This window comes from Neoarius graeffei, chromosome 15, assembly GCF_027579695.1.
Source record: "Neoarius graeffei isolate fNeoGra1 chromosome 15, fNeoGra1.pri, whole genome shotgun sequence".
Taxonomy (NCBI): Eukaryota; Metazoa; Chordata; class Actinopteri; order Siluriformes; family Ariidae; genus Neoarius; species Neoarius graeffei.
In genome coordinates, this window is record NC_083583.1 from 46058106 (window position 1) to 46115994 (window position 57889).

Sequence of the window (57889 nt, forward strand, 5' to 3'; positions counted from 1 at the left end):
TTTCTCGTTTGCGCTCCCTGACTTTTTGCTTGCAGTTTTGGCACAAACTTCACATGTGGGTGGGCTGTCCAGGAATTCATTCCCATTGGGTAACTTGTGTTTGACTGACAGCTACGCTCAGCGATTCCCCGGAGGCTGTTGCGGCCATTTCCTACTCGAATTTTGGCAGACTGTTTGACGAGTGACTGATCCATTGACGGTACACAAGGATCGAGTGGACTTCAGTGGCGACTATGATATTGAATTAATTCAACAAAGTGTAAGTACGGGACAAATGTGTTGTATGTGTTGCAGTAGTACACATGATGCAGGTGTTTCGTGGCAAGTCAAATGTTAGACTTAGCTCCACTACCCAATATAATAGCTGTCTTGCTAACGTTAAACACGCCTGCATAATGTGTACTACTGCAACACATACAACACATTTGTCCCGTACTTACACTTTGTTGAATTAATTCAATATCATAGTCGCCACTGAAGTCCACTCGATCCTTGTATACCGTCAATGGATCAGTCACTCGTCAAACAGTCTGCCAAAATCCGAGTAGGAAATGGCCGCAACAGCCTCCGGGGGAATCACTGAGCGTAGCTGTTTAGTTATGCAAAGTTATCACTTACTGGTTCGGTGAGCCCTGATGGCCTGGTCTCTCGTCCGAGTTCTCAGCTCCGCACCGTAGCCTTGGGAGTGTTCCGTCGTCCGAGGATCAGATGCATAGGGCCCACCCAGGGACACCAAATTGTAATGGAAATTTCTAATAAACACTTCAGAGCGCTTAACAGTTGTCTTTTCAGTCATTTATTATAGTAGATCATATAAAGATATATAAAATAGGAAAGGAAAGAGAAGAATAGAAGAAGACATCACTTCTGATGATGCCGAGAGTACGCGCACTCTGAGTTGTGTTTTAGGAATGTTATCTATTATACTCTGAAAGCATTCGCTCACTGCTTGTGTCTTCACGTGATTGGCTCAAGATTTTCTATGAAGCTTTGTTAAAGCGTGCACCTGGCGTGCTCTGGTATGTGCAGGCAGATGCGAGTTAGGGAGAGCTCAAGCTCCCTGCTTATCACCACCGAGGTCAGGAAAGGTGGTTACATCATGAGAAGATGCGTAGTTAGGACAAACTCAAGCACCCTGCTCATTACCACCAAGGCCACAGAAAAGCGATTACAACATAGGAAAAAATATCTTTCTCAGTATAGGTCACTTGAGCTCAACATACAGAAACACAGAGAATAATAATGTTCATTCATTAAAATTCCCTCACACCAATTACGAGGATAACCAAACAAAAATCTTCCCGTAAACCAATTACGAGGATAACCAAACAAAAATCTTCCCGTAAACCAATTACGAGGATAACCAAACAAAAATCTTCCCGTAAACCAATTACGAGGATAACCAAACAAAAATCTTCCCGTAAACCAATTACGAGGATAACCAAACAAAAATCTTCCCGTAAACCAATTACGAGGATAACCAGAAAATCTTCCCGTAAACCAATTACGAGGATAACCAAACAAAAATCTTCCCGTAAACAAATTACGAGGATAACCAGAAAATCTTCCCGTAAACCAATTACGAGGATAACCAAACAAAAATCTTCCCGTAAACCAATTACGAGGATAACCAGAAAATCTTCCCGTAAACCAATTATGAGGATAACCAAACAAAAATCTTCCCGTAAACCAATTACGAGGATAACCAAACAAAAATCTTCCCGTAAACCAATTACGAGGATAACCAGAAAATCTTCCCGTAAACCAATTACGAGGATAACCAGAAAATCTTCCCGTAAACCAATTACGAGGATAACCAAACAAAAATCTTCCCGTAAACCAATTACGAGGATAACCAAACAAAAATCTTCCCGTAAACCAATTACGAGGATAACCAGAAAATCTTCCCGTAAACCAATTACGAGGATAACCAAACAAAAATCTTCCCGTAAACCAATTATGAGGATAACCAGAAAATCTTCCCGTAAACCAATTATGAGGATAACCAAACAAAAAATCTTCCCGTAAGCCAATTACGAGGATAACCAAACAAAAATCTTCCCGTAAACCAATTACGAGGATAACCAAACAAAAATCTTCCCGTAAACCAATTACGAGGATAACCAAACAAAAATCTTCCCGTAAACCAATTACGAAGATAACCAAACAAAAATCTTCCCATAAACCAATAACGAGGATAACCAAACAAAAATCTTCCCGTAAACCAATTACGAGGATAACCAGAAAATCTTCCCGTAAACCAATTACGAGGATAACCAAACAAAAATCTTCCCGTAAACAAATTACGAGGATAACCAAACAAAAATCTTATAAATAGATAACTGGGTTTTTTTCTGATACTACCAACCAGGCGGAAGTCCCCCCCAACTAATCAATTAAAAGAGACCCTTTACCTGATTGGAAGTATCCCCGGACGAGCCCCCAAATTGAAAGGGTTCCCCCAGCTGGAACGGTCAACTTCTCGAGACCAATGCCCTCGTGCCACCTGCAGAATTCTGGGGCGAAAAAACACCGCAAAAAAACAGAGAACCAAAGATCGGTTTCACTGCTGTTTATTCACAGTTTTCTCGCCAAAGATGAAATATTACAAACAACCTTTTATAACAAATTATAATCTCTCTAAACGGCAGCTGTGTTTACGTATTGTCTATCGAATGTGTGTGTGTGTGTGTGTGTGTGTGTGTGTGTGTGTGTGTGTGTGTGAAAAGGGTGTGTGTAAAATGTGTGTTAATGAAACCTTCAATCATAAGCAAAATAATATTTCATATCAACGGATGTTTCAGCAATTTCAGCATTTATGCACGTCAAAGCGCGAAATGTTTTTACGACAATTCTACTATGTTTAGTCTTAGCAAAGAAGTGTGTGTCTTCTCCACTGGAGGAAGGTCAGGTTACACAGGGATAGTTTAAAATCACTGTTATAATAAAGGATCTTAAAAAGCTCTAAAATATTAAATCATAAAGTCTTAACAATCCTAAATCACGTGTAGCTATAAAACTAACTTAAATCATGGCTTTAAATCTAACAATCAATATATAAATTAAATGTTAAACATGAGTCAATCACTTGACCTTATTATGCACTTGGAGCAAGATATACTAAGTATTAGTACTTTGTGGCAGAAAAACGTAAAAAGTATACTAAAGTATAAGTTTTAGTATTAAAGTATAAGTGTAAGTCTTAGTATTAATGTACTTAGTCTTAGACTTTTGTTTATACTTTTCAGTATAAGCCAAGTATACTTCACTACACTATTCTTAAGTATATAAAATATAGTTTATAAAAAGTCAACTTCAAGTATACTTCCTCAGTTTTCATAAAAAATAAGTATACTCATAGTACACTTGAATAAACTTCTTTTTGCTAAGGGGTGGCTCGACAAAGTATTGATTTTGGGGGGTGAATACCTATGCACACTCCAGATTTCGTTTTTTTCATCTTAATTATTGTTTGTGTCACAATAAAACAACAATTTGCACCTTGAAAGTAGTAGGTATGTTGTGTAAATCAAATGGTGCCAACCTCCCAAAAATCCATTTTAATTCCAGCTTGTAATGCGACAAAACAGGATAAACACCAAGGAGGATGAATACTTTTGCAAGACACTGTGTATTTTCACATAGTCATGTGGTTCTGATCGCACATGGACACAACAAAGATGTAAGTAGCTGCAATAACTCTTTATTGTATTGCTCTGTTGTTGAAAAGTGGAATAAAATGACATAAGAGCAACTTTTGTAACATATTCTGTCATGTCTATCTCATCCTAAGACCTAATAAAGTCCCATATTTTACAGAATATTTTACTGTTGACAGAACTCAGCAACTGCCCTTGGGTTTCTATACCTTTCAAGTCAACAGATTTTTTTTTTGTTTGGTCACATATTCTGTGTCACCTGGAAACATTAAGACTTTCCTCCTCATGCACATTATTTCACTCCATATGCTTGTACATTCGTCCACACGCACCTTACTCTATCTTTCATTAAAAACTTGGCGAGCTCATACTGCAGCCGCAGGTGCAAACTGCCTCTATCATGCTTCTCTGTAGGCACTAGAATTCATCTTTTAGAGGTTTAATAGTGTTTCTATCCACTGAGGTAATCAGGGCACTTCAAAAATGCCACAGTGTGTGGTATAATTATATTTCCAGAGAGTTTAATTGGCTCAATATGCAGCCTAGAGTGTTCTGATGCACACAGGCTTTGCAAAACAAAATAGAAATTTCAGTCTGGTTCAAACCATGAGCTGAGTTATTATGACGACGATCTAGATTTGGTTTGGGCTATGCTCAGATTTTGGGTAAATTTTTTTCCTTTATATACTTTACTTATTGATGACCAAAGCATAACTCATGAACAAATATTATAACCATGAAAACCATCTCTACACATTATGGATTGCATCTGGTAGATCGCTCATCTGTAGATCACTCCAGGTCAACAGATGAGTTGGGACAGGCAGTTTAATAGCCTTCCCTCTAGTCTCCCAAAAAGCTTGAGCTGAAAGGATTTAGCTAGTGTGGAGAGTGAATGCTAGGCTTGGCACCTCAAACAGACAGATTTAATAGCTAAAATGGGCAGTTTTGGGGATTACAGGGATGAAACGAGTCTGTGTGACGTGGTCTTCTTGAGAATGAGCTCGTCCTCATGGATATTTAGAGGATGACTCAGAGGGCCTTCAGTCTCTTGGTAAGCACATTACACTCGCCATGGTTGAGAGGATTGAGGATGGTGTTGGTGGTGCTGCTATACTTACTTTCACTCATAGATCCCAGTGGGCTTTGTTGTCCTCTTACCATTTTCGGAGGATGAGACGGGTGCTAAAGGGGAACTATAATGGGGTTTGTTTATATGCAGACAGGGCTGAGAAATATGGAGTACAAAAGAAGACGGCAAACCATTTTATTCAACTTGACCTTCAGCTATCTATTCAACGTGACATAAACCATTTATCCAATGTGACTTAAGCTATTCAAAGTGATTTAGGTGATTTATTCCAATTGATTTAAGCTATTTATCCACAATAATTTAAGCTACATATTCAAAGTGATATACAGTAAGCCAATTCCTACCAAGTGTATAAATCCATACCAGAGCCATCATGTGACATCATCTTGCACCATGTTTTCATTTTTCATTCAATGGCTGATTTATCCTGGTCAGGGTCAAGGTGAATGTTGAGCCTATCCTAGCAACACTGCGTGCAAGGTGGGGCCACACCCTGAATGGGATGTCAGTCTATTACAGGGTAACATGCACATACAAATTAACACAGTCATTCACATCTCAGGGCAATTTAGTATAGTCAATCCACATACAGTGGATATAAAAAGTGTACACACCCCATTAAAATGATATGTTTTTCTGATGGAAAAATATGAGACCATGATAAATAATTTCAAAACTTTTCCCACCTTTAATGTGACCTATAACCTGTACAATTCAATTGAAAAACAAACAAATCTGTTTGGGGGAAAAACATAAAAAATAAAAAATGCACAATAAAGCTGGTTGCATAAGTGTGCTCACCCTTAAACTAAAACTTTGTTGAAGCACCTTTTGATTTAATTACAGCATTCAGCCTTTTTGGGTTCACACCCGCCATCAATTAAAATAACTCTGATTAACCCCAAATAAAGTTCAGACATTTACTCCGTTGCATCCTCCAGCAAAAGCCAGGGTTCACAGAGAGCTTACAAAGCATCACAGGGATCTCATTGTAGAAAGGTATCAGTCAGGAGAAGGGTACAAAAAAATTTCCACGCCATTAGATATACCATGGAACACAGTGAAGACAGTCATCAAGAAGTGGAGAAAATATGGGCCAACAGTGACATTACCAAGAACTGGACGTCCCTCCAAAATTGATGAAAAGACAAGACGAAAACTGGTCAGGGAGGCTGCCGAGAGGCCGACAGCAACACTGAAGGAGCTGCAGGAATTTCTGGCAAGTACTGGTTGTGTACTACATGTGACAACAATCTCCCGTATTCTCCATATGTCTGGACTATGGGGTAGGGTCAAAGAAAAACATCCAGGCCCGGCTACATTTTGCAAAAAAAATATACATCAACTCTCCCAAAAGCATGTGGGAAAATGTGTTATAGACTGATGAAACCAAGATTGAACTTTTTGGCCACAATTCCTATGTTTGGCGCAAAAACAACACTGCACATCACCAGAAGAACACCACACCCACGGTGAAGCGCGGTGGTGGCAGCATCATGTTTGGGGGTTGTTTTTCTTCAGCTGGAACAGGGGCTTTAGTCAAGGTGGAGGAATTATGAACAGTTCTAAATACCAGTCAATTTTGGCCCAAAACCTTCAGGTGTCTGCTAGAAAGCTGAAGATGAAGAAGAATTTCATCTTTCAGTACAACAATGACCCCAAAAAAGTTTTGGAACGGCCCAGCCAGAGCCCAGACCTAAATCCAATGGAAAATCTGTGGGGTGACCTGAAGAGGGCTGTGCACAAGAGACGCCCTCGCAATCTGACAGATTTGGAGCACTTTTGCAAGGAAGAGTGGGCAAATATTGCCAAGTCTAGATGTGGCAGGCTGATCGACTCCTACCCAAAAAGACCGAATGCTGTAATTAAATCAAAAGGTGCTTCAACAAGGTATTAGTTTAAGGGTGTGCACACTTATGCAACCAGCTTATTGTAGATTTTTTATTTTTTGTGTTTTTCTCCCTAACAGATTTGTTTGTTTTTCAATTGAATTGTACAGGTTTTAGGTCACATTAAAGGTGGGAAAATTTTTGAAATTATTTATCGTGGTCTCATTTTTTTTACATCAGAAAAACCTATCATTTTAACAGGGTGTGTACACTTTTTATATCCACTGTATGTGTACATGGACACAGGGAGAACATGCAGAGAAACTCCATACAGACAGTAATCCAAACTCAGGATTGAACTGGGAACTCTGGAGCTGTGAGGAGGCGATGGTATCTACTGTGTCCCCTTACTGCCTCCATTTTTCATACACTTTTTTTCATCAGTTTTTATGAAGTGCAAACTCTGTAGAGATCCACTGAATTTTAGGCTACAAGTAAGACAGAAGCCAGTGTAAACCTGGAGTTGAGGGTTAAGGATCTTGTTCAGAGGTTCAACTGTGGGTCTCTTACTGTCCTGGGATTTGAACTAACAACCATTGTTTCTCTTGTATGGAACCATAGTCACTAAGCTACAGTTGTCCCCAGTCATAAATAGGAATTATATATCATTCCCAATCCATGTTCTCACCTCATGGACATTTGAATGAAATTCTTATCATAGTCTTAAGACGCTATATTATATCATAACCAGGCTCTTCTCTCCTTGTGCAATAATGTAACTCTGCAATATGCTACTACAGTATCAGGGTTGCAAGCGCTGATTACTAAATGTTTGAAATGCATGAATAAAGTGTATAACTTTATTGTTTATTGTTGCATAACCAACAGCATACTTAAATCAGGCTTAGTATTATTAGTGCTAATAGTAGTATTTTTGAACACAATAAATAGAGCTAAACACAAGTTCACAAAACACAAGTGAACATGTGAATACACTTGGCTTGCTTGACTCATCGGTTGGGTACACATAGGCAAAATGGGCTTATAAATAATACACAGACACTCATGTATGATTATTTGCACAAGAGGAGCTGGATGATCCATTTCATTAAAATGTTCTGCTGTGACATTTCTGTTTACTCCAACTTGTGAGGTAGTGTAAATACAGAAAAGACTTACTTGAAAAAATCAACAAGAATATTACATAAAATGAAATAGCATTTAAAATTTGTATGTGTACCTTAGGGGTGGAAAAGTGAGATAAAGCAAAGTCTCTTGTAAGTCTCTTTGATTGTGCTGCAAAGCCCTTGATAATTTGTTTTGAACATGTAGGTTTGTATAGGATAAAGAGAAAGTCATTTCCATCAAGGGCCCCATAAGTAACGAAATATGAAGGTCAAATATAATAACAGAAAACTATAAAAATATACCATATATCTCACAACAGAACAGAATATAAAATGGCTAAATAAGTAGAATATAGGGCGGCACGGTGGTGTAGTGGTTAGCACTGTCGCCTCACAGCAAGAAGATTCTGGGTTCGAGCCCAGTGGCCGACGGGGACCTTTCTGTGTGGAGTTTGCATGTTCTCTCCGTGTCTGCGTGGGTTTCCTCCGGGTGCTCCGGTTTCCCCCACAGTCCAAAGACATGCAGGTTAGGCTAATTGGTGGTTCTAAATTGGCCGTAGGTGTGAATGGTTGTTTGTCTCTATGTGTTAGCCCGGCGATGATCTGGCGGCTTGTCCAGGGTGTACCCCGCCTCTCACCCATAGTCAGCTGGGATAGGCTCCAGCTTGCCCGTGACCCTGCACAGGATAAGTGGTTACGGATAATGGATGGATGGATGGAAGTAGAACATATATAGTGCCATGTGTGAGCTAAACTTTTCAGTTTTGCTGGAAGAACTGGCAAGATTTCGATTCTACATCTCATGTGGTAGAGGAGGAGCAAAATGGGAAAGGAATATTTCCTATAATAAAATGTATTCTTTCAAACCACAGTGGCCAACAATCCCAGTTTACATGAATTGGCCACTAACTAACTAATGAATTTACCACTAACTGGTTAGAGGTAAAGCAGCAACTGGTGACTCATACCAAAAAAAGTTTGGGTAAAAATGGGGGAAAACCTAAAAAATTTTTAGACAGAAAAGAAAGTGAGGATCCATCCATTGTCCGTAACTACTTATCCTGTGCAGGGCCGTGGGCAAGCTGGAGCCTATCCCAGCTGATTATGGGTGAGAGGCGGGGTACACCCTGGACAAGTCGCCAGGTCATTACAGGGCTGACACATAGACACAGACAACCATTTACACTCACATTCACACCTACGGTCAATTTAGAGTCACCAGTTAACCTAACCTGCATGTCTTTGGACTGTGGGGGAAACCGGAGCACCCGGAGGAAACCCACGCAGACACGGGGAGAACATGCAAACTCCGCACAGAAAGGCCCTGGCCGGCCGCTGGGCTCAAACCCAGAACCTTCTTGCTGTGAGGCGACATTGCTAACCACTACACCACCGTGCTGCCGAAGGTGGGGATTTTATGGGGAAAAAACATAATCTCCTATATGAATATGGCAATGCTCATCTCATGTCATTATCTCTAGCCGCTTTATCCTGTTCTACAGGGTCGCAGGCAAGCTGGAGCCTATCCCAGCTGACTACAGGTGAAAGGTGGGGTACACCCTGGACAAGTCGCCAGGTCATCACAGGAATATAGCGATACTGTACAGATAATATACACTGTGTTTAATGAAACGGATAATCCATATTTGTTACAATGAAGCAAAACAACTTATTTTTGCTTATTTCTCATTGCCAATCAATTAAGAAGCCTTTTTTTAGTTTCCCTTTTCCCTCATATATCATGCACCATGATAACAAATAGCCTATTAACCATAAAATATGGCTAATCATTGCAAACAGATGGCTTAGTTTGTGTGTAGGATGGATAATTACCATGCTGATATCAAATACTAAGTGAATTATAATTTGTATTGTAAATGACATAAATTAAGGGGGTGCAGTTGGTAGGATTTCCTCCTCACAGCGTGAGGGTCCCTGGCTCCATCCAGAGCTTGGGTTTCTGTCTGTGTGGAGTTGCTGTGCATGCTCTCTCCATTTCCCTGTGGGTTTCTTCCAGGTTCTCTTGTTTCCTCCCACCTACTAAAAATATGCTAATATGTGAACTATGCTAGGTGTTAAAGGAAATCCCCGTGTCTGCGTGGGTTTCCTCCGGGTGCTCCGGTTTCCACCACAGTTCAAAGACATGCGGTTAGGTTAATATGGGACGGCCTTGGGCTGAGGTGCCCTTGAGCGAGGCATCTAACTCCCAACTGCTCCCCGGGCGCTGTTAGCATGGCTGCCCACTGCTCTGGGTATGTGTGTGTGCTCATTGCTCACGACACGTGTGTGTGCATGTGTGTGTTCACTGCTTCAGATGGGTTAAATGCAGAGAGGAAATTCACAAGTGTGTGATGAATAAAGTTGTGCTTTCTTTCTTTCTAAAATACAAATTTATTTGTAATTAAGCACTTTGACATGTAATTCAAAGTAGCACTAAGTTGAGGTAGTAATTCTGAAAGGATGATTATTTTCACATTTAAAAGTGGCCAAGTTCGGGCATCGGTCAAAATACGTGTACGCCGCCATATTCATCTGCACTGCTATAAGGATACCGTGAAAAGTCAGAATAAGGCTGAGGGATCGATGACGTAGAAGTTGCTAAAACCGGATCCAGACATGGTCTACTGTGGTGATTTTGCTCGTGGTTTTTCTCCTATTTAGTGCAGTTATTTTCACTGCAAACCCATTTTTTTAGTTCCGTATTGTTGTATTATCTCTGTGAACTGTGTTCTGTGAAGATCATGCCGTATTGCACACACTTCAAAGTTATGCAGCAGGCATTTTACGGAAGAATGTTTTGTGAAAGACATGTATGAAGCACGGACGATTGCTCTAAGACAACGAGGGAGGCTCAGCCTCCTCTAAAAATGACGAACATCGTGTAGGATGAATTGCGCTAGGCTTATGTTATAGCCGACCTTATAACATTGCTATTTCAGATCCAGAATCATAGAAATATATGTGCTCAACCCAACTACAGTGCGAAATCATTCCGTTATAACTTTCCCCAGTTCGCCTAATGTGTGCGTGAGTTTTTCCCCCTCGTGACAGCGCGATGCAGCCCAGCCTCAGTGGACTTCAATGGCATTTGGGAGCTATGCGCTTTCAATATCAAAATGCAAGACGATTATTAGACAAATACTGCGAAAATGCCCGCCCACGGAGTCCCAGCCTCACAGTGGGAGGGACATGGCAAAGCTTTCCTCGAGGAGACTGGTGATTGGTGAAAGCGGCCGGATATTTTCTTTGATTGACAGCTCGTTTCAAATATAGACAGGCAGCGGTGAATCTCAGTTCAGTCCCATGCGGATTCGCAAGTGGTGTGGTGTATTGTAAGAGATCAGCTTACATTTCGTTTTCATTCATTACATACGGTTTCTACCAGTTTTTTTAGTTTGTATATATTCTCATCTCATCTCATTATCTCTAGCCGCTTTATCCTGTTCTACAGGGTCGCAGGCAAGCTGGAGCCTATCCCAGCTGACTACGGGCGAAAGGCGGGGTACACCCTGGACAAGTCGCCAGGTCATCACAGGGCTGACACATAGACACAGACAACCATTCACACTCACATTCACACCTACGGTCAATTTAGAGTCACCAGTTAACCTAACCTGCATGTCTTTGGACTGTGGGGGAAACCGGAGCACCCGGAGGAAACCCACGTGGACACGGGGAGAACATGCAAACTCCACACAGAAAGGCCCTCGCCAGCCACGGGGCTCGAACCCGGACCTTCTTGCTGTGAGGCGACAGCGCTAACCACTACACCACCGTGCCGCCCCTTGTATATATTTTCATTGTAAATAAAGTGTACAGTGGTGCTTGAAAGTTTGTGAACCCTTTAGAATTTTCTATATTTCTGCATAAATATGACCTAAAACATCAGATTTTCACACAAGTCCTAAAAGTAGATAAAGAGAACCCAGTTAAACAAATGAGACAAAAATATTATACTTGGTCATTTATTTATTGAGGAAAATGATCCAATATTACATATCTGTGAGTGGCAAAAGTATGTGAACCTCTAGGATTAGCAGTTAATTTGAAGGTGAAATTAGAGTCAGGTGTTTTCAATCAATGGGATGACAATCAGGTGTGAGTGGGCACCCTGTTTTATTTAAAGAACAGGGATCTATCAAAGTCTGATCTTCACAACACATGTTTGTGGAAGTGTATCATGGAATGAACAAAGGAGATTTCTGAGGACCTCAGAAAAAGCGTTGTTGATGCTCATCAGGCTGGAAAAGGTTACAAAACCATCTCTAAAGAGTTTGGACTCCACCAATCCACAGTCAGACAGATTGTGTACAAATGGAGGAAATTCAAGACCATCGTTACCCTCCTCAGGAGTGGTCGACCAACAAAGATCACTCCAAGAGCAAGGCGTGTAATAGTTGGTGAGGTCACAAAGGACCCCAGGGTAACTTCTAAGCAACTGAAGGCCTCTCTCACATTGGCTAATGTTAATGTTCATGAGTCCACCATCAGGAGAACACTGAACAACAATGGTGTGCATAGCAGGGTTGCAAGGAGAAAGCCACTACTCACCAAAAAGAACATTGCTGATCATCTGCAGTTTGCTAAAGATCACGTGGACAAATCAGAAGGCTATTGGAAAAATGTTTTGTGGACGGATGAGACCAAAATAGAACTTTTTGGTTTAAATGAGAAGCATTATGTTTGGAGAAAGGAAAACACTGCATTCCAGCATAAGAACCTTATCCCATCTGTGAAACATGGTGGTGGTAGTATCATGGTTTGGGCCTGTTTTGCTGCATCTGGGCCAGGACGGCTCGCCATCATTGATGGAACAATTAATTCTGAATTATACCAGTGAATCCTAAAGGAAAATGTCAGGACATCTGTCCATGAACTGAATCTCAAGAGAAGGTGGGTCATGCAGCAAGACAACGACCCTAAGCACACAAGTCGTTCTACCAAAGAATGGTTAAAGAAGAATAAAGTTAATGTTTTGGAATGGCCAAGTCAAAGTCCTGACCTTAATCCAATGGAAATGTTGTGGAAGGACCTGAAGCGAGCAGTTCATGTGAGGAAACCCACCAACATCCCAGAGTTGAAGCTGTTCTGTACGGAGGAATGGGCTAAAATCCCTCCAAGCCGGTGTGCAGGACTGATCAACAGTTACCAGAAACGTTTAGTTGCAGTTATTGCTGCACAAGGGGGTCACACTAGATACTGAAAGCAAAGGTTCACATACTTTTGCCACTCACAGATATGTAATATTGGATCATTTTCCTCAATAAATAAATGACCAAGTATAATATTTTTGTCTCATTTATTTAACTGGGTTCTCTTTATCTACTTTTAGGACTTGTGTGAAAATCTGGTAATGTTTTAGGTCATATTTCTGTAGAAATATAGAAAATTCTAAAGGGTTCACAAACTTTCAAGCACCACTGTAAATATAGTGTTGTCAAGTTTGCTATCTTAGTTCCAGAAATTTCGTTTATTTGAGTGACTGAACTTGAACTTGAGGGGGCTAGTCAGCTAGCAAGAAAGCTGCGCACGGATGCCAAGCATTGCTGATTTAATTTTGGCGAAGCCATTTGCCAGTCTTCCTTTCGAGGAAAAAATTAAAATTAAAGAGCAGGGTAGACCAACGCCTCAAATTGACTTGGTGAAAAAGGTAGGGAATAATACTCGTTCCTTTCAGCTCTCCTGGTATGAGAAAGTGAATTGGCTAACAGCAAGTGACCCACATCAACAACAGTAAATAGGCTACTTTAGTAATATGTCATGGATGGACCAAAAATATAGAATCTATTTAAAATGTTTATGCTGAGTATATTATATTGGAATATATATTTCTCTGGATAGGAATTAAACACAGCTACAATTTGGAAAACATTTTTAAACGAAAACACAGCCGAGAACATTTCACACTACAGACCTGGATTAAAAGTGAAGGGTTATCAAAATTGTCAGTAAAACATTTCTCAGTCAAAATAAGTAAAATATAGGGAAAGTGTGTTTGAATGAAATGTGTGGCACCCAGCTCTATGTTTGGCTCCCCAAGGTCAGTGCTTGTGCCTATTCCAGAACACTCTGCTGTTACTGCTGAGGTTCCTGACAAAGAGCTGCTTTCAATAATGATCAATTTTTAAACAACATGCCACAATTTTAAAATATAAAATGTTAAAATATACCCCCCCAACACCACCATCATGTATATTGGACAGCAGGCTAATGGGCCAAAAGAACCTGTTATTTCACAGTTTGTGACCCTGCCAACAATCAGCCAGATCAGAGGCAAGAGTATGGGCAAAATTGATGTGTTTTTTCTTTTAAAATCTGGAAATATTGTAACCGACCAGCCTCCCCTGTTTGAAAGACTACCAGCCGCCACTGGTATGAAGAAATAACTGGGGAAGCGAAGGGAACCAGGGAAAGGAGAACACTTGTTGAGGATACATGCATGCTCCCACAGGAAGCAACTCTGATGTCATGATAGCTGCGCCGGTTGAACAAAAGAGTTCCTTATAAATGATGCATTTTCTCTATGTTTATTCCATTTTAGACACATAAAAACATTACGAAACACTGCCCTAGAACTGATATGGTGACTAGAATTTGGTTAGTTTTCAGTGGTAATTTCCTTTAATTAGTGTGCATATAGTGACCTGTGATGATGTCTCATTCAGGATGTATTCCTGCCAGGAAGAATATAGTAACTCAAATAATTACTCTTTACAACCATAGTAAACAGAAAAGCATCTCAGCATGCATGAAACAATGACCTTCTGTTGTTGTAGCCCATCCACTTCAAGGTTTGGTGTGTTGTGCATTCTGACATGCTTTTCTGCTCGCCACGGTTTTAAAGTGTGATTATAGACTTCCTGTCAGCTCAGGCCAGTCTGATCATCCTCCTCTGACCTCTCCCTCATCAGCAAGGTGTTTCAGCCTGAAAACCCTCCGCTCATAGGATTTTTTGTTTGTATGTTTGTTTGTTTGTTTTTTGCACCATTCTGTGTAAGCTCTAGAGGCTGCCGTGTATGAAATTTGCAGATCAGCAGTTTCTGAAATACTCAAACCAGCCTATCTGGCACCAACAACCATGCCACAGTTACAATCACAGAAATCACCTTTTTTTTTTTCCCACATTCTGATGTTTGACATGAACATTACCTGAAGCTTCTGAACTGTATCTGCATGATTTCATGCATTGTGTTACTGCCACATGATTGGCTGATTAGATATGCATAAGTGTGCAGGCATTTCTAATAAAGTGAACAGTGAGTATGTTCACTGAGCAGCCAAGAAACTATTTCATTCCTTTATAACATAGAAAACCAGTTAAACATGTATTCCCAGTGTACTGGACAAATCATTCATAGGTTCAAAGTTGAGCACAGATAACACATCAGGTTGTCCTTCATTTCTTTGAGATATTTTATCTTCAGTTGCTTAAAAATACTATTTCAGCTCACCCTACATGTTACACATGATTATAAGTGCCTACATTTATAACATTTGCTGGGCACAATACTAAGACCATATGATAAATATAAATTATACAGAGAGCAACTATACTGTCAGTAAAAAGAGTATACTGAGCAAAAAAACAAAACAAATACAGAATGAAAAAAGCACGAAAATGATAAAAAGAAGTGTCCCTCTAGATAAGGACATAAGATCTAGTCCCAGAGGAAGAAGTGAAGCCTTTACAGTCTGCAGTCTCTTTTATTTGACTGTAAAGATGCTGAAGTCAAACAGTGTGTTCCGATATAACTGCGACACCAACAAACCATGTAACCCCAGAAATAAAGCTGATCAAATATACAGCATCATTTTCAGAGAGTGATGTGGATCACTCTGTGTGTACAGTGAAATGTAGTCCCTCCAGCAGACACTGCAGCATTCGAAATCAAAGTGCAGGGTATTTTCATTTTCACCAAAGAATTATTGTCTTGCATACAAGCAGGAAGAGAACCCCCCCCACAAATATCTGTCCTCATCGTTGCATGGCTGAAAGACCAAAATGATTTCTTCAGCCAAGCTTTGGCCCATTCCATTATTGCAATGTCTGGAGATGTCTGTACCATGTCCACCACCCAAAACAATCAGGCAAATAAACTGTCTGACAAATGACGCTGGAAAAACGTGAATGGGGAGGTGGGTTTATCCACAATTTTCAGCAGCAGTCATGACATGGCCTGGTCACAGCACACCATATTCCTGCAGAGACTTGATGAGCACTGTGTCTTTCACATCGTTGAACACCTTGCGGATGTTGCTGGTGTCGGTGGCACAGGTGAAGTGCGGGTAAATGGTCTTGTTTTCCTTCTTCTCAGGGTTCTGTGCCTGCTGCTTGTACATCTCACGGATGAACTCCATGGCTGCATCAGGATCCCGTTTCTTGCCTGAAAATGGAACCCAATGAAAGAGGGTCAGTGCCATGGAAGTTAAGAGTTAGTTTCATAAAAACAACAAATAGAGTAGGAGTTGTGTTAATGGAAATGTGAACACGATATTCACTTTGCTTATGTGCTAATGGAGTATACGTAATCACTGGTTTAAGAGATTATAAATAATAAATATATAAGATTTCAAGAAACATAAAATAATTTCAAAGAAATTGAAATCATAGTAGAAAACTATCCATCCATCCATTATCTCTAGCCGCTTTATCCTGTTCTACAGGGTCGCAGGCAAGCTGGAGCCTATCCCAGCTGACTATGGGCGAGAGGCGGGGTACACCCTGGACAAGTCGCCAGGTTATCGCAGGGCTATAGAAAACTATGATTTAGAAATTTTGGCATGCATGGATCTGGCTACTTTTAATGTCAGTTTACTTTTTTTCTGGCCCAGAACCTCCACCTCCAGCCAAAACAGAACTGCTCAGAAAGCCCCGTTTGCATTAAAAGCTACCTCACACAGCATGTGTAGTTTCAACAGAGGGAGTGGGGTCGAGTGGTGTGAAGGGGAAAGCTCGTCAATGTTTGTACTGCAATTGTAATTCATACCACACGCAGCAGAGGGCTCTAAAAATGACAGACTGCTCTTTTAAAGGGGAACTGAAGGCAAATTTTTTATCATCAAAATTCTATTTATCTCATTTTATAAAATATAGGAATGCATTTCTGACAGCTATTTTGTCACTGCTATAGCAAGTTATGAGTGTTTGGAATATGCTATGTAATATATCAGTCCATATGTCAAAGCGATGGCCGTAAACGAGATTCGCTGAGACCTGTGCGAGACATCGTAGGACGGAAGTAAAACGTACAGCGGAAATCAAAGTGACCAACATCTGCCAACGTCGTCAAAAGACGCATGCGCCCTCCTTTGATTGCTGACGTAATCAAGCCGGAAGTTTTCCCTGTGTCCGAAATCGCTCCCTACTCACTATATAGGGCACTATATAGTGGGGACACCATTTTGTAGTGCTGTCCGAAACCTTAGTGAGGATTACGAGGGAAATGCGCTCAGTATCATATGCATTTATCACAAAAATACATGCACGTATTTTTTATTTTGAAAACCCAGCAGCCGCCTGATCTGGCACCTTTTAATTGTGCGACAGTAATGACGTAAATACCAGCGCGACGGACTCGTCCTTATCCTGTCGTCTTTCCAACTCTTCTCTACTCCACGTTGGTTCAGAGTTGTATGGAATAATCTCCATCACTGATGAAGCTGGCAAATCTCGAAATTAATCTAAATTGGAATGATATGGCGATCTGGGGCGGCACGGTGGTGTAGTGGTTAGCGCTGTCGCCTCACAGCAAGAAGGTCCTGGGTTCGAGCCCCGGGGCCGGCGAGGGCCTTTCTGTGTGGAGTTTGCATGTTCTCCCCGTGTCCGCGTGGGTTTCCTCCGGGTGCTCCGGTTTCCCCCACAGTCCAAAGACATGCAGGTTAGGTCAACCGGTGACTCTAAATTGACCGTAGGTGTGAATGTGAGTGTGAATGGTTGTCTGTGTCTATGTGTCAGCCCTGCGATGACCTGGCGACTTGTCCAGGGTGTACCCCGCCTTTCGCCCGTAGTCAGCTGGGATAGGCTCCAGCTTGCCTGCGACCCTGTAGAAGGATAAAGCGGCTAGAGATAATGAGATGAGATGAGATGGCGATCTGGCCGCTGTGTAAACAGTTTTCAAAATGGCGGCGCTGACACTTCATGTTTGAAGTCTCGCACAAGTCTCGTGAAGATCGCGCGGATAAGCGACGCCTGCCGTGGACCAAACGAACTACAGTCAACATGGCTAAAAACCGAAAAGGCCGATAAGTGTAATATAATATGCCAATACGAGTCACGATATAAGGTTAATAAAACCGAAAACGTAATTGAATAACACGTTAATTAAGAAATAAAGCAAGTTTAAAAATGACTTCAGTTCCCCTTTAATGCAAGGCTCAGTGTCAGGTAATAGCTACTGTTCTGTCCTGAATTGAAAATGTGCCCTACAAATCCCATCATGCAAACAGCTGTCGTAGGTGAGAGCTGGAAATTCTACCCAGTTCCATTATAAAAACCAGGCTTCTGTTAGTCTTGTCTGCTTGCTGATGTTGGGCATTTCATGGTTGCCATGAGTAACAGTTAGGAATGGGAAAGCGAAGGTTTGGAGATACAGAGATATAAGGTGACTCGGAACACTTCCACAAACACAAGTCAACACACTCTTTGCCAGGGCATGCCTTATCAGATAAAATAGGATGAACTGTAGGTGTGTGTAATTTTAGCTCATTATACCTTGGAACCCGTGGAAGTAGTTCTGCAGGTCGGACATTTTGATCTTCTCAGCTAGGATGTCCATTTTATTGAGAAAGAGGATGATAGAGGAATTGGCGAACCAGGGTGAGTGGATGGTAGTGTAGAAAAGTGTCAGACTCTCTTGCATACGGTTCTGTAATGCAGGAAGAATAAATAGTGGAATATTAACTCAGTACTATCAGAGGAAGTGGAAAAAACATAAAAATAAAAAAGAAGCGTGAGAACAAGAAATAAAGTGGTGGGAAGAGGCATCTCTAAGATCAGTATGGATACAATGATACCAGGGCGGCACGGTGGTGTAGTGGTTAGCGCTGTCGCCTCACAGCAAGAAGGTCCGGGTTCGAGCCCCGTGGCCGGCGAGGACCTTTCTGTGTGGAGTTTGCATGTTCTCCCCGTGTCCGCGTGGGTTTCCTCCGGGTGCTCCGGTTTTCCCCACAGTCCAAAGACATGCAGGTTAGGTTAACTGGTGACTCTAAATTGACCGTAGGTGTGAATGTGAGTTGTGAATGGTAGTAAATGAATTATACCTTTAATGGACATAAAAATGCCTTAAGACAGCTCTCATTATCTCATCTCATCTCATTATCTCTAGCCGCTTTATCCTTCTACAGGGTCGCAGGCAAGCTGGAGCCTATCCCAGCAGACTACGGGCGAAAGGCGGGGTACACCCTGGACAAGTCGCCAGGTCATCACAGGGCTGACACATAGACACAGACAACCATTCACACTCACATTCACACCTACGGTCAATTTAGAGTCACCAGTTAACCTAACCTGCATGTCTTTGGACTGTGGGGGAAACCGGAGCACCCGGAGGAAACCCACGCGGACACGGGGAGAACATGTAAACTCCGCACAGAAAGGCCCTCGCCGGCCACGGGGCTCGAACCCAGACCTTCTTGCTGTGAGGCGACAGCGCTAACCACTACATCACCGTGCCGCCCTGGTATCATTGTATCCATACTGATCTTAGAGATGCCTCTTCCCACCACTTTATTTCTTGTTCTCACACTTCTTTTTTATTTTTATGTTTTTTATATTATATTGTATATTATAATATATATTTTACACTTTTGGCACAAGTAGTGTATGTGTTTTGTTTTTTTTTCCCTATGTCCATCCATCCATCCATTATCCGTAATCGCTTATCCTGCACACGGTCGCAGGCAGGCTGGGGCCTATCCCTGCTGACTATGGGCGAGAAGTCATAGTCGCCAGGTCATCGCAGGGCTGACACAGAGACAAACAACCATTCACACTCACACCTACGGTCAATTTAGAGCCAACAATTAGCCTAACCTGCATGTCTTTGGACTGTGAGGGAAACCGGAGCACCCGGAGGAAACCCACGCAGACACGGAGAACATGCAAACTCCGCACAGAAAGGCCCTCGCCAGCCGCTGGGCTCGAACCCGGACCTTCTTGCTGTGAGGCAACAGCGCTAACCACTGCACCACCATGCCGCCCTTTTTTTTTACCCACGTGATTTTGTAATTTATTTTTAATGTAGGGCATGTGGTTGCATTTTTTCCAATCTGATTTTCTCACACAAATTATTCTTTTTCACATGAACATGTATTGTTCACATGATGTCCCATGTATTTACTCGAGTTCTTGCAAACTCAACTTTGCAGTTCTGATCAGATTTTCCTGGTCGGAAATGCACAAAGGTTTCCCTTTGAGACTTTCACCCCAGTGACAAGCACTTTTTTTTAAACGGAGTGACAATGCAAAACATAATACCAATTTTTAGACAACCGAGAAAAGTTTTTACTTTTGAATATGTACAAAAATGAATTCTTTTACAGTACTTCTTTATACAAATGCTGAAGCTACTCATGATACTCTCAGAAAAGTGTATTACCCACTTCAACCTAACCTCTGTTGCATTATTTTCACTTTAATAATCATAAAAGTTGTTGAAAACGTTACAGAGAGGAGGACATCATATTTGCTGTTATTTTATTTCAAGGAAGAATCTAATTAACACAGGAAGTAATGTTCCTGACTTTAGATAAAAAGAAGAGATCTGTTAGTCAGATAATCTCACAACAGTTCGGACTGGATAAGACAGCAAAGAGAGGTCCGTGAAGCACAGTCAAGGGGTCTGGGTTTTTATTTGTGTTTTGTTTTGTTATAGTGGAACTTATAATCCACTTTACAATATCAGATTGGTGCATCACTATTTACCAGTAATGGAAAGAAAGAGGAAATAAGAGGGAGAACATAAGGACTATGCTGCAAAAACTCGTCCACTGCTAGTCCAATCTCTTTCCATTCATTATCATTCAAAGTAATAAATAATAATTTTAGCTATCTTGGTGGGTCTGTTCCTAAATCACAATCTGTGAAAGGCTAATTTTCATAACATACCAAAGAGGATATTATAATAATAATCTTATATTTATTTCAGTGCATTCCATACTTTGTCATGAAAGCATTCTTTAAAAGGCGTATTAGTTTTATTTCATCATTTATTGGAACAGTAAAACACCTAGGATCTGGATTTTTTTTTTCAAAGGCCTAAGATGCATGGTGAGACGGTTCTACCAAATTTTCAAATCTATTACTGACCTGCAAATATTAAAAGCCTATAACACTGGCTATGGGATACATCCACCCTGGACGTTCCTGCCTGGTTACAAATTGAATCAAGGTCTTGCAGTTGGATTTCACTTTCTGGTTGTTGAGTTCATCGAGCCCTTTGAACATACACCCCAAACCTGCTAGAACCCTGTGGTGTTACATTCCTTCAAATTTTGTTCCCAATTTAGTAAACATGGATTAGTCTCCATGTCTATTTTAACCCCCATTGCAGTCAATCACCTGTTCTCAGCCTGCCTCTTAGATAATACATTTGATCAGTGGTTCACAAAAGGAGTTCTGAATATTAAGATACTGTATAAAGAAAATGTTTCATGTCATTTGACCAAGTTAAGGATGAGCTTGCTCTACCAGCACATCTTTTTTTTATATTTACAAATCAGACATTTGATATGGAATCAGTTTACTCAATTCCCTTCCCCACCACCAAAACATTTTTTTGATTTAATCCTCGAAATCAAACCTGAGGTTAAGGGAATAATAACAAGGCTTTATACAGCTAGATTTGATACGGAAGCCTCTTCACGCTTAATAATAAAGGAAAACTGGGAGAGGGATTTGGGGATGGACATAGCCAAAGCACAATGGACAAAAAGGATTCACTCTGGATCTACAGTGGTGCTTGAAAGTTTGTGAACCCTTTAGAATTTTCTATATTTCTGCATAAATAGGACCTAAAACATCATCAGATTTTCACACAAGTCCTAAAAGTAGATAAAGAGAACCCAGTTCAACAAATGAGACAAAAATATTATCCTTGGTCATTTATTTATTGAGGAAAATGATCCAATATTACATATTTGTGAGTGGCAAAAGTATGTGAACCTTTGCTTTCAGTATCTGGTGTGACCCCCTTGTGCAGCAATAACTGCAACTAAACGTTTCCGGTAACTGTTGATCAGTCCTGCACACCGGCTTGGAGGAATTTTAGCCCATTCCTCCGTACAGAACAGCTTCAGCTCTGGGATGTTGGTGGGTTTCCTCACATGAACTGCTCGCTTCAGGTCCTTCCACAACATTTCCATTGGATTAAGGTCAGGACTTTGACTTGGTCATTACAAAACATTAACTTTATTCTTCTTTAACCATTCTTTGGTAGAACGACTTGTGTGCTTAGGGTCGTTGTCTTGCTGCATGACCCACCTTCTCTTGAGATTCAGTTCATGGACAGATGTCCTGACATTTTCCTTTAGAATTCGCTGGTATAATTCAGAATTCATTGTTCCATCAATGATGGCAAGCCGTCCTGGCCCAGATGCAGCAAAACAGGCCCAAACCATGATACTACCACCACCATGTTTCACAGATGGGATAAGGTTCTTATGCTGGAATGCAGTGTTTTCCTTTCTCCAAACATAACGCTTCTCATTTAAACCAAAAAGTTCTATTTTGATCTCATCCGTCCACAAAACATTTTTCCAATAGCCTTCTGGCTTGTTCACGTGATTTTTTTAGCAAACTACAGACGAGAAGCAATGTTCTTTTGGGATTGCAGTGGCTTTCTCCTTGCAACCCTGCCGTGCACACCATTGTTGTTCAGTGTTCTCCTGATGGTAGACTCATGAACATTAACATTAGCCAATATGGGAGAGGCCTTCAGTTGCTTAGAAGTTACCCTAGGGTCCTTTGTGACCTTTCCAATGATTACACGCCTTGCTCTTGGAGTGATCTTTGTTGGTCGAGCACTCCTGGGGAGGGTAACAATGGTCTTGAATTTCCTCCATTTGTACACAATCTGTATGACTGTGAATTGGTGGAGTCCAAACTCTTTAGAGATGGTTTTGTAACCTTTTCCAGCCTGATGAGCATCAACAATGCTTTTTCAGAGGTCCTCAGAAATCTCCTTTGTTCGTGCCATGATACACTTCCACAAACGTGTTGTGAAGCTCAGACTTTGATAGATCCCTGTTCTTTAAATAAAACAGGGTGCCCACTCTCACCTGATTATCATCCCATTGATTGAAAACACCTGACTCTAATTTCACCTTCAGATTAACTGCTAATCCAAGAGGTTCACATACTTTTGCCACTCACAGATATGTAATATTGGATCATTTTCCTCAATGAATAAATGACCAAGTATAATATTTTTGTCTCATTTGTTTAACTGGGTTCTCTTAATCTACTTTTAGGACTTGTGTGAAAATCTGATATTGTTTTAGGTCATATTTATGCAGAAATATAGAAAATTCTAAAGGGTTCACAAACTTTCAAGCAACACTGTATTTGTGCGAGACATGGTCTTATTCAATTCAAGATTGTACATTAGCTCTATATGTTAAAGGTCAAGCTTTCCAAAATTTTTCTGGGGTTAGTCCTACCTGTGACAGATGCAACCAAGCTCCAGCCAGTCTTTAGCACACGTTAGCCAATTTGCCCAATTTTAACGGCATTATTACACTATATTTGGAGTTTATTCGGAAATTACAAGTCTAACAATTGAACCCTGTCCTTTTCTGACTTTTTGGTGTACCATCAGAGGATCTTGCCCTACAAAAAGCACAATCAAATAGCATAGCCTACTCTTCTCTCTTGGCAAGGCATCTCAATCTTTTAAACTGGAAGAACGATACCCCCAACCCCTAACTGTGGATTGGTGATGTCATGTTTTTCTGAAGATTGGAAAGAGAAGAGACCCACTGAAACAATTCACAGGGAAATTTGAAGTGGTATGGAAGCTTTTTATTTTGTATGTACAACAGTTGACAATGCCTCTTACCTCTGGATAAGAGATACTGCATGGTAATTATTTAATTAACTCCTCTCTGGACTGTTTCCTTGTTGTTGTTTTTTGTGCTTTTTTTTAATTTGATGGTTTTATTAAATGTCTGCGCCATTCCCCTGCTGTATTTGTGCATCATGTATGTTCTAAAAGCATTAAAATATATTGACAAGGAAAAAAAACCCCTCATCCACTCACATCTCTGTTGTTCTCCTCCAGGACCTGATCGTATTCACTAAGTGAAGCCAAGAAGATGAGCGACGTCACATTCTCGAAGCAGTGGATCCATTTCCTCCTCTCTGATTTCTGTCCCCCAACATCTACAATCCTGTTTCAGTGTGCATGTGTGTTACAGATGTAAATAGTGAAACAGACAGAATCAGAAGCATTTTTTACCACATACCACAGTCTTTCCACATATAGTTTGGCCATATTCCATATTACAAGCTGAACCCGAAACAGCTGCTCTCATCCTACACAAACAGTTAATCACACTGCTAATCATGGAGTTTTTCCTTGCCACTGTTGCCACAGACTTGCTCATTAGGGATAAATAAATTTATTAGGCATAAATGTATTAGTTCATATGTTTAAAACCTTTATTTTTCTGGAAAGCTGCTTTGCAACAATGTCTACTGTTAAAAGCATGGCACAAATAAATCGACGACTTACAGTTAGGTCCATAAATATTTGGACAGAGACAACATTTTTCTAATTTTGGTTCTGTACATTACCACAATGAATTTTGAACAAAACAATTCAGATGCAGTTGAAGTTCAGACTTTCAGCTTTAATTCAGTGGGTTGAACAAAATGATTGCATAAAAATGTGAGGAACTAAAGCATTTTTTAAACACAATCCTTTCATTTCAGGGGTTCAAAAGTAATTGGACAAATTAAATAATTGTAAATAAAATGTTCATTTCGGGGGCGGCACGGTGGTGTAGTGGTTAGCGCTGTCGCCTCACAGCAAGAAGGTCCGGGTTCGAGCCCCGTGGCCAGCGAGGGCCTTTCTGTGTGGAGTTTGCATGTTCTCCCCGTGTCCGTGTGGGTTTCCTCCGGGTGCTCCGGTTTCCCCCACAGCCCAAAGACATGCAGGTTAGGTTAACTGGTGACTCTAAATTGACCGTAGGTGTGAATGCGAGTGTAAATAGTTGTCTGTGTCTATGTGTCAGCCCTGTGATGACCTGGCGACTTGTCCAGGGTGAACCCCGCCTTTCGCCCGTAGTCAGCTGGGATAGGCTCCAGCTTGCCTGCGACCCTGTAGAACAGGATAAAGCGGCTAGAGATAATGAGATGAGATGTTCATTTTGAATACTTGGTTGAAAACCCTTTGCTGACAATGACTGCCTGAAGTCTTGAACTCATGGACATCACCAGACGCTGTGTTTCCTCCTTTTTAATGCTCTGCCAGGCCTTTACTGCACCGGTTTTCAGTTACTGTTTGTTTGTGGGCCTTTCTGTCTGAAGTTTAGTCTTTAACAAGTGAAATGCATGCTCAATTGGATTGAGATCAGGTGACTAACTTGGCCATTCAAGAATATTCCACTTCTTTGCTTTAATAAACTCCTGGGTTGCTTTGGCTTTGTTTTGGGTCATTGTCCATCTGTATTATGAAACGCCGACCAATCAGTTTGGCTGCATCTGGCTGGATTTGAGCACACAGTATGTCTCTGAATACCTCAGAATTCATCCGGCTGCTTCTGTCCTGTGTCACATCATCAATAAACACTAGTGACCCAGTGCCACTGGCAGCCATGCATGCCCAAGCCATCACACTGCCTCCGCTGTGTTTTACAGATGATGTGGTATGCTTTGGATCATGAGCTGTACCACGCCTTTGCCATACTTTTTTCTTTCCATCATTCTGGTGGAGGTTGATCTTGGTTTCATCTGTCCAAAGAATGTTCTTCCAGAACTGTGCTGGCTAGATGTTTTTTAGCAAAGTCCAATCTAGCCTTTTTATTCTTGAGGCTTATGAGTGGCTTGCACCATGCAGTGAACCCTCTGTATTTACTTTCATGCAGTCTTCTCTTTAGGGTAGATTTGGATATTGATACGCCTACCTCCTGGAAAGTGTTGTTCACTTGGTTGGCTGTTGTGAAGGGGTTTCTCTTCACCATGGAAATTATTCTGCGATCATCCACCACTGTTGTGTTCTGTGGGCGTCCAGGTCTTTTTGCATTGATGAGTTCACCAGTGCTTTCTTTCTTTCTTTCTTTCTTTCTTTCTTTCTTTCTTTCTTTCTTTCTTTCTTTCTTTCTTTCTCAGGATGTACCAAACTGTAGATTTTGCCACTCCTAATATTGTAGCAATTTCTCGGATGGGTTTTTTCTGTTTTCGCAGCTTAAGGATGGCTTGTTTCACCTGCATGGAGAGCTCCTTTGACCGCATGTTTTCTTCATAGCAAAATCTTCCAAATGCAAGCACCACACCTCAAATCAACTCCAGGCCTTTTATCTGCTTAATTAAGAATGACATAACGAAGGAATTTCCCACACCTGCCCATGAAATAGCCTTTGAGTCAATTGTCCAATTACTTTTGGTCCCTTTAAAAACAGGGTGGCACATGTTAAGGAGCTGAAACTCCTAAACCCTTCATCCAATTTTAATGTGGATACCCTCAAATGAAAGCTGAAAGTCTGGACTTTATGTCCATGTCCATTATATAACTACAACTTGAATATGTTTCAGTAAACAGGTAAAAAAAAAAACAAAATTTTTGTCAGTGTCCAAATATATATGGACCTAACTGTAATAATGATAATGCTTTAGTGCAAAACAGCTGACAATTTTACATCAAGTAAAGTCTTTTTTTCCCCTGCTGGCAAACAGTTTAGATCATAAATTCAGCTAATATCTTGCTACTGAGCTAAGGTAGCAAGCAGATGCCTTTTTGTCTCATCTCATCTCATTATCTCTAGCCGCTTTATCCTTCTACAGGGTCGCAGGCAAGCTGGAGCCTATCCCAGCTGACTACGGGCAAAAGGCGGGGTACACCCTGGACAAGTCGCCAGGTCATCACAGGGCTGACACATAGACACAGACAACCATTCACACTCACATTCACACCTACGCTCAATTTAGAGTCACCAGTTAACCTAACCTGCATGTCTTTGGACTGTGGGGGAAACCAGAGCACCCAGAGGAAACCCACGCGGACACGGGGAGAACATGCAAACTCCACACAGAAAGGCCCTCGCCGGCCCCGGGGCTCGAACCCAGGACCTTCTTGCTGTGAGGCGACAGCGCTAACCACTACACCACCATGCCGCCACTTTCTATGATCAGTTGCAGCTAAACAGCTATTACTACAGACTATCGCTAAGATGTGGATTGCTAGTGCATTTTTTCCAAACTGTAAATTTAGCTAGAGTAGCGGCTACAATTATCAACAGTCCATAATTATTGACACCGTTTCAGATTTACCAATAAAAAAAACAATTTTACAAAAGTGAGTTTCAGTTACAACAGTTATTATCGGTTAATTAATCAACCGGAAGACCCGCCTCGCCCTTTGATCTTGTCGTCTGATGACACAGCTCGTTACCTGAGATGGAATTTTTTTAGCACAATCAGCAATTTGAGGAAAACCTGAATGTTATCATCACAGGTAAGCATGGTGGAAAGATCATGGACACGTTTTACTTATCAAATTCACCGATATTTCATGATCTCCTTGTCGAAACCTACTTTGTTTCTTACTCTTTCATTTGACAGTCGCCATTTTGTATCTAAATGGGTGTTTGAGAAGTCACATGAGGTGTCGATAATAGTGATCATTAGTCCATCATTATCGACACCCTGTGGAATTAAGTGACATTTACAGCTGTTATGGATCGATCTTTGTGTAACATTGTTGAAGTAGATGAAGTACTTGAAAAAAAATAAAAGTGCTGTGATTTATAACAACTTTTTTCTGATTCATAACAGAATGGAATGCTTATAGAGTATTTGGAATTCTATTGCAATAAATAGAATTAGACCAGAATTAAATTCCTAGCATATAAAAAATTACATGCTTGAAATATTCAGATTTTTCTATTCCATTCAGAAAAAAAAAATATATATATATATATATATATATATATATATATGGGCGGAACGGTGGTGTAGTGGTTAGCGCTGTCGCCTCACAGCAAGAAGGTCCAGGTTCGAGCCCCGTGGCCGGCGAGGGCCTTTCTGTGTGGACTTGCATGTTCTCCCCGTGTCCGCGTGGGTTTCCTCTGGGTGCTCCGGTTTCCCCCACAGTCCAAAGACATGCAGGTTAGGTTAACTGGTGACTCTAAATTGACTGTAGGTGTGAATGTGAGTGTGAATGGTTGTCTGTGTCTATGTGTCAGCCCTGTGATGACCTGGCGACTTGTCCAGGGTGTACCCCGCCTTTCACCCGTAGTCAGCTGGGATAGGCTCCAGCTTGCCTGCGACCCTGTAGAACAGGATAAAGCGGCTAGAGATAATGAGATGAGATGAGATATTACAATATCAGGAAACATTTTATTTTTTGGTTGGAGGAATGACATGCGACCTTTGACCTGGATTTTCATGTGGTTATAATGTCAATTGCCTGTTGACATTTATTGGCAAACTACAAAACTAGAAATTAATACAAACAACAACGAACGATTGACAAAATGTGATCTACGAAAATACGGTACTTAGAAAGTGGGTAGAAAGTGGAACAAAAAGATTTTCTGACACAGACTAAACATTAACAGTTAATTTGTTTATAAGCATTAGAATTACTTCCTCATTTACGTCAACACCGACATCCATATATTGAAATAAAAGATATTTTGTACTAAATATAAGTCTACGTAAAACAAATTTTACAACCCCGATTCCAAAAAAGTTGGGACAAAGTACAAATTCTAAATAAAAATGGAATGCAATAATTTACAAATCTCAAAAACTGATATTGTATTCACAATAGAACATAGACAAGAATGGGTTAACATTCCTATCCCTAAACTTGAGCAACTTGTCTCCTCAGTCCCCAGACGTTTACAGACTGTTGTAAAGAGAAAAGGGGATGTCTCACAGTGGGAAACATGGCCTTGTCCCAACTTTTTTGAGATGTGTTGTTGTCATGAAATTTAAAATCACCTAATTTTTCTCTTTAAATGATACATTTTCTCAGTTTAAACATTTGATATGCCATCTATGTTCTATTCTGAATAAAATATGGAATTTTGAAACTTCCACATCATTGCATTCCGTTTTTATTTACAATTTGGACTTTGTCCCAACTTTTTTGGAATCGGGGTTGTAAATAAAAACTGTGTTTTGTTAACTTAATACCACAAAGCAATTTTTAAAAAATAAATAATCATCTGGGTGTCGATAATTGTGGAACGGTGTCGGTAACTGTAGACAAAGGTGTCAATAATTGTGGAACAGTGTCACGTGATCTGATAAGCTAAGTAATCAGGAATCAACTCTTTTTTTTCCCCCCCAGTGGAAATTTGAGTAATTATTCATGCATAATTTACAGTACATATTGAAAGTCTTTTCTATTTTTGCAATGGCCAAAAGATCGTTAAAGTGTTGATAATTGTAGCCGCCGCTCTAGTATGTTGCTAGTTAGCCAGTGCTGCTTTACTAAGCTAGTGAACAGCTACCTTGCTCATATACAAACAGTTATATAGATGACGAATTAAGTGCTTTAGTGACGGGGGGGGGGAGCAAAAGCTGACAGGTCCCCATCAAACCAAACTCTTTTTCCCCTGCTACAAACAGGAAATTCAGAAATACAGAAATTGTGCAAATACAGAAATTCACACTGTGAACTGAGCTAATACGTTGCTAATCAGATAATACTACTTTCACTGCTAGCTAGCTAAACTAAACAGCTGCCTTTTGTAATTCAGAAAACGTGTGATCAATTGCAGCTCTTAGTACCATCTATTACTTCGATGTTTATTACTAAAGCAGTCCATTTTCTTCACAATGTAAATTTATCCACTATATTGCTAATCAGCTATCGTCTCTTTCACTAAGCTGGTGAACATGAAACAAGTTACTCAGTCTGCTAATGAAATGTTTTAGTGCAAAAAAGCTGAGAGGTCACCATCAAACCAAATTCTTTTTCCCTCTGCTGGCTCTATTTATGAGATATAAATACAGCACAGACAAATACGATGAGCACCACATTAGGCATCTAATATTAACAATTATAATGGTTGTTGTACCTCAGTCAAAACAGTTTTTTTTTTTTTTGTTCGCCACAGTTTTTTGCAAAGTAATGGCTCGGTTTGATCATGTCATCCATTTAAATGGAGGAAATGGGCTAGACAGAGAACATTAATGTTCTTGGACACGATGCCGTGTCCGAGAAATTCTAATGCCATCGCAATTAATTTGAATAAATCAAGTGTGACAGGTAAACAGTCAGCAGAGTAGAGACTCCGATTCTACTGAGCATCATTAGCTTCCACAGTACTGCAGATCACACAAATAACTGTGCCCCTAGTGAAACTGGTGTTACTGTGTGTGCTTAATATTATTACCTGAGTGTGATCTTCTCAACTACAAAGGAGTAGTCATTGATGCCAGTGGTTGGAAAACGCACCCGCAACACATCCTGAGCAGTGGGGATGTAGTCATGGGCCGCGATACGCTCCAGGTTCGTCATGAAGCTACAAAGGGATGGTTGTTATAATGCATGAGTGATTCTCAGTCTCTATGGACTAACCCTGTCCTATTTTCATTTCATCAAGCCTGAACTGGTGTGTTGGGAACAGTGAAAATCAGGACCAGCTCCTATGTTAGATGGGAGCACTATGATCTAATATCTATCAATAATTTCCTCCAAATATCAAACATGATAAACAGAAAAGCTGTAACTCTTTTTTTCAAACAATAAAAGACACTAAATGCACAGTTCTCATCTGTCCTTTTGTGTAAACCATATTTTGATTGGACAATATGTGCTTAGTTTATCTGCTTTTAGTTTCTCTTCTAAATTCATTTTAGGGAAAATAATTATATAGTAAATAGTCCACATAACAAAACACCCACAACTGTATATCATGTGCACCTTCTCAGTCATTGCTGATGCTTTGTTACAGATTTGTCAACAACATGGCCTTAAAAATTCATCCATCCATCATCTGTAGCCGCTTATCCTGTGCAGGGTCGCAGGCAAGCTGGAGCCTATCCCAGCTGACTATGGGTGTGAGGCGGGGTACACCCTGGACAAGTCGCCAGATCATCGCAGGGCTGACACACAGAGACAAACAACCATTCACACTCACATTCACACCTACGGTCAATTTAGAGTCACCAGTTAACCTAACCTGCATGTCTTTGGACTGTGGGGGAAACCGGAGCACCCGGAGGAAACCCACGCAGACACGGGGAGAACATGCAAACTCCACATAAGCCTAGGTCACAACCGGACGTACGATTTTTTGGCTGTGCGATTTTTGGCGTTTCCCAAATCGCTGCGTTTTTTTTTTTGTTCGTGGAGAAAGACGCACGTTGGCTGTAAGTTTGTCTTGCAACCTGAAAAAACATAAGCACCCGTAGAGTTTGTTTGACATGACAAAGAACCTCTGCGGCCGGTCTGCAGCTCGCAAATCAGCACATCACATGCGCGCCCTCCGTGCGTTTCTTGCACGTAGACCAGCCGTAGGAGCACGTACGGCCGGTTGTGACCGAGGCTATAGAAAGGCCCTCATCGGCCGCTGGGCTCGAACCCAGAACCTTCTTGCTGTGAGGCGACAGTGCTAACCACTACACCACCGTGCCGCCCCGGCCTTAAAAATATTACCCTAAATATTAGCCCATTACCCTCACTCTGTATAATCACCAACACAATGCTCCCTGATAGGGTGCATGAGTCTACAGTCTGGGCAAAAAGGAAATCAGCCCCAGCTTTGCTTCTTCTAATTTTCTTACAATCACCGGTGGTGCTGTTGCGCTCAGTTCCACAAAAGTCCAAAATAATCAACTTTAAGACAACGACAACAACAATGACAAAGAAACATTTAACTCGTGTATTTTTATCTTTGAAAGATGGAGACACTTAGCCCTGTAGCTAAAATATATCAGCTGCCCCCGGTAAAACCATATAAAATATAAAATGTGCAGGAAACTGGTACTCAACGATCAGGACTGAGAAACAATCTTATGAAGAAATACTGTCATAATCACAAAGTCACATTTCACATGAACATTAAGTCTCATATATACATATAACACAGTTAATTAGCCAGACAACACATGGACGCTGTTTCCTTTAAAGATGTGTATATTGTGTTATAATTGTTGGTATTGCCAGTTTAGGCTGCGTGTCTTAATTAAATGCTGTCCAGGATTTGTTTGTGTTTCTTATCATGAAAGTGTTCTGAGAACTGAGTAATCGAAAGACAGGAGAGAGACAGAATGAGGAAATAGAAGAGGACAGACAGAAAGCAAGAGAGGCAGGAAGCAAGTCAGTGATGCTGAAAGACCTAGCACTAAAATCTAACAGCAAAATCCCACGCTTTGTCCATTACAGGAAATTAGATGATAATCAGTAATGTAGAGTGTAATTAATTGATAAACAATTCTATTTGCAAGCTCGTGTATTGGTTTAATGATAAGTAATTGTGTGCTGGTGTGGGTGTGTTTTCTTTTTCAAAATTAAAACATGCAAAAGGAAAAGCATTAACCTAATTAAGGGGAAATCCTAAAAACTCATGACTTCCTGTTAAGATTTTTTTTTTGGTGATAAAAATATTTTAGGTGCTGTTTTTATTAGCATTATTAGAGCTATAATAATCCTATCATTCACTGCATATCATGTTCTATAAAGCGCCGCTACCTCTTTCTAAAAACAAAGTCAAGATGCATTTAGTTATACTGTACGTGTGAAGAAGTCAGGACACAATATCAAGTACACTGTAAAAAAAGAATAGTTGAGAATACTTGAAATTTCAAGGCAACAGTGCATTAAGAATTTTATGTTTTGCCAATGATGTGCCCATGATAATCCAAACTATGATAAAACTGTTATCTTTATTAAGAATTCTTAATTAAGTCAATTTTCAATTCCTCATTCTGCCAACATAGATTTCTCTTTTTGCTGAACAGTGGCATTCACAGTAGTACAAAAAGGCAATTGAGGTTATCAGACTTTTTTGGGGGGCTTTTTTCACCTTTATTTGGATAGGACAGTGTAGAGACAGGAAATGACCTCGGGTCGGAATCGAACCCAGGTCCCCGGATTTATGGTATGGCGCCTTATCCACCGGAGCCACAATGCCATACCCATGACGTGGGTTTAAAGTTTTGTAATTGTGTAGAACAATGAAAAAAGGCATGTATAGTTTAATGATAAATTGTGATAACCTCGGGGGCGTGGTGGATAAGGTGCCATACCATAAATCCGGGGACCTGGGTTCAGTTCCGACCCGAGGTCATTTCCCGATCCCTCCCCGTCTCTCTCTCCCGCTCATTTCCTGTCTCTACGCTGTCCTATCCAAATAGAGGTGAAAAAAAGCCCCAAAAAAATCTAAAAAAAAAAAATTTGTGATAACCTCAATTGCCTTTTTGCACTACTGTGAATGCCACTGTTCAGCAAAAAGAGAAATCTATGTTGGCAGAATGAGGAATTGAAAATTGACTTAATTAAGAATTCTTAATAAAGATAACAGTTTTATCATAGTTTGGATTATCATGGGCACATCGTTGGCAAAACATAAAATTCTTAATGCAGACGGTTGCCTTGAAATTTAAAGTATTCTCAACTATTTTTTTTTACAGTGTACTGGAAGTTAAGAACGTATTTAAGTTTCTCGGTGTTCAACATAAGCCCATAATTAAAGACATGCACTGAATTGTAACCTATAGATGTCTGTATTCATTATGCACATAAAGCAGGTTATACCACAAAGGACACAGTAACAATTATTTATCTTTAAAAAATAATAATAATAAAGGCTGTGTTATGCACCAAAAAGCTTCAAACATTGTGCTACTTTTTTTTTGACAGGTAAGCAGTGATAGTGCTATAACTAAAGATACACAGAGAATGTGCTGTTTTTTGTTTTGTAAAAGTAATTGACAAAAATTTCTGCCTGATCAGTTGCACCTAAACAGCCATTACTTAGAACTTAACTGCGAGTACAATCCACTTTGTACACATTGTAAATTTAGCTAATACGTCGCTAGTTAGCTCATGTGTTGTTCACTTTGTTAGCTAGCTAAACTAAGCGTTAGCTTAGTTAATGAGCTTGTCATAAGCTGTTTTGTCTTTATGATATATTTTTTTCTGTCGCTTACTTCTGAGTGATTCCTGAAAGGCCTGTTACAGACAAGGGAGCTACGATTTGTTGTTTTACTGCAAAGCTCGAAGTTGTGACATTATTCTACACTACACAATTTTGCCATTACATAAACAAATTTGCTGATCATAGCATGTAGCTGATAGGTCTAATTTTGTGCCAGCATTATTGCTGTTCATTATGCATTGATCAAAATATGATATGGTTCTCAGGTGGCGCAAACTGTGACTAAAATAACAAGAGTGCTCTGAGAGCACAATATCCCCCGCTGGCAACTATATCTATGCTATAAGTGCTTAATACACCCTCATGAAACTGCCAAAGTACAAGTTTGGTAATCAAGGGCATAACTCTGGTAAAATTTGCCCAAATTAAACAAAATGTCAATATGCGTATAACTGTCATATAACAAAGGCTTTTGCCAAGTTTGGTGAAATTCCTCCACAGATTGTGAGAGGAGTTGATTTCAGAAGAACGTACACCCTCCTGAAATTGTCAAAGTACAAGTTATTTAATCAAGGGTCAAAACTCTGGTAAAATTTTCACAAACGAAATTAAATCGCAATATGCGTATTACCATCATATACTGTAACAAGGCCTTTTGCCAAGCTTTGAGAAATTCGTCCAAAAATTGTGAGAGGAGTTGATGTCAGAAGGCGAGCACACCTTCATGAAATTGTGAACGTACAAGGTTGTTAATCAAGGGCCACAACTCTAGTAAAATGCGACCAAATTGAACAAAATAACAATATGCGTACTACCGACATATAACAATGCCTTTTGCCAGGTTTCGTGAAATTCCTCCACAAATTGTGAGAGGAGTTGATTTCAGAAGGAAAACACACTCTCATAAAATTGTCAAATTATAATTTTGTTAATCAACGGCTGTAACTCTGGTAAAATGTGACTGAATTTAAGGAAATTACAATGTGCATATTACCGACATATAACAATGCCTGTTGTCAAGTTTCATAAAATTCCTCCAAAAATTGTGAGAGGAGTTGATTTCAGAAGGTGAACACCCTTCCCGGGATGGACAGACGGACGGACATCGCCATGACATAATCCCCCTTCGGGCCTTTCAGCCAGCGGGGATAAAAACTCTGGTTACACATAAATCCTAGCTGCTTAAGGGTGCACAACTGAACAGCCATCCATCCATTATCTGTAGCCGCTTATCCTGTCCTACAGGGTCGCAGGCAAGCTGGAGCCTATCTCGGCTGACTATGGGCGAAAGGCGGGGTACACCCTGGACAAGTCGCCAGGTCATCACAGGTCTGACACATAGACACAGACAACCATTCACACTCACATTCACACCTACGGTCAATTTAGAGCCACCAGTTAACCTAACCTGCATGTCTTTGGACTGTGGGGGAAACCGGAGCACCCGGAGGAAACCCACGCGGACAACATGCAAACTCCACACAGAAAGGCCCTCGCCGGCCACGGGGCTCAAACCCAGGACCTTCTTGCTCTGAGGCGACAGCACTAACCACCGTGCCGCCGACAACTGAACATTTGAAATTCAAAATGAAATACATGTATGATCCACTTCTACACTGCATTTATAATGCATACAAATTTGTTATGGTGTCTCCATAGTGCAATGAAGATGACAAACTGCTCTTGTGATACTCAGAGGAGTAATCTCATGGGTGGGCCTTCATTTCACAACCAGCTATGTAGCACCATCTAGTGGAAATATTTGGTTCTGTATATTTTGCATCTCAGAGTAAGCCAAAGAAAAATCTGTTGAATAGAATTATATTTTATGTTCCTTTAGTGCTTCTGGTGCTTCCAAAGGAAACTGTCGGAGATCACAGACACTGACGGTGATTATTGTCATTTCTTTCTTCTATTAAATGACAATCAATCAAGTGCATGGACAAGGAACTGCATTACCCAATCTGTCTCAGCCTACATGAGCCTACATGAGCTGGCTAATATCTACTGAGCTGTATCTCTCAGGCTACTACACATGAATGACACTGTTCAGTTTGACTGTTATCCTACAATGAAATTAACAGAACTTACTATTCAGTGGAATCCAGTAGTTGGTACTCTCGCCTGCGACTGTAGCAGATTTTAAGTCCAGTGTCTGCCCACAGGCACTGAATAGCATCCACATAGCCTTGCTCTAGTTGGCTCACCTGATGGATATCTACAGCTTGAATCAGTTGGGCGTATACCTATAGATATTGCGAAAGGAAAATTTACAAAAAAAATAAAAGAAGAAGATGCACAATCAGCATACAGTGGTGCTTGAAAGTTTGTGAACCCTTTAGAATTTTCTATATTTCTGCATAAATAGGACCTAAAACATCAACAGATTTTCACACAAGTCCTTAAAATAGATAAAGAGAACCCAGTTAAACAAATAAGACAAAAATATTATACTTGGTCATTTATTTATTGAGGAAAATGATCCAATATTACATATTTGTGAGTGGCAAAAGTATGTGAACCTTTGCTTTCAGTATCTGGTGTGACCCCCTTGTGCAGCAATAACTGCAACTAAACGTTTCCGGTAACTGTTGATCAGTCCTGCACACCGGCTTGGAGGAATTTTAGCCCATTCCTCCGTACAGAACAGCTTCAACTCTGGGATATTGGTGGGTTTCCTCACATGAACTGCTCGCTTCAGGTCCTTCCACAACATTTCCATTGGATTAAGGTCAGGACTTTGACTTGGCCATTCCAAAACATTAACTTTATTCTTCTTTAACCATTCTTTGGTAGAACGACTTGTGTGCTTAGGGTCGTTGTCGTGCTGCATGACCCACCTTCTCTTGAGATTCAGTTCATGGACAGATGTCCTGACATTTTCCTTTAGAATTTGCTGGTATAATTCAGAATTCATTGTTCCATCAATGATGGCAAGCCGTCCTGGCCCAGATGCAGCAAAACAGGCCCAAATCATGATACTACCACCATCATGTTTCACAGATGGGATAAGGTTCTTATTCTGGAATGCAGTGTTTTCCTTTCTCCAAACATAACGCTTCTCATTGAAACCAAAAAGTTCTATTTTGGTTTCATCCGTCCACAAAACATTTTTCCAATAGCCTTCTGGCTTGTCCACGTGATCTTAGCAAAATGCAGATGAGCAGCAATGTTCTTTTTGGAGAGCAGTGGCTTTCTCCTTGCAACCCTGCCATGCACACCATTGTTGTTCTCCTGATGGTGGACTCATGAACATTAACATTAGCCAATGTGAGAGAGGCCTTCAGTTGCTTAGAAGTTACCTTGGGGTCCTTTGTGACCTCGCTGACTATTACACGCCTTGCTCTTGGAGTGATCTTTTTTGGTCGACCACTCCTGGGGAGGGTAACAATGGTCTTGAATTTCCTCCATTTGTACACAATCTGTCTGACTGTGGATTGGTGGAGTCCAAACTCTTTACAGATGGTTTTATAACCTTTTCCAGCCTGATGAGCATCAACAACGCTTTTTCCGAGGTCCTCAGAAATCTCCTTTGTTCGTGCCTTGATACACTTCCACAAACACGTGTTGTGAAGATCAGACTTTGATAGATCCCTGTTCTTTCAATAAAACAGGGTGCCCACTCACACCTGATTGTCATCCCATTGATTGAAAACGCCTGACTCTAATTTCACCTTCAAATTAACTGCTAATCCTAGAGGTTCACATACTTTTGCCACTCACAGATATGTAATATTGGATCGTTTTCGTTAATAAATAAATGACCAAGTATAATATTTTTGTCTCATTTGTTTAACTGGGTTCTCTTTATCTACTTTTAGGACTTGTGTGAAAATCTGATGATGTTTTAGGTCCTATTTATGCAGAAATATAGAAAATTCTAAAGGGTTCACAAACTTTCAAGCACCACTGTATATATTCCCTCTATATACTTTATCTGTATCCATAATGTGAAATTCATTCATTCATCTTCAGTAATTGCTTCATCTTGGTCAGGGTCACTCTGGATCCGAAGCTTATCCTGTGAGCATTAGGTGTGAGGTGGGACGCCACTGGCAGATACACAAGCCTGATGTATTTAAAGCAGCCCTAAACTTTCCAAAGTATTTTATAATTGAATAATTTTGAGAAAATTAATCTGTGTGAAACTATATCACTGCAGCAGTTTTACTGTATTCCTTTACGAAACAGGGAGCTGGAGTCTCTTGAGTGGTGCAACAAAAAAGCGTTTGCTCTCTGGGTGGGAGGGGATGCAATTTTCTCTCTCGCCCTCTCATCAGTCAGAGAGACACTAACATTGTAAGCATCTGTAAGCTCATATACATGTGTGGAAGATGCAGATAGTGCTTTCCTCCGAGTGTTTTGTGCTGCCTTGTGATACACTTGGAGCATGAGCAAGAGTTCGACAAGATGTCGAACTATTGCTGCCTTCAAGTGTCTCAGAGGAAAAATGTGCTTGCCTTCACCCAACCTGTTTGGCAGATGTCATATGACAGGAGAAAGCTGGCTGGTGGTTGGGAATTGGCATGTGGCAAATTGCAGAGAAAATGGGAAAATCTCACTGAAAGTTTCACTCAAAAAAAAAATTTGTTTAAAAGTTAGTTTTGAACATATGTATGATGTTCCAATTTGCACATACAGGCCATGCAAATTCATCTTACAAGGGGAAGGAGGTGGGCATATGTATATAAGGATGCTTCTAAATTGTGTATTCATGTACCGTATAGAGCTCTTGAAAGTAAAAGTATAGATGTTCTGTGCATTTTTTTTTTATTTGAACTGGGAATTCCAGCAATTTATTTATCGTTTGAGTAAATTCAAAAATACATTTTGGTTTATTAAACAATCTGCATAAAACTTGAAGCTGACCCAGACTTGTTTGTTAATTTGCATATTGTAGACTGTGAGTTAGATTATTTATTATTATTATTATTATTATTATTATTATTAACAACCTGTACTCCATGTTTCATTATTGTGTTATGATGTCGTAACAACATTCATGATTACCTAGCAAGTCAGACCAAACTGACCACTAAATCTTATTCAAATTATTTTTATCTACAATGGGCAGGAATTCAGGCTTAGGTTGAAAGGCCTGATCTTCTAACCTCATTCTGTTGGTTGGTGTAGGGAATCCTGAGAGCTGACATGGCCACTGTCATCGCCTTAATTGCTGTGAAGATGTTCTGAAAAACCAGTTTGGTGAAGGCGCGTCTGTCATCCTCAGAGAATCCCTTCCCATGGATGATCCTCATCTGCTTGATAAACGTAGTTTTCCCACTCTCTCCCGTGCCTACCAATGAACAGCAGTAAAATGAGCAAGAATAAATGTAGATACCAAGAAGCCGTGTATAGAAAACACAGGTGTCAGGTGTGAAAGGTATCCATGAATTAAAAAAAGAGAAAAAGAGTGACGCTTATTTCCCTTAGCTGACTGCAAGCTATAGAGTCAAAGGAGTGTCATAAAGAAGAATCTATATGTAAAAGGATAAGAAAATAAAGAAAAATAAAAAATAAATGCAGAAATAAAAGTAAAATAATAAGAAAACAAATGCTTTTTTTTAATGCTTTCGCTATTCTCTACTGTTTTTCTTTGAACCTTTTCCTTGAAGTGTCACAAAAATGACTGCTTCGCATAGTGGATAGTGTCACAGCCTTGGAGCCTCTTTTTTATTCTCTATCAAGTCATGCTGGCTGTATGAAAAAAACTGTGCAAACGCAACTCAATTCATTCATGTATAAACCAGTGACATTTTTTTCAGTGTAATTTCATAACGGAGACTCATTTGAGGATTTACTGATTGTAGGGAAGACACTGTGGCTCCAAACGAGCATCCTGAATCAATCTTTGGCGTGTGTATATGGGCGGCACGGTGGTGTAGTGGTTAGCACTGTCGCCTCACAGCAAGAAGGTCCGGGTTCGAGCCCCGTGGCCGGCGAGGGCCTTTCTGTGCGGAGTTTGCATGTTCTCCCCGTGTCCGCGTGGGTTTCCTCCGGGTGCTCCGGTTTCCCCCACAGTCCAAAGACATGCAGGTTAGGTTAACTGGTGACTCTAAATTGACCGTAGGTGTGAATGGTTGTCTGTGTCTATGTGTCAGCCCTGTGATGACCTGGCGACTTGTCCAGGGTGTACCCCGCCTTTCGCCCATAGTCAGCTGGGATAGGCTCCAGCTTGCCTGCGACCCTGTAGAACAGGATAAAGCGGCTACAGACGATGAGATGAGATATATATATATATATATATATATATATATATACAGAAGTGACTGTCTGTTCAGGAGCACTATAGTATCCATGACGGTATACAAAGGAAAAAAAATAGGAAATAGCGAAAGCGATAAAGAAAAGCATTTATTTTCTTATTCTTTTATTTGTATTTACTTTCTTATTCTTCTTTATGGCACTCATGTGACTTCATAGCAGGCCCACACACTGCACACAGTGGAATGTTAACGATCCTGTTAAGAATGAGGCAGCTGAACAGTTGAAGTGTCTTAATCACAAGCAGACAAACTGAAAAAGCCTGTCACAGGGTGTGTTACATGTAGGGCAGACTTACACCAAGAATTCAGGGTGCTGAAAAATCAAATGCACCCCCCTTCCCTAGATACATAAGCATTTGTTTATATCTCACTACATTTTATGTTAATAATCTACTGCTCTTGTAATAATCCTTAGTGATACGCACAAACACATGGCTCGTGTATGTTTTGAGGAATCGCATCTGCCAAGGCTGCCCTCATTTTAATCACTGTTTTTCAATGAGCAAATATTTGCTAATGACCTGAGTGAGCAACTTCTATCATATCAAATAAGGCAAAGCGTCATGGCATAATGATGACACCATCAGCCTACTTACAAAAACAGAGGACTGGCTTCTTATTTTCATCTACTCGTTCATGCTATGCACTGATCTTATCAGTTTATGAGAACTGGATGTTTATCATGCTAAGGATACTCTCTGCGTTGCCTCATACTTACAAATTCTGTGATAACTACACTTCCGGTTTCTTGTGAACTTACATTGAGTGATTGCGACTGAAATCATTTTATTACTCGTCTAAATGTTAAAAGCAGAATAATAATTATTTGCCGCGTGAGTGAGTCAGTCACCTCCAGTGAATGAAGAAAACTGCTATGTGAATGAGATATTTTGCTTCAGAATGTCACAATTTCAGACACTAACTCTACATTATGAGTGGCAAATTTAGTATCAAAAGACCTAACTTTCATACCAGTTCCTCAGCTCCAGCTGTCATCTGTCAGCGACATGTGAAATGAATAATTAGCAGTGGACTTCTCCTTACCCAATAGGAGCACTTTTATTTCTCTGCGCTCTCTCTTCTTCTGTTCAGCGAGAATTCTCCGGATTTCCTTGTCTATAGCAATCGATTTCCGTTCCTCCTCACTCAGACAACAGGTGCAGGTTTGGTAGCACCATCTCCAGCAGCCCCCCATCTTCCCTAAAACACATACATCAGTTGCAATGTAAAATTTGCCGCCACATTTCATTGCATGTCTCCAGTTTTGAGCTAGGACTGAAAACCTACAATGTTGAATGAACTCCTTGAACTCCGAGTGTCTGACACTGGGTCCAGACTTACATTCTTGCACCTATAACTACATATCTTTCCTAACATTTTCACTATCGTTATTGGATCATTCGTAATAGCTGCAGAATAGCAAATTTTAGATGGATTAACTGGAAAAATATCAACTCAAGATTTTAAAGGTTTTCATTACTTGATTGTGTCCAGATACATTTCAGAATCCATCCATCCATCCATGATCTGGAATCCTGTTCTACAGGGTCACAGGCAAGCTGGAGCCTATCCCAGCTGACTATGGGCGAGAGGCGGGGTACACCCTGGACAAGCTGCCAGGTTATCGCAGGACTGACACATAACCATTCACACTCACATTCACACCTACGGTCAATTTAGAGTCACCAGTTAGCCTAACCTGCATGTCTTTGGACTGTGGGGGAAACCAAAGCACTTGAAGGAAACCCATGTGGACACGGAGAGAACATGCAAACTCCACACAGAAAAGCCCTGGCCGGCTGCTGGGCTCGAACCCAGGACCTTCTTGCTGTGAGGCGACAGCGCTAACGACTACACCACCGTGCCGCCCATTTCATAATCTTTTTAAAGTAATCATTGTGTAAAATGAGCTGATTTTGTTAAACAGGCCTGTTTCCAGAGGTTTGGCTATTTGTATTGTCCATCCATCCATCATCTGTAGCTGCTTATCCTGTTCTACAGGGTCGCAGGCAAGCTGGAGCCTATCCCAGCTGACTATGGGCGAGAGGTGGGGTACACCCTGGACAAGTCGCCAGGTCATCACAGGGCTGACACATAGACACAGACAACCATTCACACTCACATTCACACCTACGGTCAATTTAGAGCCACCAGTTAACCTAACCTGCATGTCTTTGGACTGTGGGGGAAACCGGAGCACCCGGAGGAAACCCACGCGGACACGGGGAGAACATGTAAACTCCACACAGAAAGGCCCTCGAACCCGGACCTTCTTGCTGTGAGGCGACAGCGCTAACCACTACACCACCGTGCTGGCCCTATTCGTATTGTATATATGCTTAATTGTGACTGCTGTTTCCAAAAGCCGATCACACTGTGTGCTGCTGATCAAATATTTTCAGTTTCTCTTCACGATCTTGATGGGTAATATGATCATATTTAGTTGACTAATCATCGGCGAATCGTTGTGTTATTCTCATTTATGCAGCTTTTTTTTTTTCAAAAAGTTGATCAAGAGGCTGCCTCAGAGCATTTTTTAAGGATTTTCCACTAGGAGACCAACTGGTCTGGGCAATACAATCACAGGCCCCAGAGTCCATGCGGCTGCACTGCTGCGGCATATTCTGTGATGCAAAATGGTTCACCAATCACCATACAGACAAACACACTACAGTGACTACACAGCTATCAAGAGCACAAATGTTACGTCAAAGACACTCAAAGTTACACAGTAATGACATCGGATTCTGACATCAGCCATCTCAGTAACCAAATTTTAGTTTTGTTTTTCTTAACCAACATGATCTTGTGTGTATATCTTATAACACAGATCTTCGTTTTCCTTGTTAAATGTATACTTACATGGTACTTGGTTAATTAATTGCAACTGATTGAACCAAATGATAAGACATAACTTGGTTTAAAATTTGGTCTCCCAGTGAAGCTGGTTTGGCATTGACTAGGAGACCAAATCTTGCCACTGGGAGACCATTTGGTCTCCCAGTAACTCATCTCATTATCTGTAGCCGCTTTATCCTGTTCTACAGGGTCGCAGGCAAGCTGGAGCCTATCCCAGCTGACTACGGGCGAGAGGCGGGGTACACCCTGGACAAGTCGCCAGGTCATCACAGGGCTGACACATAGACACAGACAACCATTCACACTCACATTCACACCTACGGTCAATTTAGAGTCACCAGTTAACCTAACCTGCATGTCTTTGGACTGTGGGGGAAACCGGAGCACCCGGAGGAAACCCACGCGGACACGGGGAGAACATGCAAACTCCACACAGAAAGGCCCTCGCCGGCCACGGGGCTCGAACCCAGGACCTTCTTGCTGTGAGGCGACAGCGCTAACCACTACACCACCGTGCCGCCCCTCTCAGTATCTATGTTAAAAAATGCTCTGGGCTGCCTGATTATTGAAAGCACCTGCATGTTCAGAGTGTTTATTGATCAGTTTTCTCGTTGTAGTAAACTCTCTTCACTTTCCACTTGAACACTAGGTGTTATCTGAGGATTGGAGGTGTTTATTCAACACTAGAGAATTTTGCTCGAGGCCAAACTCGAGTAGATATGGCATGTGTGGGAAGTGGACAGTGATTTTTTTCCAGGTTCGATTTGCATCAATGGTTTTGGATCTTGTTGATAGTGAGTGTGTAAACGCGCTGTGATCCTGCTGGGTGCCATTTTGATGGTGTAAAAGAGGAGCTTCTGTTCTGAGACACGGTTATACTGTAGATGGTGGACTTTCCCCAACAAGGAAGGAAATAGTCTACAAACACGAGGGTTCAAATTGTAAATATGAGTTATAGTTGCTGGAATAGCGAACTCACGAAGTATTGACCTGGTACAGCATCAGACAAATGTAACAAAATCACTCACCTGCATTCGCTGTCACACCTGTTCCGGGAGTTTACACGGTCTGTGAGTGTCGGGGGGAAACACGATCCATCTCTCTCTCAGGTGAACTGGAGCTGGAGTCTAAGAAAAACTTTTTGTCTTCATCGAAAAGTCCAAAAACGTCGATATCAGCCGGGTTCTGTCGCATTATTTTCGGTCACCCGACCAGCACGAGTCACGGAAGTGCGGTTTTGCTGCAGAATATGACAGGTATGCGAGCGGCTGCTCCCGGTGCGGATCACAGGAATGCGACTCGACTCGAGGGAGTGAGTCAGACAGAGTGAGCGAGTGAGTTTCACTCACTGTTAACCCCGACGAGTCAGAGAGAACATGCATGTGCCCGGATATTTACTCTCAGCTGTACTCAGTCCTCCGCCTTCCTCCGCTGATGGTGCTGTGAGCCACAGGTGCACCTGCAGGAAGCCGACTTTTACATCTTCCACAGCATTTCCAGGACTGGAAGCCGAAAGTGCAACTTTTTAGGATAAAAAGCTTAGTTAAGGGTGGCATGGTGGTCTAGTGGTTAGCAAGAAGGTCCTGGGTTCGAGCCCAGTGGCCGGCGAGGGCCTTTCCGTGTGGAGTTTGCATGTTCTCGACGTGTCTGCGTGGGTTTCCTCCGGGTGCTCCGGTTTCCCCCACAGTCCAAAGACATGCAGTTAGGTTAACTGGTGACTCTAAATTGACCGTGAGTGTGAATGGTTGTTTGTGTCTATGTGTCAGGTCTGCGATAACCTGGCGACTTGTCCAGGGTGTACCCCGCCTCTCACCCATAGTCAGCTGGGATAGGTTCCAGCTTGCCTGCAACCCTGTAGAACAGGACAAGCAGCTACAGTTATTGGATGGATGGAAGTTTAGTTTGGGGTGGCACGGTGGTGTCATGGTTAGCACCATCGCCTCACAGCAAGAAGGTCTGGGTTCGAGCCCAGTGGCCGGCGAGGGCCTTTCTGTGTGGAGATTGCATGTTCTCCCCGTGTCCGCATGGGTTTCCTCCGGGTGCTCCGGTTTCCCTTACAATCCAAAGACATGCAGTTAGGTTAACTGGTGGCTCTAAATTGACCATAGGTGTGAATGTGAGTGTGAATGGTTGTTTGTGTCTATGTGTCAGGTCTGCGATAACCTGGCGACTTGTCCAGGGTGTACCCCGCCTCTCGCCCATAGTCAGCTGGGATAGGCTCCAGCTTGCCTGCAACCCTGTAGAACTGGATAAGCAGCTACAGATATTGGATGGATGGAAGTTTAGTTTGGGGCAGCATGGTGGTGTCATGGTTAACACTGTCGCCTCACAGCAAGAAGGTCCTGGATTCGAGCCCAGTGGCCGGCGAGGGCCTTTCTGTGTGGAGTTTGCGTGTTCTCGACGTGTCTGCGTGGGTTTCCTCCGGGTGCTCCAGTTTCCCCCACAGTTCAAAGACATGCAGGTTAGGTTAACTGGTGGCTCTAAATTGACCGTAGGTGTGAATGTGAGTGTGAATGGTTGTTTGTGTCTATGTGTCAGCCCTGCGATAACCTGGCGACTTGTCCAGGGTGTACCCTGCCTCTCGCCCATGGTCAGCTGGGATAGGCTCCAGCTGGCCTGCAACCCTGTAGAACAGGATAAGCAGCTACAGATAATGGATGGATGGATGGAAATTTAGTTTGGCTGAAAAATTCACAATTTGAACAAATTACCCTCTCATTACATTACATTACATTACATTGAACAGACACTCTTATCCAGAGCGATGTACAACGTACCCAGAGCAGTCTGAGGAGCAGTTGGGGGAGCAGTTGGGGGTTAAGTACCTTGCTCAAGGGCACTTCAGCCATTCCTGCTGCTCCAGGGAATCGAACCAGCAACCTTTTGGTCCCAAAGATGCTTCTCTAACCATTAGGCCATGGCTTCCCCCCTCTCAGAAATATACCGTAGGTGCCAAAACTTTTTCACTGTTCTTGCTGATGTGGTACCATCAAGGGAACATTTTTAAAAAATAAGATAAGATCAGCTAAAAATGTATTAATCCCGAGGGAAATTCTTGTGCCAGAAGTCACTCGATAACAAAACAGCATAAGTTAAAATGCAACAGTACAAGCTGGAGGGATATAAGAACCGTGCAAGAAATAAATGCCGAAAAAACAGTGCCTAATAGAGCAACAATAGAAATACAATAGAAACCATACACTGTAAAAAATGTCCGTAGAATTAACAGTGAATTTATGTAAAATCATGACATAAAAAAACTGTAAATACAAAAACAATGAAGCAGTGTGTAATTTACATCAATATACTGTAAAACTCCTAACCAAATACCACTGTTAATTTAACAGTAAGAATATGCTGAATTGATCATATTTTTTGTAGAATTTACAAATTGTTGTAGTTTAAACACAGACAAACTGTAATACTAAAACAGAATGTGATAGTTAAAATTACATCATTACCCTGTTAAAAAAATAAAAAAATGGCCACCATCATGGCTCAGTTGACTAAGGTGCCATACCATGAATCTGGGGACCCGGGTTCGATTCCAACCCAAGGTCATTTCCCGATCTCTCTCCAGCTTATTTCCTGTCTCTACACTGTCCTATCCAATAAAGGTGAAAAAAGCCCCCCAAAAAATATCTGTCTAGTAGATCATTGCTTGTAACCATTTTGAATCATTGTTTATTGTACAATGAATATCCATAAAATTAACAGTTATGTATTATTGTACATTGAATACCTGTAAAATTTACATTTAGTTATCATTAACTGTACATGGAATCCCAGTGAAATGTACAAGTTATTCTGTAATGTTGTTTACATTTCACTGTATTTTTAACAGGATTATTCTGGCAACCACAGCTGCCAGTGTTTTTCCGTAAAAACAACGGATTTTTTTTACAGTGTAGAAATACTGTAAGTTACTATAAGTGGAATCAAAAAAAAGTCAAAGTCCCTTCCATACCAGGATCTGGTTTTCCCAGGCAGTCTCCTGTCCCAGTACTTAAGTTTGCATATTCTCCTCGTGTCTGTGTGGGTTTCCTCCGGGTGCTCCGGTTTCCCCCACAGTCCAAAGACATGTAGTTAGGTTAACGTGAGGCGGCCTTGGGCTGAAGTGCCCTTGAGCAAGGTACCTAACCCCTGACTGCTCCCCAGGCGTTGTAGTGTGGCTGCCCACTGCTCTGGGTGTGTGCGTGTGTTCACTGCTTCAGATGGGTTAAATGCAGAGGATGAATTTCACTGTGCTTGAAGTGTGCATGTGACAAATAAAGGTTTCTTCTGCTTCTTCTTCTTCTTCTTCTACTAACCAGCTCTTTGAGGTGCATGGGTGCGGCACCGATCTCCGTTTCCATAGCCCTTGGCCTCTCACCCATACAGCTACGTAGGGTTACGGGGGGGGGGCTAGTCCTCTGACCAGTGCCTCGATGGTTAGCATTCTAATAGTAGAAATAAGATGTTATGTAAGAGACTCGACGTGTCTGCGTGGGTTTCCTCCGGGTGCTCCGGTTTCCCTTACAATCCAAAGACATGCAGTTAGGTTAACTGGTGACTCTAAATTGACCGTGAGTGTAAATGGTTGTCTGTGTCTATATGTCAGGTCTGCGATAACCTGGTGACTTGTCCAGGGTGTACCCCGCCTCTCGCCCATAGTCAGCTGGGATAGGCTCCAGCTTGCCTGCGACCCTGTAGAACTGGATAAGCAGCTACAGATATTGGATGGATGGAAGTTTAGTTTGGGGCGGCACGGTGGTGTAGTGGTTAGCGCTGTCGCCTCACAGCAAGAAGGTCCGGGTTTGAGCCCAGTGGCCGGCGAGGGCCTTTCCGTGTGGAGTTTGCATGTTCTCCCCGTGTCCGCGTGGGTTTCCTCCGGGTGCTCCGGTTTCCCTTACAATCCAAAGACATGCAGTTAGGTTAACTGGTGACTCTAAATTGACCGTGAGTGTGAATGGTTGTTTGTATCTATGTGTCAGGTCTGCGATAACCTGGCGACTTGTCCAGGGTGTACCCTGCCTCTCGCCCATAGTCAGCTGGGATAGGCTCCAGCTTGCCTGCGACCCTGTAGAACAGGATAAGCAGCTACAGATATTGGATGGATGGAAGTTTAGTTTGGGGCGGCACGGTGGTGTAGTGGTTAGCACTGTCGCCTCAGAGCAAGAAGGTCCTGGGTTCAAGCCCAGTGGCCGACGGGGACCTTTCTGTGTGGAGTTTGCATGTTCTCGACGTGTCTGCGTGGGTTTCCTCCAGGTGCTCCAGTTTCCCTTACAATCCAAAGACATGCAGTTAGGTTAACTGGTGACTCTAAATTGACCGTGAGTGTGAATGGTTGTTTGTGTCTATGTGTCAGGTCTGCGATAACCTGGCGACTTGTCCAGTGTGTACCCCGCCTCTCACCCATAGTCAGCTGGGATAGGTTCCAGCTTGCCTGCAACCCTGTAGAACTGGATAAGCAGCTACAGATATTGGATGGATGGAAGTTTAGTTTGGGGCGGCGCGGTGGTGTAGTGGTTAGCGCTGTCGCCTCACAGCAAGAAGGTCCGGGTTCGAGCCCAGTGGCCGGCGAGGGCCTTTCTGTGTGGAGTTTGCGTGTTCTCGACGTGTCTGCGTGGGTTTCCTCCGGGTGCTCCGGTTTCCCTTACAATCCAAAGACATGCAGTTAGGTTAACTGGTGGCTCTAAATTGACCATGAGTGTGAATGGTTGTTTGTGTCTATGTGTCAGGTCTGCGATAACCTGGCGACTAGTCCAGGGTGTACCCTGCCTCTCACCCATAGTCAGCTGGGATAGGTTCCAGCTTGCCTGCAACCCTGTAGAACTGGATAAGCAGCTACAGATATTGGATGGATGGAAGTTTAGTTTGGGGCGGCGCGGTGGTGTAGTGGTTAGCGCTGTCGCCTCACAGCAAGAAGGTCCGGGTTCGAGCCCAGTGGCCGGCGAGGGCCTTTCTGTGTGGAGTTTGCGTGTTCTCGACGTGTCTGCGTGGGTTTCCTCCGGGTGCTCCGGTTTCCCTTACAATCCAAAGACATGCAGTTAGGTTAACTGGTGACTCTAAATTGACCATGAGTGTGAATGGTTGTTTGTGTCTATGTGTCAGGTCTGCGATAACCTGGCGATTTGTCCAGGGTGTACCCCGCCTCTCGCCCATAGTCAGCTGGGATAGGCTCCAGCTTGCCTGCAACCCGGTAGAACAGGACAAGCAGCTACAGATATTGGATGGATGGAAGTTTAGTTTGGGGCGGCACGGTGGTGTCATGGTTAGCACCGTCGCCTCACAGCAAGAAGGTCCGGGTTCGAGCCCAGTGGCCGGCGAGGGCCTTTCTGTGTGGAGATTGCATGTTCTCCCCGTGTCCGCATGGGTTTCCTCCGGGTGCTCCGGTTTCCCTTACAATCCAAAGACATGCAGTTAGGTTAACTGGTGGCTCTAAATTGACCGTAGGTGTGAATGTGAGTGTGAATGGTTGTTTGTGTCTATGTGTCAGGTCTGCGATAACCTGGCGACTTGTCCAGGGTGTACCCCGCCTCTCGCCCATAGTCAGCTGGGATAGGCTCCAGCTTGCCTGCAACCCTGTAGAACTGGATAAGCAGCTACAGATATTGGATGGATGGAAGTTTAGTTTGGGGCAGCACGGTGGTGTCGTGGTTAGCACTGTCACCTCACAGCAAGAAGGTCCTGGATTCGAGCCCAGTGGCCGGCGAGGGCCTTTCTGTGTGGAGTTTGCGTGTTCTCGACGTGTCTGCGTGGGTTTCCTCCGGGTGCTCCAGTTTCCCCCACAGTCCAAAGACATGCAGGTTAGGTTAACTGGTGGCTCTAAATTGACCGTAGGTGTGAATGTGAGTGTGAATGGTTGTTTGTGTCTATGTGTCAGCCCTGCGATAACCTGGCGACTTGTCCAGGGTGTACCCTGCCTCTCGCCCATGGTCAGCTGGGATAGGCTCCAGCTGGCCTGCAACCCTGTAGAACAGGATAAGCAGCTACAGATAATGGATGGATGGATGGAAATTTAGTTTGGCTGAAAAATTCACAATTTGAACAAATTACCCTCTCATTACATTACATTACATTACATTGAACAGACACTCTTATCCAGAGCGATGTACAACGTACCCAGAGCAGTCTGAGGAGCAGTTGGGGGAGCAGTTGGGGGTTAAGTACCTTGCTCAAGGGCACTTCAGCCATTCCTGCTGCTCCAGGGAATCGAACCAGCAACCTTTTGGTCCCAAAGATGCTTCTCTAACCATTAGGCCATGGCTTCCCCCCTCTCAGAAATATACCGTAGGTGCCAAAACTTTTTCACTGTTCTTGCTGATGTGGTACCATCAAGGGAACATTTTTAAAAAATAAGATAAGATCAGCTAAAAATGTATTAATCCCGAGGGAAATTCTTGTGCCAGAAGTCACTCGATAACAAAACAGCATAAGTTAAAATGCAACAGTACAAGCTGGAGGGATATAAGAACCGTGCAAGAAATAAATGCCGAAAAAACAGTGCCTAATAGAGCAACAATAGAAATACAATAGAAACCATACACTGTAAAAAATGTCCGTAGAATTAACAGTGAATTTATGTAAAATCATGACATAAAAAAACTGTAAATACAAAAACAATGAAGCAGTGTGTAATTTACATCAATATACTGTAAAACTCCTAACCAAATACCACTGTTAATTTAACAGTAAGAATATGCTGAATTGATCATATTTTTTGTAGAATTTACAAATTGTTGTAGTTTAAACACAGACAAACTGTAATACTAAAACAGAATGTGATAGTTAAAATTACATCATTACCCTGTTAAAAAAATAAAAAAATGGCCACCATCATGGCTCAGTTGACTAAGGTGCCATACCATGAATCTGGGGACCCGGGTTCGATTCCAACCCAAGGTCATTTCCCGATCTCTCTCCAGCTTATTTCCTGTCTCTACACTGTCCTATCCAATAAAGGTGAAAAAAGCCCCCCAAAAAATATCTGTCTAGTAGATCATTGCTTGTAACCATTTTGAATCATTGTTTATTGTACAATGAATATCCATAAAATTAACAGTTATGTATTATTGTACATTGAATACCTGTAAAATTTACATTTAGTTATCATTAACTGTACATGGAATCCCAGTGAAATGTACAAGTTATTCTGTAATGTTGTTTACATTTCACTGTATTTTTAACAGGATTATTCTGGCAACCACAGCTGCCAGTGTTTTTCCGTAAAAACAACGGATTTTTTTTACAGTGTAGAAATACTGTAAGTTACTATAAGTGGAATCAAAAAAAAGTCAAAGTCCCTTCCATACCAGGATCTGGTTTTCCCAGGCAGTCTCCTGTCCCAGTACTTAAGTTTGCATATTCTCCTCGTGTCTGTGTGGGTTTCCTCCGGGTGCTCCGGTTTCCCCCACAGTCCAAAGACATGTAGTTAGGTTAACGTGAGGCGGCCTTGGGCTGAAGTGCCCTTGAGCAAGGTACCTAACCCCTGACTGCTCCCCAGGCGTTGTAGTGTGGCTGCCCACTGCTCTGGGTGTGTGCGTGTGTTCACTGCTTCAGATGGGTTAAATGCAGAGGATGAATTTCACTGTGCTTGAAGTGTGCATGTGACAAATAAAGGTTTCTTCTGCTTCTTCTTCTTCTTCTTCTACTAACCAGCTCTTTGAGGTGCATGGGTGCGGCACCGATCTCCGTTTCCATAGCCCTTGGCCTCTCACCCATACAGCTACGTAGGGTTACGGGGGGGGGGCTAGTCCTCTGACCAGTGCCTCGATGGTTAGCATTCTAATAGTAGAAATAAGATGTTATGTAAGAGACTCGACGTGTCTGCGTGGGTTTCCTCCGGGTGCTCCGGTTTCCCTTACAATCCAAAGACATGCAGTTAGGTTAACTGGTGACTCTAAATTGACCGTGAGTGTAAATGGTTGTCTGTGTCTATATGTCAGGTCTGCGATAACCTGGTGACTTGTCCAGGGTGTACCCCGCCTCTCGCCCATAGTCAGCTGGGATAGGCTCCAGCTTGCCTGCGACCCTGTAGAACTGGATAAGCAGCTACAGATATTGGATGGATGGAAGTTTAGTTTGGGGCGGCACGGTGGTGTAGTGGTTAGCGCTGTCGCCTCACAGCAAGAAGGTCCGGGTTTGAGCCCAGTGGCCGGCGAGGGCCTTTCCGTGTGGAGTTTGCATGTTCTCCCCGTGTCCGCGTGGGTTTCCTCCGGGTGCTCCGGTTTCCCTTACAATCCAAAGACATGCAGTTAGGTTAACTGGTGACTCTAAATTGACCGTGAGTGTGAATGGTTGTTTGTATCTATGTGTCAGGTCTGCGATAACCTGGCGACTTGTCCAGGGTGTACCCTGCCTCTCGCCCATAGTCAGCTGGGATAGGCTCCAGCTTGCCTGCGACCCTGTAGAACAGGATAAGCAGCTACAGATATTGGATGGATGGAAGTTTAGTTTGGGGCGGCACGGTGGTGTAGTGGTTAGCACTGTCGCCTCAGAGCAAGAAGGTCCTGGGTTCAAGCCCAGTGGCCGACGGGGACCTTTCTGTGTGGAGTTTGCATGTTCTCGACGTGTCTGCGTGGGTTTCCTCCAGGTGCTCCAGTTTCCCTTACAATCCAAAGACATGCAGTTAGGTTAACTGGTGACTCTAAATTGACCGTGAGTGTGAATGGTTGTTTGTGTCTATGTGTCAGGTCTGCGATAACCTGGCGACTTGTCCAGTGTGTACCCCGCCTCTCACCCATAGTCAGCTGGGATAGGTTCCAGCTTGCCTGCAACCCTGTAGAACTGGATAAGCAGCTACAGATATTGGATGGATGGAAGTTTAGTTTGGGGCGGCGCGGTGGTGTAGTGGTTAGCGCTGTCGCCTCACAGCAAGAAGGTCCGGGTTCGAGCCCAGTGGCCGGCGAGGGCCTTTCTGTGTGGAGTTTGCGTGTTCTCGACGTGTCTGCGTGGGTTTCCTCCGGGTGCTCCGGTTTCCCTTACAATCCAAAGACATGCAGTTAGGTTAACTGGTGGCTCTAAATTGACCATGAGTGTGAATGGTTGTTTGTGTCTATGTGTCAGGTCTGCGATAACCTGGCGACTAGTCCAGGGTGTACCCTGCCTCTCACCCATAGTCAGCTGGGATAGGTTCCAGCTTGCCTGCAACCCTGTAGAACTGGATAAGCAGCTACAGATATTGGATGGATGGAAGTTTAGTTTGGGGCGGCGCGGTGGTGTAGTGGTTAGCGCTGTCGCCTCACAGCAAGAAGGTCCGGGTTCGAGCCCAGTGGCCGGCGAGGGCCTTTCTGTGTGGAGTTTGCGTGTTCTCGACGTGTCTGCGTGGGTTTCCTCCGGGTGCTCCGGTTTCCCTTACAATCCAAAGACATGCAGTTAGGTTAACTGGTGACTCTAAATTGACCATGAGTGTGAATGGTTGTTTGTGTCTATGTGTCAGGTCTGCGATAACCTGGCGATTTGTCCAGGGTGTACCCCGCCTCTCGCCCATAGTCAGCTGGGATAGGCTCCAGCTTGCCTGCAACCCGGTAGAACAGGACAAGCAGCTACAGATATTGGATGGATGGAAGTTTAGTTTGGGGCGGCACGGTGGTGTCATGGTTAGCACCGTCGCCTCACAGCAAGAAGGTCCGGGTTCGAGCCCAGTGGCCGGCGAGGGCCTTTCTGTGTGGAGATTGCATGTTCTCCCCGTGTCCGCATGGGTTTCCTCCGGGTGCTCCGGTTTCCCTTACAATCCAAAGACATGCAGTTAGGTTAACTGGTGGCTCTAAATTGACCGTAGGTGTGAATGTGAGTGTGAATGGTTGTTTGTGTCTATGTGTCAGGTCTGCGATAACCTGGCGACTTGTCCAGGGTGTACCCCGCCTCTCGCCCATAGTCAGCTGGGATAGGCTCCAGCTTGCCTGCAACCCTGTAGAACTGGATAAGCAGCTACAGATATTGGATGGATGGAAGTTTAGTTTGGGGCAGCACGGTGGTGTCGTGGTTAGCACTGTCACCTCACAGCAAGAAGGTCCTGGATTCGAGCCCAGTGGCCGGCGAGGGCCTTTCTGTGTGGAGTTTGCGTGTTCTCGACGTGTCTGCGTGGGTTTCCTCCGGGTGCTCCAGTTTCCCCCACAGTCCAAAGACATGCAGGTTAGGTTAACTGGTGGCTCTAAATTGACCGTAGGTGTGAATGTGAGTGTGAATGGTTGTCTGTGTCTATGTGTCAGCCCTGCGATAACCCGGCGACTTGTCCAGGGTGTACCCTGCCTCTCGCCCATGGTCAGCTGGGATAGGCTCCAGCTGGCCTGCAACCCTGTAGAACAGGATAAGCAGCTACAGATAATGGATGGATGGATGGATGGAAATTTAGTTTGGCTGAAAAATTCACAATTTGAACAAATTACCCTCTCATTACATTACATTGAACAGACACTCTTATCCAGAGCGATGTACAACGTACCCAGAGCAGTCTGAGGAGCAGTTGGGGGTTAAGTACCTTGCTCAAGGGCACTTCAGCCATTCCTGCTGGTCCAGGGAATCGAACCAGCAACCTTTTGGTCCCAAAGATGCTTCTCTAACCATTAGGCCATGGCTTCCCCCCTCTCAGAAATATACCGTAGGTGCCAAAACGTTTTCACTCTTCTTGCTGATGTGGTACCATCAAGGGAACATTTTTAAAAAATAAGATAAGATCAGCTAAATATTTATTAATCCCAAGGGAAATTCTTGTGCCAGAAGTCACTCGATAACAAAACAGCATAAGTTAAAATGCAACAGTACAAGCTGGAGGGATATAAGAACCGTGCAAGAAATAAATGCCGAAAAAACAGTGCCTAATAGAGCAACAATAGAAATACAATAGAAACCATAGAAATACTGTAAGTTACTATAAGTGGAATAAAAAAAAAGTCAAAGTCCCTTCCATACCAGGATCTGGTTTTCCCAGGCAGTCTCCTGTCCCAGTACTTAAGTTTGCATATTCTCCTCGTGTCTGTGTGGGTTTCCTCCGGGTGCTCCGGTTTCCCCCACAGTCCAAAGACATGTAGTTAGGTTAACATGAGGCGGCCTTGGGCTGAAGTGCCCTTGAGCAAGGTACCTAACCCCTGACTGCTCCCCAGGCGCTGTAGTGTGGCTGCCCACTGCTCTGGGTGTGTGCGTGTGTTCACTGCTTCAGATGGGTTAAATGCAGAGGATGAATTTCACTGTGCTTGAAGTGTGCATGTGACAAATAAAGGTTTCTTCTTCTTCTTCTTCTTCTTCCTCTTCTTCTTCTACTAACCAGCTCTTTGAGGTGCATGGGTGCGGCACCGATCTCCGTTTCCATAGCCCTTGGCCTCTCACCCATACAGCTACGTAGGGTTACAGTGGGGGGGGGCTAGTCCTCTGACCAGTGCCTCGATGGTTAGCATTCTAATAGTAGAAATAAGATGTTATGTAAGAGACTAACCTAATGGTGAAAGTAAATATTGCACATATGTTGGGAAAAAATATTGCACATGGTGTTCTGAAAAAAGGTGGCACAGTGGCATAGTGGTTAGCACTGTTGCCTCACAGCAAGAAGGTCCTGGGTTCGAGCCCAGTGGCCGGCGCGGGCCTTTCTGTGTGGAGTTTGCATGTTCTCCCCGTGTCTGCGTGGGTTTCCTCTGGGTGCTCCGGTTTCCCCTACAGTCCAAAGTCATGCAGGTTAGGCTAATTGATGGCTCTAAGTTGAGTGTGAATGATTGTTTTCTCTATATATTAGCCCTGTGATGACCTGGTGACTTTTCTGGGTGTACCCCGCCTCTCGCCCATAGTCAGCTGGGATAGGCTCCAGCTTGCCTGTGATCCTGTACAGGATAAGCGGTTACAGAAAATGGATGGATGGATGGTGTTCTGAAAAAACATTATTGTACATGACCACTCAGAATATTGCACATGATATTGGTATTGTCATGATTGATCAGCTATCCATCTTGCAGAAGGGGGAGGTGTTATACAGTTTGATGGCCACTGGTAGAAAAGACCTCCTGTGGTGTTCTGTGGTGCTCCTCGGTGGCCTCAGTCTCCCAGTGAAGGTGCTCTGTTGTGACACCACTGTGTCATGCAGGGGGTGGAAGGGATTGTCCATAATACTGAGAAGTTTCCTCAGCATCCTCCTCTCTGACACCTCCACCAACGACTCCAGTTCCACCCCAAGGACAGACCCAGCTCTCCTGATAAGCTTATTGAGTCTGTTGGCATCAGCTGCATTCATCCAGCTGCCCCATCACACCACAGCATAGAAAATGAAAATTCTAATCATGATTATGCAACTTTTACTCTGAAAAAAAACAACCATGAATAGACTGTACTTTTAAATATAATTTAAGGTACACAGTTCAGTCTTAGGGCGGCACGGTGGTACAGTGGTTGGCACTGTTGCCTCAAAGCAAGAAGGTTCTGGGTTCAAACCTCATAGCCAATGGGGGCCTTTCTGTGTTGAGTTTGCATGCTCTTCCCATGGCTGTGTAGGTTTCCTCTAGGTGCTCTGGTTTCCCCCACAGTCCAAAGACATGCGGTTAGGTTAACTGGCTATTCTAAATTGCCCATAGGTGTGAATGGTTGAGAGGAGAAAACCTCTATAATAATCCAGCGGAAGGCAATGGGAAACCACTACTGGAATGTTCCCTATAACTTTGATGGCTAGAAGAAAAAGGTGTCAGGGTGGCCATGTCACTGCAGTGACATGCCAAATATATATAGAGAGAGTTCAATCTTAATCACCACACCAGAATACCTTTAAAGGTTTAAACCACAACAGCTTTCCCAGGCAAAAAGATGCACACTAAAGATACACAACAGGTACCCATGATGGTACCAACGCAGTGATAAGGAAAAGTAGAACTTGTTTTGGGTAACTTTAAGAGTGATTTTGTTTGATTTCATTAATATAGTATGAATTATGCCGGGATCAGATTACACAGTATTTTTGTCTTTCACGATGGTCACCATGTCAGATTAGGCAAATATAGTGCCATAAATTCTTGCCAGGTCAGGAGATTGGAAACACTGGAAACAAGTTTGACCCTGACCAATCATTGTTCACATCCTTGCGTGTCGTCAGGGAAGAAAGTCAAGAAATTGTCATGGCTATCAAGGAATACATTGTAGGAGTTGTCAAACTCATCTCGTCTCATTATCTCTAGCCGCTTTATCCTGTTCTACAGGGTTGCAGGCAAGCTGGAGCCTATCCCAGCTGACTACGGGCGAAAGGCGGGGTACACCCTGGACAAGTCGCCAGGTCATCACAGGGCTGACACATAGACACAGACAACCATTCACACTCACATTCACACCTACGGTCAATTTAGAGTCACCAGTTAACCTAACCTGCATGTCTTTGGACTGTGGGGGAAACCGGAGCACCCGGAGGAAACCCACGCGGACACGGGGAGAACATGCAAACTCCACACAGAAAGGCCCTCACCGGCCACGGGGCTCGAACCTGGACCTTCTTGCTGTGAGGCGACAGCGCTAACCACTACACCACCGTGCCGCCCCCAGTTGTCAAACTATGCAAGAAAATACAAAAAATTCTGACATGCTAGACTTTTCATCGGGGTGTTGTGGGGTGTCCTAGATGCCACATCACTGATCTTCAATTATGTTTCACTACAAGGACTTTTCATCATTCCTGATGTTCATATTCAGGCCTGATGCTGGACTCAGACTATACAAATTCAGCCTGATTTTGACACGAATTTGTTGCTATGACAACAAAACTGGGCTGAATTCATAGTCTGATCCTGGCATTATGTACTCCCATCACAGACACTAACCCTGGACCATATAACGCATG

General features: G+C 42.5%; 1 protein-coding gene across 1 annotated transcript; it reads right to left on the reverse strand.

The window, feature by feature from the left end:
• Positions 1-14248: 14248 nt before the first annotated feature.
• Positions 14249-44510, reverse strand: LOC132899519 (guanine nucleotide-binding protein subunit alpha-11-like). The gene is made up of 8 exons (XM_060941480.1): positions 44136-44510; positions 41293-41448; positions 39094-39278; positions 36074-36228; positions 30275-30403; positions 23965-24094; positions 18420-18573; positions 14249-16092 (listed from the first exon to the last, which is right to left on the reverse strand). Exons 2-8 carry the CDS (start codon positions 41441-41443, stop codon positions 15890-15892), a joined length of 1107 nt encoding a protein of 368 aa, XP_060797463.1. The 5' UTR covers positions 41444-41448; positions 44136-44510; the 3' UTR covers positions 14249-15889.
• Between the last annotated feature and the right edge of the window lie 13379 nt (positions 44511-57889).

What these genes read in the sequence shown, in the direction of transcription:
- LOC132899519 (XM_060941480.1), bottom strand. Translation starts at nt 41,443, where the DNA reads ATGGGGGGCTGCTGGAGATGGTGCTACCAAACCTGCACCTGTTGTCTG. An exon ending in GTTGAGAAGATCACACTCAG is followed by an intron (nt 24,095 to 30,274) that starts GTAATAATATTA and finishes ACACTGAAACAG; the next exon opens with GATTGTAGATGTTGGGGGAC. An exon ending in TGGAGGAGAACAACAGAGAT is followed by an intron (nt 18,574 to 23,964) that starts GTGAGTGGATGA and finishes CCTGCATTACAG; the next exon opens with AACCGTATGCAAGAGAGTCT.